This window comes from Temnothorax longispinosus, chromosome 10, assembly GCF_030848805.1.
Source record: "Temnothorax longispinosus isolate EJ_2023e chromosome 10, Tlon_JGU_v1, whole genome shotgun sequence".
Classification (NCBI taxonomy): Eukaryota; Metazoa; Arthropoda; class Insecta; order Hymenoptera; family Formicidae; genus Temnothorax; species Temnothorax longispinosus.
Genome location: NC_092367.1, coordinates 13,412,498 through 13,484,586, shown reverse-complemented (window position 1 = coordinate 13,484,586; position 72,089 = coordinate 13,412,498). Strand labels below are relative to the sequence as shown.

Below are 72,089 nucleotides of genomic sequence, written 5' to 3'. Positions count from 1 at the left end.
CATTTTGTTTTAATAAAACTTATACTGTTTTTTTGTAAAACGTCTGCTCTGATTCACTTGTCAATTAACTTATGATACTATTCATCTAGCGACCGCAACTTCATCCGCGGTTTAAAAGAATAACGACTCTTCTGCTCCCGTGCGACGAATTTTGCATATAGACTTGTAACATTATTATAGCATGTAGGGAACACCTTAGGCATACTTTTTATAGATTAAGCCACTAAAAAATCGAAATTTTAAAATCAAAATTTTTTTAGTTCTGACAGTATTCTTTTTAGTTATGTGATATGTGATATATTCTTCTCGGGGTGCGATATGTAAATATGATGGAATAAAAACTTTGCTTTCAGGCACAATGCCGCTCGGTCACGCTTTCGAACGTGAGGGACACAGGTAGGATTTGCATGTTTCATGTTCGCGTCATATATTAGAAATTAAACACTCACTCACAACGATCATTATTGAAGCGGATAGAGAATACTGTATTACGTCCCAGTAAGCAAGGAACATTAAATTAACGTTTAGAAATATTGACTTTATGTGTATTTTTTAAACGTTTTTTAATAATATTATATACATATTTGAAAAATATTATTTTGTAATATGATTTTTCTGAATGTTGTTAAAATATTTTAAAAACGTTACAGAAAATATTTTTCAAATGTTACTTTGACATTTATTTGAGATCAATGCAACAGTTCAAAATTCCTTGTAATTTGGACTTGGAAATAACGTTGGTAGTATATTAATTTTCTGTTGTTAAAATGTTATTGTTTTGTATTGTGCGCAACGCTCATCGCGAGAGCCATGATGCGTACATTATCCTACGTACGATGCGTGAGTGCGTATAGTGGATCAAGCAGTGCGGAATGCTCTTTATTTACAATATATTTATATATAAGTAAGTAACTATTATATTCTAAAAGTTGTATATTAATAATAAAAACTCAATTAACCATACGTGCTATGAATAGCTGATATGATGATCTATAACCTTCTATAACCTGTAATTTAGGTTAACTACAAATAACGTTCTTTGGGTATCGGTAGAAGCTATATAGTGGAATTATTTCTTATTTTCTTGCAATTTACTGCCGATTATTTTCAGCTGTTTGAGCGCGTCGAAATCATGAGCAGACGCACGCTTGTCGCGACAGCCAATCGGAAGCAGTAATAGTTTTGGAGACTGTAGTCGCATATTATCTTACATACGTATGATGCGTGAGTGTGTCATATATACGTACGTTTGTGCTTGTGCTGTCGAGCGCTTTTAATTCTATACAACATTTTTATATGGGTAAGTAATTATTATATTCTAAAACTTGCATATTAATGATAAGAAACTCAATTATCTATATGTGCTGTAAATAGGTAGCTGGTGATTCAAGACCTATTTTTTGACCTATGTAAGAGAGAGATTTGCAGAAGAAAAGAAATATACCAAAGTATTAAGGATCGAACATATTCTTGATGTACTCGGGCCGCGAGGCTGAGCAATATTCTAAGGAAAGTATTGTACAAGATACAAAGATTGGACAATATCTCCCCTTATCTTTCATTGACAATTTTCTGACTTTTGAAGATATGCTAAAAACTGATCAAGAAGCTTTCATGCAAGTTGTAAGTAAAGTTGCTTATTACAATTATAATTAATTCTATAAACATTTACAAATAACATTTCCGGTTAGTAGTTACATAATCGTAGTAGATATAAATTTACACAATAAAATCAGACTTTGAAAATCCTCTCCCTCCCTCTCTCTCTCGCTCCCTTTTCTCTCCCTCTTTCTCCCTTTCTCTCCAAGAGTAGTAAATATAATATTTGCAATTTAGAGTCCACAAAGAGATCACCAGGATTTGCAATTTTTACCGATTTTTTGGTATTATTTTCAATGTAGTACTTATAGCAAAGATAGTAATTGCGCATTATTTGTATCTACTATGTTTATAGTTATTTCGATTGTAACGTAACATATGCATATATTTTTTGTTTATGACAATTTATTAGATGAAAAAATAGATGAAAAACTCTAAAAGTGTCAGTAACATACAGACAAAATCATCTAAACGTCATATCAAATAAATACTAACGCATTCACACTACATTGTTCAAGTCTTTTATGCATATAGATCTTCTATATATAAATGTGTGTTGCTTTGTTTTACCATATTTAGCAAAAAGCTTAAGTATTTATATATAAAAATCTTTTTGCAAATTTTTTATATATTTTTAAACTTTTAAATTTAATGGAAATGGTACAGTAATATTTTTTTTACAATTTTCTTTAAGGGGTTATATCTAGTCAAGAGGCCGAAAAAAAGCAAATTTTTGAAAATTTTTTTTGAAAAATCATAAGCATATATTTGTACAGAAGTTTTGTATTTGAAACAGTAACATTTGAAGAACATTTAGTAATTTTTTCGTGTAAAAATATTTATTTATAAGGAAGTTACAGCCGATGTCCGGAAAGCACTTTTTGAAAAGTACTTTTGCGGTGAGCACTGCCGTTCGGAACCAGGTTATCTAAAATCAAAAAACCAAAAAGATTTCGTTAGTATATTAGTTTATCTAGTGGTTAATCGATGGAATTTCCGAAATATTAAGTAAAAACAAAATGGCGGGTGTTTAAAGTTAGAGTCTTGATTTTTGCGAAAAAAAACTGGACATTTTTCGTTCATCAAAACGAAAGTATACATAGGAAAAAAAAATCCTTCGATTAAACACTAGATTTTTATATCTAAAAAAAGCACAAAAAATTTCAGAAAGATTGATGCAGTAGTTTTTGAGATATCTTGCTCACCGACTTTGAAAACGTAGTTTCGAGAAAAACGCGTTTAAAGTTTCAAAAGCTGATTACACGTAATTAAAACATTTATTTTTTAACTTACACAAAGTCATCTATTCCAGGCCCATACAGAAAGTCTTCAGCTGTAGCTGCTGCCTCTAAAAAATCTTTTCTAAAAAATCGATTTTTTTGACATATATGACTGGGTATAACCCCTTAACGGAGCAAACATACTAATAATATATAAAAGTTGTACAATTTTTGTAACAGATAAATATTTACACTGACAGCTCGAGATCTTTACTTTTAAATTTTTTAATCATTTTTGTGATATATTGTGATATATAATATGCTGTAACATAACTTAAACTTAAACAATATTTTATGTTGTTAAATAATATGCGATCTATTAGTACAGTTTTGTTGTTACGTTTTGACTGAATATAAATGTCGCATTTTAGATACAATTTCTAAAACAGCTAAGCTCGCTTATTGAACAACTTGTCAAAGAGCAGTCAAAGGTAAGAAATGTGCACGCTAAGTTTGACAACGATACAAGCGCTATCTTGCAGGCACCAAGTGACAATCCGACGATGAAGAACGTAAATAATAATGTAAATAATGTGGAAGATCTAATTAATACAATGAAGGAGATTGATATTGTCTATCAGGATGGGGAGATTACTGACGAGCACATTCGAATCAGTAAGTAATCGAGAATCTTAATTGACTCAAAATACGCTCTGACGTCAAAGAATATTATTAGCATTAATAAGTCTGAATATTTAAATAATATATAAAGTATACAGAAATTAATACACAAGTAAGTATCTTACAGGAACTATAAAAAATTAGTTAATATCTTAAAATTAATTGCAGAACGGGTCGCCGAAGGGTACAAAAGAGCCGCGTCTTTCGCAACGGAAAAACGGATGACTAGTACGCTAATTGATATTCAACGCCAAGTGGTGCAAATTCGAAAATATTTAGACAAGTTATGCAAGTAAGAGAGTTGCAAAAACTATTATAAGAAATGCAAGCTGCGTTATTAACCAATTATTGCGTCTACTAACCAATTAAGGATTAATTTCGGCATTTCAGAAAACATCATCCGACGTCGACGGCCATTTTAGAAGTAAATCCCGATGATGACACTTCCTCCATTGATCAGCCAAAGTAGCGATTCTATGAAGCAAACAATCTAAAAAAATACTTAATATGTATCAATATATTATAATATTCTAATATACAAATTATTAAATTTTAATAATTTAAAACACATGAGATATATATCTTCTATAATATTGTCGAAAATTGTGAAATATCTAACCGTGATGGTATCTTAATAATACGCTAAGTCATATTTCTGTGTAATTATGAATTATTACATTATATTTAGATTATAATTAATAAACTAATAAATAATATAAACAAAACGAGTAAGCAATTATAATAAAATTCTAAGCAACATATATGTTGTCACATACATACACATACGTCACAATTTTGTTTAATATCTAAATTTTATTGCAATGATTCGTCTTATTACTACGCACGAAATATTTATACATTTGCGATATACCGAAGTTGCTAGATATCCTGTTGCTAGATATCGCGTTAAAGTGTTTTCAGCTTCGCCATTTGATACGTTTGGTCGATAAAACGTAGTCGCCGCTGACGACGAAACCCTTGTCGCGACGAAGCACTTCTTTGTCATTAATTGGTAAGTTTTTTTCCTGATTTAATCGAACTTGCCGATCGTAATGCATTTGGAACGAAGAGGAAGCAGTGAATTTCGTTGAATTAATCTTTTATTAAGTTTCAACATTTCAAACCATTTTCGTACGATAAATAACAGCGATCAAAAGTAGCTTCCGAGTCACTTCCGTGTCTGCGATTGCACAGTGCACTTTGGTATAATTCTTTTAATAATAATATTTCTTTTAAATAGTCAAGTTTGCAATTGTTATTGACAATTATTTTTCATTACTATTATGCTTATAATCGTAAATTATATTTTTCAGGCTCAGTTAGCTTGATAATGTTATGAATCATTATTTTAGTTATAGATATTAATTACAATTAATATTTACTTGTAATTAATATATATAATCCAAAGATAATAAAATCGAAAAAACGTCTGGATATGACATAACACTTTTTCAGATAAATAAAATTATTAAAATCTTACAAAATTCTATAAAATCTGAAAAATCAGTTGATGTTATGTCGATAATTACTAGATGGATTGTTTTAATCAATGTATGTAGATTAAAGCAAGACTCATATGCACGCTACGTCAATCGTGAGTTAGAAATTAGAGAAGTTAAATTGAGATTCCGTAGGCACGGGCACACACGTGTCGATCATTATCGTAGCACGATCTAATTTCAGGTACTATCGTAGGTCTCATTTTGTATCAGTTTGAATCTTCATGAAATTGCATTTATTGGCAAAATTATTTTATTAAATTCATGCATATAATAAAAACTAGCTGGTTACCCGGGCTTTGCCCCGGAGGACATATGTAATAAAACACGCAAATAGTCTCTCTCTCTCTCTCTCTCTCTCTCTCTCTCTCTCTCTCTCTCTCTCTCTCTCTCTCTCTCTCTCTCTCTCTCTCTCTCTCTCTCTCTCTCTCTCTCTCTCTCTCTCTCTCTCTCTCTCTCTCTCTCTCTTAGGTTTATTGAAAGTCTCACCTCTAAACTGTCTTCATCCTTTCCGGAAGATTTTGGCCACACGAGTCCTGATGAGTTGGATATCGAGGATTTCCTAAGTACTATTACTAATGACATTACCACCAGCTTGGATTCATTTGCTCCTATCCATACCTTTTGCGTAACCCGTCCGCCAGCGCCTTGGCTCACCGGCGATCTTGTTCGTGAAATTCGCCATCGCAACCGGCTCTACAAAGCCGCGCGTAGATCAGGTAATGTCCTCGATTTCCACATTTACAGGCTCTTCAGGAATAATCTCACGGTGGAGTTGAGAAAGGCCAGAGAGCAATATCATTTAGGGAAGTTGAGCACTATTTCTGATCCGTCTAAGATATGGCGTGAACTCACCAATCTGGGTCTAATCGAGTCGCCTCTTCCTTCACCTCTTAATTTTTTCTCTCGTGATCTTTTGAATGCTCACTACGCCTCTATCTCAAACTGTTACCCTCCTTGTTCACAATCTCAGTTTTCCGATATCATTCTTTCCACTGTACCTGAAGAACCACATTTCTGTTTCTCTCATATATCGCACGACAATCTATGCTCTCTAATGGTTTCAACATCGTCTGCCTCTTTTGCCTCTGGCCATGATCAACTACCACTGTTCGCTATTGCTTTGGCTTTGCCCCACATTGGTAATCTCTTGACCTCATTTTTCAATTGCTGTCTCGATCTAGGTTATTTTCCGTCTCCTTGGAAGCGAGCCATAGTGCGCCCGCTGTCTAAAGTCAAGTCGCCTACCTCTCCTTCGGATACGCTACCTATAGCCAACTTGTGTGAACTTTCTAAGTTGTTTGAAAGGATCATGCACCGACAAATCTTGGACCATATCAATTCACATAATATTCTAGATGATCGTCAATCTGGTTATCGCAAGGGTTACTCCACCCAGTCTGCCCTTCTAAGACTATCTCATGACATTAGGTGTGGCGTTGATGCGGGTGAGGTTTTGATTCTGGTCCTTTTCGACTTCAGCAAAGCTTTTGACACTGTATCCCACTTTCTGCTTCTAACCAAACTCAGGAAATTGGGGTTCTCTGACTTAGCTCTCAAGCTAATTTTCTCGTACCTCTCAGGTCGCTCTCAAGCGGTTGTTGACCTTGAGGGTGTTTTCTCCGACTGGCTATCCGTCACTGCAGGTGTTCCGCAAGGATCCGTACTTGGACCGCTCCTCTTTTCTCTGTTTATCAATGATATAGGTGCCTTTCTAAGGTTTACTGAGCATTTGATTTTTGCTGATGACACCCAAATTTATCGCAAGTGCCTTTTTAGCCAGCTGAGTACTGCCTTGCAGCTCGTGGCACATGACGTAGGTGTTATCTCTGAGTATGCCACTGTGAACGGATTGTCTCTCAATCTCAAGAAATCCAAGGTCTTAATACTAGGCAGCAGGGGCTACGTGGAGCAATTGAATCTCAAAGACCTGCCCCTTATTTCAGTCAATGGCACCTCCATTCCGTACGTTGACGAGGCAAGAAACTTGGGAGTCATCATGAGCTCAGATCTTTCTTGGAAAAGCCATGTCTCCCATATTTCTAAGAGGGTACACTTCACATTGCACAAGCTGAAATTTCATAAGAACTCTTTGTCATTTCAACTGCGCGTAAAACTCGTGTCTGCATTGGTATGGCCTTTATTGGACTATTGCTCTCTTGTCTACAACGATGTCACCGATGAGCTTAATACTAAACTGCAAAGACTTAATTGTGCAATACGGTTCATTTTTAATTTGAGACGCGATGAACATATCACGCCCTATCGACATCAATTGGGGTGGCTGTCTGTGAGAAACAGACGCTTGTACTTCCTTGGTGCTGAAATGTATAGAATATCGAGGGATTTGTCTCCAAGCTATATCTTGGATATTTTTGCAAAAGCTGATCCCTCGATTAAGCGTTCGTCACGGTTGGCATTGCCGCATACGTTTCATATACCTAACCACAGAACTGAGACTTACCATAGGTCTTTCCACCTCGCGGGAATTTATTTGTGGAATTCTCTTCCTATCGGCGTGGTGTCTTCATCGTCTCTCAATGAATTTAAAGCCAAGCTCCATGATCACTTATTTTCGCTTGAGCTGGGTTCTGATCATGGTTCTGTCTCGGGGCTATCTATTGTACAAGCATAATCTAGTCTAAGCGTAACATAGTCTGTATATATATGCAGTTCCTGAATCTGATCTAGTTTTAGTTTAAGTGTTATTGTTCACTGTATATATATTGTTCAAAATTTTATCTAGTCTTAAGTTCGTATCATTATCACTGCGATTTGCGTCTTCAGTTTGTGAAACTATAGTATTGGTTCACTTCTTCTGCACCCTGCGTGGGGGCGAGCAGCATGCTTCAGCGCGCTTCAATCTCTGGTCCTTTAGAGAGTGAGCATGCACGTACTTTTGCTTTAGTCTATAACTTTTGTTTTGCCTTTTTGTGTTTTATTTCTTCTGCGTTGTTCATTTCTTGCCTAAAAGTCGTTCGACCATGGCATAATAAAAAACAATCAATCAATCTCTCTCTCTCTCTCTCTCTCTCTCTCTCTCTCTCTCTCTCTCTCTCCCTCTCTGGAAAATTTCGTATCCGATTTCCAAAAAGATACGGTTCCCAAAAAGATTGGTAACGAAAAACTATACAGTTTATAGCACTCCCCAGGAAATTCTACTCCTGTTTTATATACAATTATTTAAAATTCGATCAATTATTTCCCGAAAAATTCGTCAAACTTCTGATACCAGTTTCCAAAAAGATCGGTAACGAAAAATTATGTACCTTATAGCACTCCCCGAGAAATTCAACCCCTACTTTATGTACAGTTCTTTGAGGTTCGGTCATTTGAAACCGGTTTCCAAAAAGATCGGTAACAAAAAATAGTACACTTTATAACACTCCCCGGGAAATTCTACTCCTACTTCATATGTAATTCTTTGAGATTCAATCAATTATTTCCCGAAAAATTGGAAAAATTATAAAAACCGGTTTCCAAAATGATTGGTAACAAAAACTGTACACATCATGGCCGGAAAATATATATTCTACTCCTACTTCATATACAATTCTTTGCGATTCGGTCAATTAATTTCCGAAAAATTGGAAAAACTTCTAATACTGGCTTCCAAAAAAATCGGTAACGAAGAATTATACACTTTATAGCACTCCCCGGAAACTGCTACCTCTATTTGATCTATAATTCTTTGGGATTCGGTCAATTATTTCCCAAAAATTTGAGAAAATTAGAAGAACCGGTTTCCAGAAAATCGGTAACGAAAAACTATACACATCATGGCACTTCCCGGAAAATTCTACCCCTATTTCATATACTTTTCGTAAAAATTTGGTCCACTAACGAATGAGTAGTTCACGGACAGACGGACGGACAGACAAACAGTCGAGTTTTATATAATAGTATGATAGGCAAAAATTAGATGTAGAATAATTTATCGTAATCCTATCTTCAACGAAATATTTTTATATAAAAAGTGAAAGATATATGTAAAAGTGATGGAACAAAGGTGAATAATACGATGAAGTAGAAGGGATTTTACACGAGATTAATATCACGCTTTCTCCAAATTACAATTTCTCATGCTATATGATTGAAGCGATTTTCGAGGCACGTTGTTAAGAATGATTATTCGAAGATAAGACATGCATTATTTAAAGTAATGGTTCTCTTAGAAAACCGTATTTTATATTTCGCTTTATTATTGTCCGCATAAATAGATCTCACGTTTAAAAGTGATTTAGATAGTTTTAGAATTGGTTTAAAGATGTGTTATTATAGATTGTTAAAAATGGTTTTATATTTTCTTTTCCGGCCAAAATAATTAATCATTTACGTTTGAAAATGCAAAACTTTGAAGTTATATTGCTTCTTAATTAAACGGAGGTACTAAATTACATCACTATAAATTAAAATTGTCAAAATAATTATGCGCGAATAAAAGTGTGCTTCAAAGAGTTGTCTCGATTTTTCGCATTTTACTTGTCACTGCGTGTTCAGATCATACAAATCTTAAATAATGCACAAACTGGTTTGTTCCAGACACAATTTATAAAGCGAGTTGTATTCGTTGCCTAATGGGAAAAGTTTTTACATTTCATCTTGCAAAACGACTGTGAGACATGAACTTTATAACATTGTCTCAATGTATACAGTGATAGATAGCACAATACTAATAAGTATAACATGTAATAATCAAGTATAACATTTAAGTTGTTGCACTATTTATAATGCGAAATTCAAGTTGGTGCAAGCTCGTTATTGCGCGCTTTGTATTATAAATCTCCTTTCCTTTCTATGCAAATTGCATTCTCTTTCAGCCCGAGTTACGCGCGCATAAATGTACGATTTAAAATTCATTGGAACATTACTCGTACCACGAAAATGCCTGCGAGGACGACGGACCGACAAACGTTACAAGGAAATTACGCAAATGTGATCGTAAATAATAATAATTCGGTTGCACGAGAGAACAAGCAATCTTTTGACGAGCAACGATTGGCTGTTTACAATTTTCGCCTATAAAAAAAGGGCCATCGCATCCCCGCCTCCGTGAATTATTCCTTATTGATCAATCGACTCGAATGCCTATATCGGTCCATGGTAACAGGACATTCTATTTTAATACATTTCTTAAATTCCTATTTGTATTAAGCAAATTTATATTTTTATTGCAATCGTAATAGCTCCATTTAATATACATATTTGTTCAACTTTATCTACCTTCGCTCAGAGTTTCTATGTATTTTCATATCAGCTGCTTCTCACTTCCCATTTGCAACTCAATATATTATGTTTATCTAATTTTTTTTACCATTTTCAAACATTGTATTTTATTCTTTACATGCGTTAATACAAAATCTTGTATTTCCACATATGATTCATTATTGCTTAAATTAAATTTTCAATTCAAATTTTTCAGTCTAAACAGAGATGTCTGAGCAACGAAGCATCACGCCAATTGGGGGGGCAAAGTCGGGCGTCGGCGCCGGGGCCGGCGCCGACGCCGAGCGTCGGACGGGCATAAGCGTTCGTGGCGGCACGACGCTCATGAAGAGCGTTTCTATATTCCTGACAAGAGGTCGTAAAGCGTCAACGAATTCCAAGCGGCAGATCGCCGCCGCTTCCGGCAAGGACGAGTTGTCGAAAACGAGACGTCGCAGAAAGATGCCGGAGGGCGGAGGCGCCAGGAACTCCGCGTATATCGTCAAAGTGATCGAATCCCTTAAAAAAAAAACAAGATTCTCCAGGCGAGTTTGCGAGGGCGCGTCGATAAATCGCGATGACTCTCGAATTAATTTTTCTAGTGCTTTATTTTATCATTCTCGACAAGGAAGGACAAATGGAATTATTTAAATGGACTTGAACCGATAGAACAAAAAATTAATAAAATTACACGATTTACAAAAATGAGAAGCAAGAGTTATACTGTGTGAATTATATTAGTTTAGTAGCATAAATGTACATAAATCGAGAATTAATTTAATCCGGTGCTTGATTTGCTTTTATCTACAGGGTGGAACTGGATAATCTCTGCAAACTTTACAAAAAGTTAACCACCAATTCCAGCCAACAACAAGTTGAACGATCGATATCTGTCGGCAGAAGACCACAATCGAGGCCGGCTGTCGAGGTATTATGCGACACGCAATTGAAAGTTGACTACCCTTGTGTTCAAACAAAATAAAAAAAAAGCATACAGATTATTAATTAATTGATACAGAGATTACACTTAAAAATTATTTTAAACTTACATTGCTCAGGGAATCGACAGGACTATTTTTCGTGAACTCCTTCACAACACGTTTCACGTGATCACGGAGGACGCCCTGGTGGAGCGTTTGTTTAGTTGTTGGGATCGAGAGATCGAGGGTGCTATCAGACTCGAGCAGTGGATCATGGGACTCGACGTGTTCCTGCGGGGTAGCCTGCACGACAAAATCGTTTTCTGCTTTCACGTGTACGATCTAAACAACGATGGATATATTACAAAGGACGAAATCTTTCAGTTACTCAAGTAAAAGGCGATTAAAATTCTATTACAGTCTCTCTGACGTAGATTTTTGTCCGTTTTATTTGATAGTCGTAAAAAGTATTTTCGTAATTTTTGTAGAAATTGCCTGATAAAGCAGCCCGGTGAGGAAGATCCGGACGAAGGAGTGAAAGATTTGTCGGAGCTGGCGCTGAAGAAACTCGATGTCGATCACGATGGGAAAATATCCTTTCGGGATTACGAGACGGCGATCAAGGAGGAACCGCTATTACTAGAAGCTTTCGGACAATGTTTGCCCACTGAAGAAACCTGCGTGGGCTTCTTGGCGACTCTTCAACCTTAAAAATATGAAAAAAATTATCTAAAACAGATGTGTTGCATAATAAACTTTTTTTTTTAATAAGAGACATTTTTAACAATCGATTACAATTAGATACAATATGAAGTTTATACCCATGTCGTTTCTTCCTCCAAAAAAACTTCTTACTGTTACACAATATCATTTATCAATAAGTGCAGCAGTTGATGCGATACGCAGAAATCAGGTCAGCCCGATTGCATACTTGTACGTGTAATTGAGCAGAAAATACATCAGTTGCCATAACGTGACGTTGACGTAATTATTAAATCCTTTCCGCTCATTTCGATGCTCGTTCGCGCAATTAATGATCGATGAAAAACAGACGGCCGGTTGATTGATCGCGACACGTTATCGGAAGTATTCGAACATTGTTGAGGTATTAACTTCTTAATTAAAATTGATAATTTCTTCTGCATATAAAGTTAGCAGTATGTGGCAATTATTCTAACATATTTAATTCTGGTTAAATAATATAGATTTTACATTGACTGTATTATTTATTATTTAATTTTATTATGCAAATTAGATCGCAATTACACCAATATATAGAACAAAACAATGCAAACGTTGAAGTCTTAAGATACTTTTAAATAATAACAATTATATATATATATATATATATATATATATATATATATATATATATATACCAAGATCCTTATACAGCGATAAAGAGTTTTTATTGACTGACTAATTTTGTTTCTCATAATAATGTTCGAGAATCGTCCTTCAGATTATCCTATGTTCTTGTCTAGTTACTATATTATACACAAAAATAACTGTTCGATGTCTTTTTAATTAATAATTATCTGTAATGAGACACGATGTGCAGATAAAAGAAAGAAACGGCCGTAAATAAGACAAATAATAAACAACAAATCTCAACATTAAATTCAATATAGAACGTAGATGAAAATGTGATATGATGACAACAGTCATTAAAATCCGACATCAAAATGCCAAATGTTAATGCCTAATGTTAATTTTACGGCCATATTTAAAGCGGTTGCGTTTAGATCGTCGGGGCAAATGGTAAAATGTGGCCGGGCAGTTCTATTTTAATCGTTATTAACGCGTTGATTTTTTTGGTAATAAATTTAAATAAATTGTTTGAAACCTTTTCTTCAAATTTCTTTTTTTAACATTTTCTTTCAAAGTTGATAATCGAGAGAGCATCTTTTACTTTAATAAATTAAATTAAATAAATTAAAAATTAGATTGTTAAATTGTAGTGTTTCTTTGTGTCAAGTCCTTGGATATCTTCTTTAAATTTAATGTAAAAAAATAAAAAAGAATGAAAATAGTTATAATCAAAACGGCAAAGAACAAGAGACGACGATGCAGATTTTCTGAAACTTTCAAAGAAGTAACATGTATCTTCCTCCTTTGTTCTTGCCATTTTTAAATCAACCATGTACTTGCTTGATTTAATACAATTTAATAAAAAAATAATATAGTAACAATTATTAATAGTTTTATATAGCCACGTTATATTTTATATAAATGTCTTGCGATTAATTCTTTTTTTCTTATTAGGTACATTCTTTGCCGCCAAATACTGATTGGAATACTTTGCGTAATGATATAAAAGATCCAGTTGCCCAAAATGAGAGGATTTTGAAGCTTTTTTTACAATTGGCAGTGCAAGCAGCCAATCGTTTAACGCATTTGAGAGAGGAAACTGACAAAAAATATGATTGTAATAGACGCAACGACAATCCACTAATTACAACAACAGAAGCTCTCACAACTCAATCGAATATAGAATGGCTTGACAAGAGTAAAAAAATCCTGAATTATTCGTCTTCCGATAATTTTGAAATAAATGCAGATCAAAATCAAACAACTTTCTACCAGCAATTACAAGAGTTGTTTAATCCTAGTAATCTTTCAAATATCGACGATCAAAATATTGTACGCAATCTAAATTCACAGATGAGCAATTTAATTCCAAATTCTGCACAAGATGTCCAAAACACTTTATCTAATATTACCAGGCGTGATCATGAAGCACTTAATTCGGACAATTTGCAAAAATCGATTCTCGATTTAGATACAGCAAGCAACTCGCTCAATGCAAATAAGTTTAGACCGAATTTTCGGAAATTAGCGGGAAATAATGTCAACGAAAAATTACTTGGTCAAATCGATTCAGTAAAAAACATTTTGAATATATCGGCCATGAATGACTTAACTAAAACTGTAAATAAGTTTTTTCCGAAATTGCAAAATATGCAGGAGTCAACGTCCGGTGTAAGTCAACGATTATTCGGCGCAGATTTAGCACAAGTTGTTCCGAAAATTATTAGTAATATACGCGAAAACGTGAATCAATATATTCCTCTACAAAATACACAACATACACGAGAGCCGTCGGATAAGATCGACGATATAAGCCAGAGATTTTTCGATCCAATTATAATTAAAAATTCCGAAAGTATTCTTTATCCGCAAACTGCAGATAATTTGTCTGTGGCGAACCAGATTTTATCAGACACGAAAAACATCGTGGAATCGGTGATTAAAGTTTTGCCGGAGGCTGCAAAAAGCGCGAGTAACTTACTAAATCAAGTTATTCCGCAAACCCGGGATACTGCTAACAAGTCGTTAAAAGTTCAACAGGAGCAAAATAAAACCGCTGAACAAACAGGAAACCAATTTAAAGATCCGTTGCATAATCGAGAAGACTTATCAAGCAATACGGAAAGTAATATTCATGAAGCAGCTAATGCATCTGGACGGAATAATCAAGAAACAACAGCTAACAGTTTGCCGATAAACGATGATAATTCAACAGCCGAGAGCAATAATAAGCAACATTCACCCACATTATTAAAAGATTCCTCTATTCCACTCCTCAGATTGCTCACAGATTTTAATAAATACGAGAACAACAATAGCAAGACTGAAACCAATCTTTCTTCCATTCAAACAAATGACAACGCCAGTAGTTTTATCGATGAGAAACAGTCAATGAAAGATCATGAGAAAAAGGATCAACTTCTAGATCAGATTGATGAAGAAATAAAAGCCGAAGGATTTCAGAAGATGAACGAGACAAGAACGGATTACAGTGACGAGCAATTAAATCCGGTTTCGGAAAACTTGTCTCAAAAAAGTAAGAAAAGTGAATTGACAGACGTTGCGACGTCAATATCCCCTAATCAATTAGAATCCAACAGATTCACATTAGTCACAATTATAGAACAAGCCGAGAGTTCGAGCGGCGCACAAGATTCTGAAAATGTGAACAACGTTATAAAATCTGATCTGGAAAAAGTAAGGAGACTTCAAGATAATCCCACTGCTAATGACTGTGGTAAATCGATCGATTGAAAATCAAATGACTTACGTCGATAATCTGCTAGAATCTAACAGTTCTCTTATCGATGATTTGAAAGACGGAAAATTGAACGAGCAGCTATCTGAGGCACAATTGCAGGAAATCAGCGATCAACTGATCAACGCGCTCTGGCCGATTATAGAGAAGAGAATGAGCAATAATCGAAGTTACGTGACAGATCATTACAATAAACAATGGAACAAGAATTTGCCATTGAACGTATCTGATTCTAGGCAAACCATCTATGGACAAGAGTCAAATCACGTAGTAAGTGCTAAATCCAGAATTATGTAAAACAGTTTCGCTTTTTTCATCGAATTTATCTAAAAGAAGAAAAAAAAGTGTGCAAGTAGAAACTTGCACATTGCTTCCTCATAGTTTTTAAGTGTGCAAGTAGAAACTTGCACATTGCTTTCTCACAATTTTCAAGTATGTAAATTATAAATTTGCACGTTGTTTAATCAACATTTTATTTCGCTCATAAAGCTTTCTCTATGAGGAAGCCTTTCTTTTATGTATAATTATTAGTAGATATTTATTAATTTGGCTTCCTCGTAGAGGAAGCTTTATGAGCGAAATAAAATGTTGATTAAGCAACGTGCAAATTTATAATTTGCATACTTGAAAATTGTGAGAAAGTAATGTTCAAATTTATAATTTGTACACTTAAAAATTATAAGGAAGCAATGTGCAAGTTTCTACTTGCACAGTTAAAAACTATGAGGAAGCAATGTGCAAGTTTCTACTTGCACACTTTTTTATTGTGATAATCTTTATTGCGACTAATATTTGTTATACTATTACAATAGTTTTTTATTTCTACTTTAAAATAATTTGTTAAATATATAAAAATTGCTTTTATTAATAAAATTAGGAAATAATACATTTCCTTAATTGGCTTAATTGTAGGGATTTTTTCAATATTTGAGATATCGGTCTATTTTTAATTCTATTATATTCTTCAGTCTTTTCTACCCCTATTTCATATATAATTCTTTGAACTTTGGTTGATTAGACCAAACTTTATAAGGCTTCTATGTATGTACGAATTCTCCGAAATTTCAAACGTCTGTAACTCAAGAACTGATTATCCAAATCTTAAAAAATTATATATGAAATAGGGGTAGAAAAAACTGAAGAATATAATAAAATTAGAAATAGATCGATATCTCAAATATTGAGAAAGCTACAGCGTAAAACGCACTTTTCTAAAAAATGAAAATCCCCTTAAAATCCATACCAGTCGACAGTAACTTAATAAATTAAAGGAAAACGTACTTTCTATGATACTCTATTTGTGTTCAAAATTTCAATCCGGTATCTAAAAAATTGTAGAAATAGATGCGTGTAAAAAAAAGCCGTACACACACACACATACATACTTCCGGAAATTTTCTACTAATATGATTTCTCGACATTTTGGAACATTTTAAACCTATTTCCATCAAAATCTCGAAAAAAAATTTTTTCACCGTCACAAGCTTCCTCTATGAGGAAGCAAAAACGTAATTGGTTGTAATAATTGGAGTAATTATTTAATAATAGTAATTATTTTGCAATTGCGACTTGGTACATTGTAATAAGAGCAATTAAAATAATTAAAAGTAATCTATAAAAATTGGTACTAAATGTGAGTTATACATATACATATACAGTTATACATATCAGTTTTAGGGCTATTCTACAATACGTCGCAAACGATGGCAACTGCTAGTTGACAAGTGTTATTTCCGGTTGCGTTTATCAGTTTGCGGTTGTCAAAAGAGAGTTGGCGAACTTTTAATTTTTTTGGCGACAGTAACTGGTAATCGGCAATAAAAAATAACACTTTTCAACTAGCATGCAGTTGCCATCGTTTGCGACGTATTGTAGAATGGCCCTTAAAGTTTGTAGCCCGTGAGAAATTAATTCCAGCGGATATGAGCGTTGAAAGTGTTTCTCGTAAAATTGATTTTACTATCTTTACACCTTCTCCGCGTGAAAATCAATTAGCCACGGATAATTAACCAGAACATATTACTTTTTCGCTTTGATTAGTTTGATTGTAATATGTGACGAAATACCGACGAAACTTTTATCACATCACGCATCGATTCTCGATTTAATACAATCTTAAAACTTGACTCATATATGTCAATAAAAAGAATTTTGTATATAAAAAAATATACATTTGCTTGTGTATATTTTTAGGAATAATACATTTTATATGTTAATAATTAATCTAATTTAGTGATTAATTAAAAATAGTTATTAATTATTTGTTTATAATAAAAGATTTGTAATAAATATTTTTTTTTTTAAGAAAAATCACGATTAAGTTGAGGATGCAACTTCACGCTCTCAAGAAAATCAGGATTATACTCGAAGAAAAGAAGCTGTTAGTAAGAGAAGATAATTATTACATTATATGTTTTATTCTGTTTGATATCTATTGAAATCTATCAAATGTCAGTAAAAAATAATAAAAAGAATAAGAAATACTTTTAGTTGTACAAGAAAAAAATACAGAAATAAAGGCAATCAAGAGAACAATAACCGTCAGTACAAGAGCAGCACAAAAAAAACTGCAATTCTCAATCCATATGTGCGTCCCAGTTTTTAATAACGCTAATTTATTTAAAAAAAGACTGTTAATAATTAAATATTGGAATATATAGATAACGGCGCGGGCGGTCAAAACGAATTAATCTTTTGACTGTCAATGGGTGGTAGTGTGGTTTAGTGGCAAAATGCCAGACTCGTAACTGCGAGGAACCGGATTCGGGTCCATCTGATCACAGGAATTTTAATATTCCAATAAAGCTGCACCCCCGCACGAGAAATTAAGGAGAGAGGAGTCTCTCGCTCTATAGTTTGTGCAGAGAAACTGGCCTTAAGTGCGCAGAGATTTTATATCTATTATATTTAAATATATTTGTATAGTGTATACGAAAATATCCTTAAAAGAAGTGAAAACTGTAGAATAAAAGTACCTTTTCGAGGCGGCAGTGTGGTCTAGTAGTAGAGCGCCAGACTCGTAATCTGAGGAACCAGGTTCAAGTCCACTAGAGCCATGTAAACATGGAATGTTTTTCCGAAAGCTGCGCCCCTCCGTGCAAGATAGACTCTTGTGCGGAGCAAACTGGGCTCCGTCTTATGGAAGAGATGTTAAGCCGTTGGTCCAAAGAGTTAAAGTGAGAGGAGAAGAAGGGTAGTATTGGATGAGATTGAGTAAAAGGGTTGAGAACGTCCCTACAAAACGCTTTAATTGCAACCCTGAAGGGAGTCAATAAACGAAATTTACGAAAAATACCTTTTCTTGAATGTGGCTTTTTCCATTAAGAACAGACTTCTCGCCAAAACTTCGTGACGGAAAAATCCGTATTCAAGATTATACTTTTATTAAACGAAACAATTAGAACAAAGCCCTATATTTTTTGTTTTTAGAGTCGCTAAATTTAAATGTAAAATCAAAATTGTCAAATTTAAAGTGCGGATCTAATATGACTGACCAAACATGCAAAAAATTGTTTGATTTGCATAAAAATTTATATTTAAAAGTTTTTAAATCGCTCATTTCAAATTCATAATAAAAATTCAAGAATTCAATATAATGAGCAAAAAATTTAAAATATGATTTAATTTTTAATTGCAATAAAAGTTTTGAAGGGTTTTTGAAGCCGATAACTTATACGTGTTTAAAATTGAAATTTTAAAATTGAAATTTGTTAATTTCAAATAATGTATTTAATATGACAGCCAAAAACTTTAAAATATCCGCTCGGTTTGCGTAAAAATTAATTTATAAGAATTTTTATAAATTTTTTCGCCATTAAAAATTTTGAAATTTTGATCTCAGATTTAGATTCAGCGACTCAAAAAACCCCCTGAAAACACTTTTAAATAATTCTATTAACTCTTTTGTTAAAAGCATTTTTTTCGCCTAACAGCCAAGGAGTTTAAATAGCATTGTGTTAATTTAGCAATCTTTATGTTGCAAATTACGATCGTGGTATGCAATTCGCAAGAAGGTAATGGCTGTTGCGCGGGGAATCGGGCCCTTGGCATTTCGTCTCATCGATCGGCATCGCGTGCGCCCACAAACTGATTGCCTATAAGCGGATGGCTCCGGACTTATCACGCGAATGATTACGGGCTATCGCGCGAATTAAACGGCACGGATCTTTAATCGCCATCACAGGTCTTGATATTGCGCCGTTGCATTGCAGCGCGAGTTCCACCGGCATCGGTCGGGTTATCGCATATAAAAAGTCGGTTTATTGTATATGCATTCGCCGTTCTGAGACGCGCTGAGAATTACTTGTGTGACAATTGCGTTATGACAATTATGTGCCTGTTAATATTGTGGACCACCCTGGTGGTGGCCGGTGTCCAAGTAAGGACAGCAAAACAAGCAGTTAATAACGATAACATGACATTGAGAACTAGTAAACAAACCTTTCGTATCTCTATTATGGATTACTTATATGACTTTTATATATATATATATATATATATATATATATATATGTATAATAATATATATATATATGTATAATATGTACAATCAAATTACAAATTTTGTAATTATTGTTATTAATCTTAATAATCCTCTAGTAACAGAATATCAGTAATCCATTGTATATTAAAGGGTAAAAAATTATTAAATATTTATAAAATTGTGTAACAAATTAGATTTAATGATGCTGTAATTTGCATGTAAATCTTTCCAGGCGTATTCTTCAGAACAATCTTCGGCAGAAGAGGTAAGGAAAAAATTAAGAAATAAATAAAAAAATTTTAATTTTTATCCTGATTACCTAAGAATATTACGTATAATAATTTCCACTAGAATAAATTAATTTCACGGTGGACGTTATGGGCTATAGTAACACATTATTATATAATAACTATTTTACACAATTAAAATCAATATTTAATCAAAGGCACTTTATCATAATTTAATTTTAATAATTTAAACAATTTATCGCGTTACTTGACTGTGTATAAAAAAATTACAATTTATTTTGTTATAAAAAAATCGATTTTATCTATTATTTTATGTACTCTGACATTCCATTGACGGCTGATATTTTCTTCCAAAACTGAAGGTATACGACTGGTAATTTACAGAACGCAAAACCGGTCATCGAGAATAAAAACGTAAACAAGAATGTGAACATCATCGTGAACGTGGACCCGCAGGAAGTGGCTCAGGAATTGTGGAAGATAATAGACGCTCGCTTAAACAACAATACGAATCACATTACCAGCTCGCAGAGCATAATGAAGGATCTCGAGGACGCTATAACACCTCTCGTGTCACCCAGCAGAAGAGGTATACCCCCGTCCGCGTTCCAAGTGGCAGACCAGCTCGATAAAATCACCCGAAGGGCGCTCACCAGAGACGCACCAAGCATGAATATGTTAGACGAAGAAATCATGACGAGGGACATCGTGGCGGACATGATGGCCTCCCTGAAGATAATTCTGTCGAAAGATACCCAGGTGAAGACCGACAAGAAAAATACATCCGGTAGAAGGATGATGCAACGTCCTGTCACGACAACAATGTCGTACGACGATGAACTGAATGATTACGCGAACATCAGAATCAAGATTCGTAGAAAGGATATTCTCGATGCTATTTATTAGCTCGCGGCGTCACATTTTGTGCTTAACAAAAGAAAAACTATACTATTAAATAATGTTTGTATAATTATTGACATTAGATCTATCTCGACTTAATTGTTAACATCAATAAATTTTCGAAGAAAGTGAATGTTTAATATACTTGATTTTCTCTTGTTTTTATAAATAAATGATTCTTTTGATTACGGTATGCATATTTTATTCGTGTGTTTTATTAGGATGTGTTTGCTTATTCCAGTTTTATTTGTTCGGTAATACTGCTATTAAAAAATTAAAAGTGAAGAAAATGTCCAATAACAAATTAATAAATACATCTTTTATCTATAGCATAATGTAATTGCTCTTAGCAATATAATTGATGCAATTAATGTATTTTCAATAGAAATAGTTTCTCATAGATATCAGAAACTTTCTCTTTTTAATGCTCCTGCTAGCTCGATTACCAAGTCCACGTTGACAAAATGCGATGTGAACTATAAGGCGTGAAAAATGGCGTTAAAAAGCTAAATTATTCTTGCAACATACAGCCTCATTTTTCTTTTTATAGTGTAATGTTTTTATATTTAAAATAACTGTCACAGAGTGTTAAAATATATCCGAAGACCCGTTTTGTTAACATAATATGTGAAAGCAAATATTTATTTCAATTCGGCAGCTGTCAAACAGCTTTGATGTTTTCGTCCTTGATCAGGCACAATTTAATTCGACATACAGGGTATTTCAAATTTTTTACTACAAACTTTAGTAGTATGTTCTATATAAGTAAAAATAAGAAAAAAATGTTAATTGTATAAATATAGGCCTCAAAATGCTATTAGAAAGTTGTAGAAAAAGTTAGAATTGTGTATTAAAGAAATAATAACGGTTGCCATAAATAAGTGAAGTACACGTCGTATACATAAGTCATACGGGCGCCGCTCAATGATGTTTATCTTATCCGCTTCTTCTAGTCATGCTTACTATTTGAAATGATTGAAGGTAATCATAAAAACTTATAGGCGGCAGTGTGGTCTAGTGGTAGAACGCCAAACTCGTAATCTGAGAAACCAGGTTCGAGTCCACTTGAGCACGTAAACATGGAATTTATTTTCCGAAAGCTACGCCCTCCGTGCGAGAAAGACTCTTGTGCGGAACAAACTGGGCTCTGTCTTTCGGGAAGAGACGTTAAGCCGTTGGTTCAAAGGGTTAAGTGAGAGGAGAAGGGTATAGTGATGGATGAGAATTGTAACCCAACGGGGATCGATTAAAACTTCCATTTTATTTCATTTTACTCATAAAAACTTATAAATACTAAGTAGTAACAAGCAGTACCTTGTATAGAATATTAGCTATATTATAAGTATAGAATATTATTCCAAAATGCGGTGACTTTTCACAAACGAAAAACATACGGATATTCATACTGTGTACGGTTTATATATACAGGAAATGCAAGAACTTTTCTGTTAGAGAATGGCGTATAACACAGTCTTTACCAATAATGTTTATTTGCAATTACGTTTGACGGGTTTAAATTTCTAAGATGATAAATTTTCAATATTATACAGGGTGTCCAAAAAATCGCCTACTCCACTTCGGGAGGTGATTCGGGACCCAAAAACAAGCAAAAAAGTTCATACAAACATAGGTCCGGAAATGAGCCGTTTCCGAGTTATAGCCACTTTTATGTTCAAAAATCGTAATTTAGAATCCGCTTGGCATCCCTCTTTCTTAATTATTTCTTAAATTAAAAATTTTTATTTTTAAATATTTTTAATTTTTTTAATTTTAATTTTTTTATTTTTTTCAATTTTTCAATATTTGTAAATACGATTACATTATTTTTAAAAGAAATCAGTTGTTTTCACGGCTACTTGAAATCAGTTGTTTTCACGGCTATTCAAAATCAGTTGTTTTCACGGCTACTTGAAATCAGTTGTTTTCACGCCTATTCGAAATCAGTTGTTTTCATGGCTACTTGAAATCAGTTGTTTTCACGGCTATTCAAAATCAGTTGTTTTCACGGCTATTCAAAATCAGTTGTTTTCACGGCTATTCAAAATCAGTTGTTTTCACGGCTACTTGAAATCAGTTGTTTTCACGCCTATTCAAAATCAGTAAGTAAATCACGGCTTTTCAATAAGTTTCAAATTATTATTTAACAACACCTTACTTTTAGGTTGTATATCTAATCTTTCCGTATTCATCAATGGATCGTTTAAGTTTTAATGAATTAGCTAATATGCATCTTATGTATGGTCTTGCTCAAAGTAATGCTGCCGAGGCAAGAAGATTATACATCCAGTCTTTTCCAAATCGAGATGTACCGGGAATAGCGTCTTTTCGAAATGTAGACAGAAACTTGAGAGAATTTGGTAATTGTAATTACAAAAAATTGAAAATAAAAATTTACGATTTTTGAACATAAAAGTGGCTATAACTCGGAAACGGCTCATTTCCGGACCTATGTTTGTATGAACTTTTTTGCTTGTTTTTGGGTCCCGAATCACCTCCCGAAGTGGAGTAGGCGATTTTTCGGACACCCTGTATAATATTGTATAACTTGTATCGACATGAGCGGGCGGCACTTTGAAATGCAATTGTTTCTTACACATTTCGTACTTTTGTTATAACTTTTTATGTAATAAAGCATTTTTTAAATAAAGCATTTTAAAGCATCTATATTTATATAATATTTTTTTTATTTTTGCTCACAGAACATACTATTAAAGTTTGTGCGGAAAAACCTGGGATGAGTTATTTATTGATTATCCGAACAAAATGGGGATTTTAGGTATATTTTAAAAATCAATTCTACCGATTACAAACCTCAAGAAATGACATTAATAACGTCTCTAACGTCAATAATATGCCATTAAGGGGATGCTGGAGCCGTAGCCGAACTCGATCGGCGTCGGTAAAGAAGACCGGCGAACTATATCTATCCTTGTATAGACAAAGATATAGACAAGGATAGCACGCTACATTGCACGCACACATACGCACGATGCACATCGACATTATACTTTTATATTACGCTTCCAAATCTTGATTTGGAGGGTTTATCGATGTTTTTCTTGTTGTGCAATTCGGGGGAACTTGTTTTCGCGTTCGTACCAATAGTATATCTCTTATATGAAATACATCTTGTGACGAGCTGACAGCTCGCCGCAACTCGAGACGCCATATTGGGATAAGAGTAGGATAAGGAAATCTGTACTTTCGTAATTTTTTCTCGTTTTCTATATAAAATCGGAGTTCCCCCGAATCATTAATGTATGTACTGCAATTCTGGAGGAGGATTTTTAATTCTCTCAAATTAATACGACGCTACGTGCCGACAAAAAATGCCGGTAAAACAGACGGCTCCAGCATCCCCTTAAGGGGATCCTATAGCGAAGGCCGAACTTCCTCGACGTCGGTAATGTCAACATTTCTAATCCTGTTTTCTATGTTCTATATCTATATCTGTCCTTGTCTAACGAGAGGCATCTGTCTTTGTTCGATTGCTGCGCCATCTCTCGCTACACGCAATACTGCTTATCCTATCAACCTGAATGTGCTTTTGCTTAATAAAACTTTATTTTACAGAATCTTTTTTTCTAGACGTTGAATCTTAGTTTTATTTACACGATATTGTTCCTACATGTTGTCCCTACGTCGCCTTGGTGTCATTATATATATATAAACTGCAGTAATTTTGTTATTGTCGTCAGATGACAGTTGTATGTGCCCAAATTAGTAAAATTTTTAATTTTTTTTCGTTCCCGATATGAAATCGTATAACGCGATGTAGATTTTTGTGCGTACTTTAATTCTAGACCAAAAACTTGCAATTCTGTAAAGCCAATTCAAAGATTCCTTAAAATGAAAAAATGTCGGTAACTTCCGCCACTATAGGATCCCCTTAAAACGTCTTTAGACATCATCCTGCTATCTAAGACGCTATTTAATTGAAAAACATTTTTATTTTTATGTACGTTGCAAGAATTTTTATGATATATTTTCTCACTTCTGACGTCATCAATCCGAGATGCAGTGAGTAAACAGAGACCTTCAAAAGAAAAATTTATTTCCTAATAAAATGCTTTATCATTTAACGTTTACTACAGTATATAATTATTTTATAAAATTGGCTTTAATTTATCACTTTAGGAAAAAATTAATGCACTAAAATAAATATTTTTTTAATTTACTTTAATTCACTTTTTTTCGAAGATAATAAATACCTAGTATTAATATTTTTTATTTTTCTACAATTATTTTTTTATTACAATTAAAAACATTACAATTCAATGAACATTAGAGAAGAGAGAGAATATTGAGCTTTGCATTATTTATAGCTAATCTGAATCTACATGTAATATTTCTTGCGCGTAATTTATGTACTTCGATCTCGAAAGCTCGAAGCAGTCTTTTATAGTTTCACATATGTCACTATTTTATAGTTTCACATGTGTCAATTGGTGGTATCGTAAAGAATAAATTGAATTTGGCACATTCACTCACGCAAACGATAACACCTTGGTATAATCGTCATGTGTTTTATAGAACTAACACAATTTTTTATTACGCTCAATGTAAATTCGCAAACGACTTTTAATTTGGAAGTGACCATGAACGCTTCTATATGAATACTCGGCGACAGGCGATCGATTCATGAGTCGAGGCGAATCTCAAACATTGACAATCATGTCTTCCACGACGATTTCGCGCCGGATACTCGGCTGTCTGGTAAGTATATTATTTTCTAATGCAATACCTATCAAATGTTATGTTGTTAAATTCAGTTTACATATATTTATATGGGACATTCTCGTTGAAATTTTAATGTTTTGACTCTGACCTACTCTAATAATTTTGACAATTTTTTTTTCAAGAAGTTCTGAAAAAGAAAAGACATGTATTTTTTGTTTGGGCCTACGATCAATATTTCCGACAGTGTAATTTTTGTAAAAATTAAATTTTTTGGTAACTTTACTTTTTTAAAACGTTAACATCTTCGAAATATTCAATCCTATCGAAAAACGATACGGATAAAATTTGTTCAGTTTAAAATGATATATGATGTATATATTCTTTTTAATTTTTGGATAGTTTAAAGTTGTATTATACAATGTTAAAAAGAAAAAGCCGTTTTTCATAAAGTTTGCCCATTTTTTAAATTAAAAACAAATAAAAATGCTATTAAAAATTATGAAATTTTTGAGACCTCTTGAAGCATGGCAAGATTTTTTTCAAGAAGTTCTATCTAATTAAAATTTTTAATCTCCAACGGATGCATTTTGAATATATTAGTCTGAATAATGCCGAATTCAGGTTATTACAAAAATTTCAATGGATAGAACTACTTGAAAAGTAGTTATATTATAGGGGAGACCAGGGCGAAGTCGTTACTATTTTTTCAGTGCCGATTTTTAACAACAAAACAAATAATTTTAATAAAATGTAGTATACCGTTGAACCCTTAGCTACAAAATTTATACGGACATTTTTGGTCTACGTCGCTTTGTTCAACTGGTATAGAGTGAAAACGACAAAGGTGCACAAACTGAAATGTCAAAATTGCCGGGGTGGAGTCGTCACTCCATTCTCGGACTGAATTTTAAATAAAAATTCATAATTCCGATCATGAAAAATGATAGGATACTTTTTATTAATTATTTTTTAATAAAAAAATGGAAACACTAATTAAAAACACGATGGTGGAAAATAATTACAAGAAAAGCGCACACACTTATGTACGTTTATACACATGTACTATATACACATGTGTGTATAAACAGTACACAAATAATCAAGCGTCTTCATTCAAGCAGTTAGGTTTCACGCTGGGAGTTTTGTTTAGTTTTATTATGCGGGGGAGTGTACTATACACATGTATTATACAAAGATGTATAAACAGTACATAAATAGGCGGGGAGGGGCTCCGCCGCAGGCATAATAAAACTAAACAAAACTCCCAGCGTGAAACCTAACTGCTTGAATGAAGACGCTTGATTATTTCGCATGATTGACTAGTCATCATATTTAAAATTGGCGCAGTTTTGCATGCGCGTGTGGCCTCTGAGCATGCGCGTGCAGCCACTGAGCATGCTATATGGCTGGTATTCATAGTCGAATCTTATATTTAAGACCGTCTTAAGTACGATCTTAAAATGTCATTAACCAATCACAGAGCCGTATTAGCATATTAAGACATTACTTATTAAGACGGTTTTAAAATAAGAACCGACTATGAATACCGGCCAATAGGCCGCAGGACATGTTCAGTGTTGCTACATGGCGTCGGTATGACAGGAATCATAACCTAATTTCTGTCAACTTGACGTTTAATATCTCGCGTCGCGGGACAGAGCTTTTTTCTGCCAGATTCTTTCGTTTCGTGCAAAAAAGCGTCGATTGAGCATAATTTCATCGAGATTTGAGGTGAGGCCTCTAAACTGTATATTAATTACCAGAATTACTTACTTTGAGATTCGGAGACACAATAATATTAAAAATATTACACATTTTTGACGCGCAAAAACTTTTAGTCTCCGAAAACACGTTTGCCTCGATAAGAATCATAACATGGCACATAACCTCACTAAATTCTGTTGGTCACGTGGGCACCATAAGCCGCGTTTACAGTATTAATGACGAGTTCACACAACATTCAGATTTCGAGATAATTGAAATGACGACTCCGCCCCGGTGACGGCGTCTCCCCTTTGTGTGAAAAAAATTTAGATTGTAACACAATCTAAATTTTCTTTACACATACGTTGTTAAATTTATAGGGTCAAATTAATTTTTAACCATTCCTATAGGTCGCCACTGCTCCTATTCAATATGTCGTTAATTTAACTAAAACAATGTTAATTTGACTAAATTAATGGAGTTAAAATAATACTATTTTGTTTTAAAATAATAAATTTTATGGTAGTTAAAAATGATAGTTAAAAATAACAAAATGTTATCTATCTCAAGGTATTGGTTTAAATTTCATTCTTTAATATTTAACAGAGTAGTCACGTTCTCCGCTACATCTTTCCTAAATCCATTTTAAAGGCAAAACGTTCCTTATAAAGTATGTCGTGTGTAGTCTAATTTAATGTTAACCTTTTATTTTTGTCAGCTCTTGGCTCTATTATCGCAATATGCTGACGCGAGGAAGTCCCACTACTTAGGGCCCATTTTAACATCCTTGCAACGCCTCGAGAGCATGCTTGTAAAGCAAGCCGAACGAAATGCGTTGAACTGTATTGTGCCGGCCGAGAAGTTATTCAGCCTGTTTTCAGAACATCAGCCATCTAGTAACGAAAGCAATGAGGTATTAATGGAATAAAAAAACATGACAAATAATACAAATATTAGATCTCATTTTTACAGCAAATAGAATATGATTTCTTTTCTCACGATATAACTTAAAAATAATTAGTTTGTAGGTTCGCATAATATAAATAATTTCATAAAGGGACTAGCGAACAAAACGACGAATATACATATATATTCCAATTTAAAACTGCAAGCCGATAAATGTCGGACTGAAACACAGTTATCGTTGGAACATTAAAAACCCTTCCCTTTCTAGAATTAAATCGACTCGATTTAATTATCTAAAAACTGTAAAGAAATTATTGCGAAAAATATTCTGGCTGGGGTAATATTTTTCGCAATAATTTCTTTACAGTTTTTTAGATAATTAGAAGAGGATTAAATCGCGTCGATTTAATTCCGGGGATGGAAGGGTTTTTAATGTTCCGGCGATAACTGTGTTTCAGTCCGACATTTATCGGCTCGCAATTTTAAATTGGAATATATATGTATATTCGTCGCTTGTAATATATAATTATAAGCACTAAGAACGAGCTTTGTTCGCTACCCCCTTTATGAAATTATTTAAAAATAATTATTTTTATTTGTATATGTATTGACAAAATTATTCTATAACAGCAATTTTCTTATGGTGATTGGAACATGTAGTTTACGTATTATTAATTTTCATGCAGATTTGTCGCTGTTATTCCAGTTATTTTAAAAATTAACAAATTTAAATTTTAATTGCATTGCAGACAAAATCGAATGAAGAAAATTCCGTAATTCTTCGAAGAGCATTGGATCTTTACAATGATATTCAACAATTCTCAATGCCGAAAAAGCACAAGCATGGAAGAAGGAAGAGCAAGAATCACAACGTGAACGGAAACGCTAATGTTAATGAGAACGTAAACTCAAACATTAACACCAATACCAATCGGCATCATAGACGTTCCTTCGATGTCGATCCGCCTCTATCCAAAGCACACAATCAAAATGTGAATAGTAACTTTAACTTTAATAGCAACTCAAACAAAAACAGAGAAGATTTATTTGATTTTAGCGACGAAGATGATGAAGTTTAAACGTTTGACAAGCTTCCCGGAACAAGATCGGGAACCATGTGTAAAGATTTTTGCTTCACAAAATAAGATCGGGAAGCATGTATAAAAATTGCTGCGCCTGATTGTAATTTCTCTAAAACATTTTACAATTACAATAATAAAATAATAGGAGCAAACACTTGTACAACATTCTTATTTCCAAACTGAATTGTACTAAAATTACATTACAATTATTTTATACATATATATACAGGGTGTCCTATTTAAAAAAACGCACCTTGATAATTCTTCAACGAAGCATTTTCAGCAAAAATGATTCTGACAAAAGTTGTACGGTTTCGAGGGGCACATAAGATGGTGTCATTAGTTTGACCTTGGATAGGCGTTTGAAGATCACGTGAAGGTCACCTTTAATTTTTTAAATGGAAACTCCTATTTTTCAATACATATTCTTGTAGCTAATCTCGAGAGCTTTTTAAAACACTATACTAAAGTATTTTTTCATTAAGAACTTTTGGAATTATTAGGCTTGAAAGTTCTAGTATTTTGACATAAAATACAAAATATCTTGTAAAACATTAAGTTTTCGGTAATGTTACCTTAATACTTTTATGCACAGAATAATGAGACGAATCAATTGGTATGAAAAAAAGACATAATTGCTTTTAACCAGTTTACTGGTAACGCGAAATCAACGTTTTGTGCCAAAACTGGTAAAGACCTAATGATTATGCGATCCAAAATGCATGGGTGTACCAAGTTATATTCAAATTCGTTACAAATTGGGAGAAATATTCATGGTGCGCATATATGCGTCATTACCAGTTGTGGCACTTTTTTTTCCGCGCATATATGCGTCATTACCAGTTAACTGGTTAAGAAAAAGTATGCAGATGCATGTTGCCTTTTTTCTGTGTCTATACACTTAATATACATGATTTTAATATAAATTATGGTACATAATATGCATATCAACATTGAACAAATTATTATAATCTTTTCGCGTTAGTTTGCAATGACGTGACGTCACTACCCAGGTAGCGCACATGGTCTTTTTTGACGTCAATTTAAGGTCATTTTTCGTCCAAGACGTCATATGTCATTTATATGACGTGTATTTGGCGTCTTATTGTGGACGAAAGTATGACGTCATGAAAAGGACATGAATTAGACGTTATTTTAAAACCAAATTTGGTACACGATGATTTTATTTTTATTTTTTGAGTTTTTTTTAATTAAAACAGACCCATATAGCATGAAGCTTGCAAGAGAATGCAGGAACGTTACAAAGTTGCAATGCAATGTTGTAGAGACAATTGCAACATTTCGTTGGAATATTAGAACAACATTGCAGAAATATTATAAGAATGATAGAAAATATAGTACTATAACTTACTCCGTGAACATATATGCACATACATAAAGTAAAGATTGATTTTTTTTAGATTTATGTTTCTTTAAATTTGATTTCTAATTATTTTTCAACTTTGATTCGATTCATTAAAAAAATTCTTTATTTTGCCAGGTAGCGTACTAGACAATAAGTATATTCAAAGGTATATGGAAATTTGTATATCTTGTATATTCAGTCTATGTAGTATTTTGGCTTTATCCGTATATAGAGATTCAATATAGGTAAAAGAGACCGGGGCGGAGTCGTCATTGCAATATCTCGAAATCTGTATGTTGTGGGAACTTGCCATTAATACTGTAAACGCGGCTTATGGTGCCCACGTGACTAACAAAGTTTAGTGAGGTTATGTGCCATGTTGTGATTTTTATCGAGGCAAACGTGTTTTTGAAGGTCGAAAGTAAAATTTTTTGTGCGTCAAAAAATTGTAATATCTTATATTGTTCGAAAAGTCGAACGTTCATCGCGCGCGCCTGACGACTGCGCGCCCGGCCAACACGCGCTTATCAGACTTCGCGGCTCGCCGCGGCGCGTCGCCGACACACACACCTTTACTCGCGTTTAAAGTACGATCGTGCGGCGATTTAAGGCGAGCCGCGCAAGGACCAGCTATAGAATCCTACCGCTACACTCCACGATCTCGTGTCGAGGAAGCGTTGAGAGAGTCGAACCATAATTATTTTGTAGCGTTGAGTGAGATACCCTCTCCTCCGCTCAATCGCAGTTAAGCGTTGAGAGACTTCTCCTCCGCTCAATCGCACTTAAGCGTCGAGAGACTTCTCCTCCGCTTATTGCACTCCCTTGGAGCCACCGTGGAGACCGCTGTTCCCTCCAAGCCGGACGCCCCTTCCGGGCCCGGCACTGTGGAAGCGGAGGCGCGGCGCGGCCCCACTCCGACGACGACCAGAGGGAAGAGGTGCCGAACGAGGACGCGAAGCCAGAGACGGAGGAATAAGCGTCTCTCCCACCCGCCAGCGCCGCAGGAGCGGCCCGTGAAAAGGGCAGAGCCCGTTAAGGTGATTGGGCCATGTACCATATGAGTCAATATAAGGGCTAAATTTTATTTTAAGAAAAACCATTTTTATGGATATATTCTAGACACTTGTATAATTACTGGTTTTATAATGTAACTTTTCATTCGATTACGTATCAATTTATCTACTGATAAATGTAAACAGTTCAAGATTTGACTTCAGTTGACATTCGTACAAGAGAAATGTCGCGACATTGCATCTCTTCGATGTAGGCAGCTATCATGCCAGTGCCATGTGTTTGAGTGAGGTTATGTATTGTGTTTATGTTAAAAAATAATGGAAGGTAACAAACAATTTCGATAACGGGAGATTTGCTTGCAAAAGAATAGTGCTGTGGAAAGAAATCACTACACGGCGCGGCGTTGCCACATGTTCACGTCGCGTACAGCTGATCGAAAGGCCGACAAGAAACGCGACGATTCATCAACTTTTGATTAAATTTTTGGCCTTATTACACGTCAACGTCGTTTTGTCTTATACTTAACAAGTGCTAGAAGAATCAAATAATGTTATTTTCAGTTTTTTGAACTTGTTTCTTTACAGACAGTGAGTGAAATTCTCGAAAAAAATTTTTTTTATATAAGCATATATAATTTTGTATAAATCAGAAAATTTTAAGATGTATATTTATATATATAATAGTATATAAATATATATTAAAATATATAATTATATAAAATATATATTTTTCTATATAATTATATAAAATTATATCTGATTCCTCACATAAAATTATATATAATTTTATATAATTATATATATTAATATATTTATATAGAAATGAATTAGAATTTTTCTAAATAAGTAAATCCTAAAATATATAAATTTATATAATTATATATAATTATATATAATTTTATCTGTCAAAGATATAGAAATAATGTACATCTATCATTTTTCATGATCGGAATTATGAATTTTCATTTAAAATTAAATCCGAGAATGGTGTTACGTCCTGCGGACTCCACGATATCCCTTTTTCGCGGGAATTCTTATGCACCTAAGATAGCCCTAAGATTAGGATAAACAAGCCGAGTACGGACGGTTATCGATCGGGGTGAGGTTAGATCTCGCATTCCTTTTTTTATACAACTATAATAGCTATTTGCCTAGGCGACAAAGCGACCTTCCAGAGTAAAATATTGACAGACGGGGCATACGTAATCGGATTTTGTCTATCAACCTTGTCTGGCCCATAACTATAAACCCGGCGACACGACGCGCCAAAAGGGTCTGAATCCCAGACAGAGTTGATGAAGATCTTTATTACATCGAGCGAGCCTTCTAAAATTGCTCGTGCGATGTTTCCGACAAACAGAGACAAAGCCTAGGACGTGATTGTAAATACACGTGGCGGAAGTTCTGTTTGCCTTGTACCTACTATTAAGATTGAGAGGTATGCATCGTCTGTCGATATACAAACAGGGTCGCGAGATAAGTAAGGAACCCCAATAAAAGAGAAATCGGCGATAGCCGAAAAACAAATGCGTCACTGGAAAGAACCGATAGGTTACACCCCCAATAAGACAGTGGGGGCCTTAAGAGGGGGCTCACCAATGGAAAACCGCAAAAATCGATAACCGTCTCTAGCTTTCCAGGATAGGCGAAAACTTAAGAATCTACCTCTTGGGTGAGGAACATCTCAACCAATAAGAAATCCGTTAAACAAAAATTAGAAACATCCCGCCAACCCGAAATCCTTTAAACGAAAACCAGACACACCCCACATGAAATCCACCCCTTTCATTCCCTACATTTTCCTATATAAACTCCGAGATTGCGGCACTCTCTCTCAAAAACTTCTCAGTCTCTTCAAGGCTCTGAAGATTCAGTCTGCATTGCTCGGTATTATAATCTGAATCTCATTCGTTCCGAGTCTCGACTCCACGTTTAGAGTCAGTGCAACAGATCCGACGGACCATCAGTCGCCCCCGACTCACCCACCGACGAGCCCAACGTCCATTTCAGAGAGAAGCCCACTCGTCTTGAACTCATCAAGTAGTAAGTCCCGTAATTCTCTTGATCCTTCTTTTTCCGCGTTATCGCCCCCCTTCTTAAACGGTCTATCGATTGTCGGATCCCCGGAATCTTATTATTTTGGGGTCGGTCAGTGTAGGCATCAGGTTCCCAGCGGTCGTTGGCGTTGTCGTGGGCCTGACTTGCCTCCCGGCGTCTTCATCGCTGTCGTGGACTCGGCTGGTCCACTGACCCCCCTGAGCTTATGCTCGTGGGTCGGTCGGTGTAGGCATCGAGTTCCCAGCGGTCGTTGGCGTTGTGGTAGGCCTGACTTGGCTCCCGGCGTCTCGTCGCTGTCGCGGACCCAGCCTGTCCACTGACCTCTTCCCCCCCTTTGAGCTCGACGATTTCCTTTTGTTCGCTTCTGACCGGGTCCGAGAGAGATCGACTAAACAAATAAATAATTTTAGTGGACCCGAAAGTCCTACCCCCTCAAGGACAGAATCTCCGCACGATCAGGCGACAGAGAAATCGCAAGAACAAGCGGGCGCGACGGGAGGTCGAACTCCCCCGGGAGCAGCTCAACGCTGGCCCTCCGCGACTCGCCATCCCACCGCCCCTACCAGCTTTTTCGGAGGAACCCGGTTGTTCCCATCAGAATCGTCCCGCTACCATCTTGAGTTATCGCCCAGTTGTCCTACCCTCTCGTCCAATTGCCGAACATCGCCCTATTTGCCGCGTGGCTCCGTTTCGCGTGGTCCCGCCTCGCGTGGTCCCCGTCAACCCCGATCCAGCCCGCTTCCTAGAACCTCCCGATTCCCCCTCCTCTTCTCGAAGTCCGTCCCCAACCTCCTCGACCGCCTCGACTCTCGATCTTGAGGAAGTAGGCGATCCTGAGATCGTAACCTTAGATTGATAGCTATAAAATTAAGTTTTACTTATTTCAATTCTCATATACTGTACTTCATCGATTAACACACACACACACACACACAGTAAATTCATGTAACTTCAATCCTGAAACTAATTGTAATAATAGCGGGCAGGATGTGCATTTTCAAGTAGGTATCCCCTTAGAAATCTTGCCCGATCACCCCCGCACTTATGTAACACCCGCGAGAAGAACACACATATACCTTACATACACGGAGAAAATTTTATAGTAAATATTACTATGGTGTCGCACTAGCTGCGGACCATCGAGGAATTTTAAGTTAAATTACTATGTTTATGGTAAAAATTACGTTATTTAATCGTTTTTAAAACAATAATTATAGTATTTTAACTTGAAATTCCTCGATGGTCCGCAGCTAGTGCGACACCATAGTAATATTTACTATAAAATTTTCTCCGTGTACACTTCCATTGTAAAATGCTTTCAATCTCCCGTTTAATTTGCCTAGTTCTCACCTATTGTAATATCGACAGATTACTTAACTTAAATTTATAATAAATGTTTTATTTACGTTAAATATAAATTTCCATTTATTTATAATCTAAGACCTCACCCACCATTCTTCCACCTCACGAAATTGCACGAAGTCCGATCCTGAGTTAAAGGGATTAAATTCTCTGACTCGAAAAAGGACCGACGATCGCACCGCTCACGAAAGGGGTCCTAACGTCTTTACGAACGTTGACCCTTTCTGAGTCATAAAAGTGCGTTCGGCTCGCGCCACGCGTCTCAGAGCGCGTATCTGCGAGCGACATTTGTAAGTATCTAGCTGCGTCCTCTCTTACCCCGACCCCTCTGGCTAGCCTTTCCCTTGCTTCCCAGATTTTCATATCCTAATCCCGGGGTTGGACGTAACAATGGAGTAACGACTCCGCCCCGGCAATTTTGACATTTAAATTTTTGCACTTTTATCGTTTTCACTTTATACTAGTTGCGAACAAAGCGACGTAGACCAAAAATGTCTGTATAAATTTTGTAGCCAAGGGTTCACTCTTTACACAACGGTATACCACATTTTACTAAAATTATTTGTTTTGTTGTTAAAAATCGGCACCAAAAAAATAGTGACGACTTCGCCCCGGTCTCCCCTAGTCACGTATATTCTGTATACGCAGCATAATATTGTTGCGCTCGACCGCGCGTTCGCTGCACTCACACACACTCAAACTCGCGAACGCGGCGGGCAATCCCGTTTTCGGGAATAATGACTCTTCTCTAGTAGAAAAGAACTCGTTTAATGGGTATTAGCAAATCCAATGAAGGGCTCGTGAACACATCTGTTCGACACAAAGGCCCAGTGAAGAATCTGACAGACGGCAGATGTAAACAAACCTGACGGCGGTTATCGGCCAAGATTTATCTTTGGTCAGCGTTGTTGAGAGGATGTGTGAATCTCGCGAGGCGTGGAACGCCTTTTCAGCCTTCGCTGAAAGAGTTTTGCGGCGCAAAGAAGAGGATGAAAGGCGAAGACAACAAGATCCTGCGGTTGGGGAAGACGATCTTCCCCCATAGTATTCGAACTGTCTTTAACTGCGTTCACGTTCTGCGTTAAAAATATTCGTTTTACTTATGTAACCTGCGATTGATTATATTATCTTGCGGCGTGCGTTCTCGCGGGTCAGTCTCGGCGTCTCTTGGGGGGGGGGGGGCGGGCGCCGGCCGGTCTTCGGGCTGCTCCCGTCTCGGGGTCCGGCGCGTCGTTTCGGCGACGCTCCCGGATCCCTGGGGGGGGAGTGGCTCGGGGGCGGTCGGCGGTCGCCGCTCCCCTGGGACTGTCCGGGACGCCGCGTTTTCTTGCGGGCGTGATTGTTCTGTCCGTTTGCCGGTGTTATCTGTTCCGGGGTACCCGTTGCTGTTGGGTCCGGGGTCCTCTGGGGATTGGTCGGCCGTGGGCCTGCTGCTCACCGCTGTGCTTTCGGGGCTCTGACCCCATTGCTAGGCAATGGGAGTCACGAGCCTCGTTGTTGCTGCGGAGTGCGGTTGGTCGTCCCCCTGAGGATTTCTGGGTCCTTGTAGCGGTGCGCCTCGCTTCTATGTTCTTTGCGCCCTTTCCCAGGGCCCCACCTTCGGGTGGGGTCTTGGGGAGGGGCGCAACTCTTCTCCCGCCAAGCGCTTCACCTTGGCCAGAGTTGGAGATCTTTGGATCTTTCTATCGGGAACGGGTATAATACCCACGGCGTTGACGGGCCCAAGGATAGGGCTCGTGTTTTTTATGTGGTGTGGAACCCTCTATCCGGATAGAGGGTTTCTGTAAGTTTCGTTCGTACACGTTCTGTAGTTCGGGTACGTTTTCGTGCTGGAGATGCGGGCTCTCTTTGGTGAAGCGTCTCGCAACCAATAAAGAAAGCCCTCAATGATATGGCTGCCCGCGGCTATTATCAGGAGGGCCCTCTGAGGCGGTCGAATGGCGGCACGAGTGCCGTCTCATTCGACTAGGGATCTCTTCTGCCGGGGTAGGCGCATTTCTGGCGGTAACCTATTCGTGTGGTCTTTGTCTGGTTTACGTCTTTCTGTCGCCTCGGCGTGAGGACTGTTGTGATGTCATGCTTCGTGTAGTTCCACGTATCGTAACTGTTGTCCAGCGTGCTATGTTTAGAGGAGAGGGGTTTTAGTGGGTGCAAGCCCCACACAACTCGGTGGCCCGGTGGCCGGGGCCGGGCGTGCGCGAGGCATTTCCCCTCTACCCACGGAAAAAAAAATGTAATAGTTATTTGTGTAACAAGTGCGGGAAATTGAGAATTGGACACGAGTGCGGAGTGGACACACGAGCCGAAGGCGAGTCACCCGCACTCGTGTCCAATTCTCAAACCGCACGTGTTACACACCCTATTTTATATTACAAAGTGCGTGGAAAGTGGCCTATTGTGCGCGCGTCATCTGTGCGACAGATGGCCGATTCCGCACGCGCGAGAGTTTTCACTCGAGGCCGTGCGGGAATATCTCATTCCCGCACGGGTTCGAGTGGGGAATTTCTCGCGTGGGGAATTGGCCATTTGTCGCACAGATGGCGCGCGCGTAATGGGACATTTTCCACGCACGTGTGATATAAACAAACCAACGCAACAGCTCGTCGTCAGGCTCGACGTCACGCAGCGCTTCGCGACTGGTTTTCGGGCTTTTACCGGGCGTCTTGGCACAGGCGCAACAATATTGAATCTCTATATACGGATAAAGCCAAAATACCATACAGACTGAGTATACAAAAGGTATACAAATTTCTGCATATCTTTTGATTATCCATTTTCTCTAGAGCGGTCACCCATCCAAGCAGCAATCGTGCCCAACGTTGCTTGACATCGATGATCAAACGGATTAGTGGCGTTTCTCTGGTTCTGACGTCTCCTTCTTGCTTATACTTCTATGTAAAACATTTTTGTAGTATTCAAAAATCTTGTAATGATAACTGTAAGATTTTTTTTATAAATTAGATTTACTCATAATTTTTTAAACCAACATATCGTTGGCTACAATTTAAAAATCTGAAAAAATTCTTAAAAATCTTATATTAGATATCAGAACTTTTAAGCCTTGACCCAGAGTAGTGGGTCGGCGTCCGCTTCTATTTTTTAAAGCTTTTTTTGAGCTTTTTTCAAACTTTTTTCAATGTTTTGAAAAAAACATTGAAAAAATTAGAAGCAAAGTTAATCCACTGTAGGCTGTCGCTTGTACATTTTTATATATAACAAGATTTTTATTTTTCAAATTTTTTGAAGCGATTTTTCAAAATACAAAGAATTTGCGTCGGAAAAATCTTAAAAAATTCTTAAAAATCCTGTTATATATAAAAATGTTCAAGCAACAGCTTACAGTGGACCAACTTATGTTTTTAATTTTTCAATGTTTTTTTCAAAAAAAGCTAAAAAAATAGAAGCAAACGCCGTCGTGTCTGTGAAGTTGGCATATTATTTTCCAGCAGATCAAAAATAGAAGGGAGTTCTTGTTGCATGCAGTCGAGTTCTATAGTTCCTGATACTTTTTAACGATAGTTCTGGTGATTTTGCTAAAAAAAAGTCCATTAAAAAAATTATCTGCTAGTTTTCCGTAGCATAGAGTAAGATGCCGACGAAATCTCGGAGTTGCGGTTTATATAAAACATTTTTTGAATAGTTCTGAACATACTGAAGCGTTTTCTAAAGAGTTCCCGACACTAGCAATATTGTATAATTTTTTTATAAATTAATACCGCCCGAACGCTGAGTACTTAGAGAGAAAAGAGTGATATACTGTACAAAATGTCGCAGTTCCGGTTTATCTAAAATATTTTTCAAATAGTTCTGAGGATACTGAAGCATTTTCTAAAGAGTTCCCGACACTAGCAATGTTGTATGATTTTTTTATAAATTAACACCACCCGAAAGCCGAGTACTTAGAGAGAGTAATATGCTACACGAAATGTCGCAGTTCCGGTTTATCTAAAATATTTTTTGAATAATTTTGAACATACTGAAGCATTTTCTAAAAAGTTCCCGCCCGGGAAAAAAAAATTATATATAACTATATAAAAAGATATAAAATTATGCATAATTATATATAAATATGTATTTTTTTATATAATTTAATGTAATTATATCTAGATTCTTATATAAAATTATATAAAATTTTATATAATTATACATCTTCTTCTCTAGCCTGTTTTCATCCACTCCTGGACATAGGCCTCTTCCATTTCCTTCCATGTCTTTCTCTCCTGTGTTGTCTGCATCCACCTCTTTCCTGCGTGGCGTTGGATGTCATCTCGCCATCTCGTTTGTGGTCGGCCAATGCTTCTTTTGGACTCTCTTGGTCTCCATTGCATCAGGACCTTGGTCCATTTGGTGTTGCTTCTCGCAACATGTCCCGCCCATTGCCACTTTTGTCTACTTGCTCGTTCAACCACGTCGGCAACTCTTGTTCTTTTCCTTATCTCTTCGTTTCAAATTTTATCCCTCAGGCTGATTTTCAGCATTGCGGCTCGCTCCATTGCCTTCTGACAGATTCTTAGTCGGTTTGCGCTGTTCGCTGTGAGAGTGATTGTTTCGAGTCCATATGTCGCAACTGGTAATATGCACGTATCATACACTTTCCGTTTGAGGTTGATTGGGATTTTTGGTTCTCGGAGGATGTAGCTTAGTCTGCCGAACGCTGTCCACGCCAAGCCGATTCTTCTAGTGATCTCAGCTGTCTGGTTATTTTTTCCTAGCTTAATCTTGTGCCCTAGATACACGTATTCTTCTACCATCTCGAGAGTGTGGTTATCGATGCTAACTGGTATATTGGTGGGGCTCATGATTTTCGTCTTCTGGAGGTTCATTCTCAGGCCAACTGCTTGGGAAGCTTCCCTGAGTTCTTGTATCATTGTTGCAAGCTCGTTTGCCTCGCTGCTGAATATGATAATGTCATCCGCGAAACGGAGATGGTTTAAACGTTTCCCATCAATATTGATGCCTTTTTGATCCCATGTTAGCCTCCCAAATACATCTTCCAGCGCCAAGGTGAAAAGTTTTGGTGAAATCGTATCGCCCTGTCTCACACCCCTCTTGATAGGGATTCTACCTGTAGTCCAATCCTTTTCCATTTTAACGTGCAGGGTGGCATGCTCGTATATGAATTTAATCAAGTTAGAATATCCTAGAGTCAACTCGTGCTTTATCTAATGCTTCGAGCACTGCCCATGTCTCAACTGAGTCGAAGGCCTTATGGTAGTCTATGAAGGCCATATGCAGTAGGATATTGTACTCGGTGCATTTTTCTATAAGTGTGCGTACTGTTTGTATATAGTCATTCGTGCTGTACCCCCTTCTGAATCCTGCCTGTTCTATGGGTTGGTAGAAATCGAGCTTCTGGCTTAAACGATTTGTTATTATTTTGGATAACAACTTATAAAGGATTGAGAGTAGACTAATGGGTCTGTAATTTTCCATATTCGTGCAGTCGCCCTTCTTAAAGAGCAGGATGACCTCTGCGTTCTGCCACGAGTCAGGGATCCTGCCTTCTTCCAGACATCTGTTCAGTAGTACCAGGAGTGCTTCTTCTAATTCTTCCTCTCCAACCTTGAGCATCTCGACTGTTATCCGATCTTCCCCTGGTGCTTTGTTGTTTTTTAGTTGTTTCAATGCTGCTTCCAGTTCTGACTTGTTAATGTCTGGTAAATCTTCGGATCCTACGTTCAGAATTGTCTGTCTCGGTCGTCCTTGCTGGTTCGGATTTGGAGCTGATTGGCTGTAAAGTTTTCGGTAGAAGTCTTCAATGATCGCTGCGATTCCGTCCCTCTCTGTTACTACCTTTCCTAGATTGTTCTTCATCTTATGGATTACTACCTTCCCTTTTGACAGTTTGGAGCGCAGAACTCTCATGTTCATATTGTTTTTAATGGCTTCTTTGATTGCTCGCGTGTTGTACGCTCTTTTGTCTTTTCTAATCGCTTTTCTTACGGCCTTGTTTAGGTCTTTATATCCCGGTGAATCCCTGCTCGTTCTTCTTCTTTCTCTGATTTGCCTTTCAGTGTCTGGACTAAGTTTTGAGTTCCCACGCTTCTGAAGTGAGCACACTTTTCTCACGGCACTTCGGATGCTGTTTGTGATTTGTGTTGACAGCGTATTTAGTTCTAGTTCTTGTAGCTTTTCGGTTGGTTTTAGTTTCTGTTCGAGCGTAGTCTTATATTCTTCTTCCTTCCCTCTCAGCTCTGCTAATGTTGGCCTGACCTTTTTATTCATGAGACGTTTCCTCTCGAGCCGAGTATCCACTAGGACTTTTGCTCTCACCAACCTGTGGTCGCTGCCCGTGTCGAAACGATTTAGGGTTGACACATCTGCACAAATGCGCTTGTCAGTGGCTAGCACATAGTCTATTTCGTTTTTGATAGTGCTGTCCGGACTTCTCCATGTCCACTTCCTTCTGGGATGCTTTTTAAAGAAGGTGTTTAAGCAGTATATTTTCTCTCAGTATAATTATATATAAGTATATATATTTATATATATTTATATATAAGCATACATAATTTTGTATAAATCAGAAAATTTCAACATATATATTTATATATTATTATATATAAATACATATTAAAATATATAATTATATAAAATATATATTATTCTATATAATTATATAAAATTATATCTGATTCTTCACGTAAAATTATATATAATTTTATATAATTATATATATTAATATATTTTTACATAAATGAATATGGAATTTTTCTAAAAGTAAATCCTAAAATATATAAATTTATATAATTATATATAACTAGCTTGATACACCCGCGTGCTTCGCTACGGTAAGCGAAGAATTCTATAAAATTTACCTCCGAATTTAGATTTGCCCCTTTAGGGGTTGATTAGGGCAAAATCTTGAATTATGTTTTTAAACATTGCACTTGTATGGGTAACCTTTGTAAGCAAAAACCAAGTCAATATCACATCAGGCCCAAGAGAGAAAGTCGTGAAAAAACATTTTACCCCTATATTCACCTCCTTAGGGGTCGAATTTCTAAAAATCCTTTCTTAGTGAGTGCTTACGTCATGAGAGGAATACACTCTCCAAATTTCATGTTTCTAGGTTTAAGGGTTTAGGCTGGGCGTTGATGAGTCAGTCAGTCAGGACATTTGTCTTATATAATATAGATAGATATATAATTATATATAATTTTATCTGTCAAAGATATAGAAATTATTTTAATGCATGATGTACATCATGCATAAAAGAGCGAAATTTCATCAGTTTTATCGTTTAAACTTATACCTGCAATACAAGTATAATTTACATGTAAATATCTATAAATATTTATGATGCTTATAGTTTTTGATCATTTATAATGAGTTATTATTCAAAAATTTTTCTCAACTTTGATATATGTCAATATATTAATTGAATATAATAACTTACCTATGTAAAAGATAAAAAATGGACAAAAACTTTTCTAGTTTAAAATAAAATTCATAAAGACAAGCTAATATTATAGTATTTTTTATTAGTCTATCAAGAGACACGGTAGTGTCTCGCGCCAAGTACACGCGAAGCGAGACCGACCGTGACTCTTTTACGCGACGCGACGGGTTGCGAGTACCCGAGATGTTGAGATCTCAATAACGAGTGAACGGATCAAGTTCTAAGTAGGCTTGATCGATAGCTTGGGGTCCAATTAGGGGGGGGTTTCTCTCATAATATTCCGTTCCGTGCCCTACGAGCGGAGATATTGCGACGCAAAGTCCAAATGTGAAAATTTTTTATTAAGATACTTCTTCTTCTACTTCTAACGCCGACTTATATGATGACGTCATAATCAGAAACGTTACTTTCACTTTTTCGACGCTGGCGGCGCAGGTATCGCCAGTTTCGATATCGCGCGCGTATTTCGAAATTAGGTCGATAGACTTATCGGTCAGGAGGAAGATTTCTATTTAGGTAAATTAGGTATATACTTATATAATATATATTGAGTCAATTGCTTCATGTTTATCTGGAGAGATTTCGTATCCTTACATCGTATTACCACCGCTGCCGGAAAAGAAGGTTTTCTACGCTTGGCAGAAAGTGCCGCTAGGGAATTTTTAAGTCGATTCTTATGAATCAAGCTTGAATTCGATGTCTAGGTATCCCAAGTAGCCGATGACGAGGTCCAGATAGTGCGCTTCATAGTTTTCGGTGTCCAGGTGTAATAATACGTTGAATTCGATGTCTATGTGTCCCAGGTTGCCGATGACGAGGTCCACATAGTGCGCTCCGTAGTTTTCGGTGTCTACGTGTATTAATACCTTGAATTCGATGTCCACATGTCCCAGGTTGCCGATGACAAGATCCAGATAGTGCGCTTCATAGTTTTCGGTGTCCAAGTGTAATAATACGTTGAATTCGATGTCTACGTGTCCCAGGTTGCCGATGACGAGGTCCACATAGTGCGCTCCGTAGTTTTCGGTGTCTACGTGTATTAATACCTTGAATTCGATGTCCACGTGTCCCAGGTTGCCGATGACAAGATCCAGATAGTGCGCTTCATAGTTTTCGGTGTCCAGGTGTAATCGTACGTTGAATTCGATGTCTAGGTATCCCAGGTTGCCGATGACGAGGTCCACATAGTGCGCTTCGTAGTTTTCGGTGTCTACGTGTATTAATACCTTGAATTCGATGTCCACGTGTCCCAGGTTGCCGATGACGGGATCCAGATAGTGCGCTTCATAGTTTTCGGTGTCCAGGTGTAATTGTACGTTGAATTCGATGTTTAGGTGTCCCAGGTTGGCGATGACGAGGTCCACATAGTGCGCTTTGTAGTTTTCGGTGTCCAGGTGTAATCGTACGTTGAATTCGATGTTTAGGTGTCCCAGGTTGGCGATGACGAGGTCCACATAGTGCGCTTTGTAGTTTTCGGTGTCCAGGTGTAATAATACGTTGAATGCAATGTCTAGGTGTCCCAGGTTGCCGATGACAATGTCTAGATAGTGAGCTCCGTAGTTTTCGGTGTCTACGTGTATTAATATCTTGAATTCGATGTCTAGGTGTCTCAGGTTGCCAATGACGAGGTCCACATAGTGCGCTCCGTAGTTGTTGGTGTCTACGTGTATTAATATCTTGAAATTGATGTCTAGGTGTCCCAGGTTGCTGATGACGAGGTCCAGATAGCGCGCTTTGTAGTTTTCAATGTCTAGATGTAATAATACCTTGAATTCGATGTCTACGTGTTCCAGGTTGCCGATGACGAAGTCCACATAGTGCGCTTCGTAGTTTTTGGTGTCTAGGTGTATTAATAACTTTAAATCTGAATGTAGGACACGTAGATATCGAATTCGAGGTATTAATACACGTAGACACCGAAAACTACGGAGCGCACTATGTGGACTTCGTCATCGGCAACGTGGGACACCTAGACATCAAATTCAACGTATTATTACACCTGGACACCGAAAACTGTAGAGCGCACTATCTGGAACCCGTCATCGGCAACCTGGAACACGTGGACATCGAATTCAAAGTATTAATACACCTGGATACCAAAAACTATGAAGCGCACTATGTGGACCTCGTCATCGGCAACCTGGGACACCTAGACATCGAATTCAAGCTTGATTCATAAGAATCGACTTAAAAATTCCCTAGCGGCAAAATTAAAATTATGTCATGATTAACATGTACCTAAGATTTATAGAATCGTTATTAATTTTATTATATATCTCAATTGCGCGAATCTCAAATATGTTTTGTAAAAATTATGCATAATATTCCTATGCAAGGATACTTGTTTAATTATTTCTTTCTATTGCATTTAAGTATAGAAAAATATACAATTTCTATGTGTTTGCATTTTATATTTAATGAGCAGGCAATTAAATATATATGATTCAATTTGCGTCTATGTCTCTTTATTGACTGACATAGTTATATACTTTTAAATCTTTTTCTTTTCTAAAATTCAATCAATTGAATAGCAAAAACTACGTTATCATATTATATATTTTTGGTACGTAGTGTGCAAATGTATTTTGAAATAAAGATTATATATTTTTTACTGAATTATTTACACACACGTGCGGTTTCAGAGAATCATTTATCGCCAACTCAAATATGTTCCTACTCAACTGTTAAAATATGAAAGATAATTTTATCTAGTTGTGACATTCGCTCGAATTCCCGAAATAATTTTCAAGGATATGAGTACGAATATATATATATATATATCGTACTATTTAATATTTATAATTAATAGAAAATTATAAACGATGCGTTATGTATGAAAAATTTAACAGAATTGCTTTTATCAAATAGAATTAATTTGCGATTAGTTAAAGGGAATAAAAGAATAAACAAATCAGGTAAATTTCAGACACGTGTTACAGGTGTCCATCTGTAATTATCAAAAATATCGATACCTGAACATATACAGTTGCGAACAACATTCAGTAAGACACGCGAATAAAAATAAATAAAAAATTTTACAGTTAACGACTTATTAACATTAATCATGCTATATTGCGATTATGTTTTATGTTAAAATTAAAAAATATATACAAGATGTACAACTAAAAGGGTTACAGATTATTATTTTTTAAAAACTAAACAAAATATTAAATTTTCTTTAGAAATAATAGCCCGTAACACTTTTAGCTTCATATCTTGTATAAACTGTTTATGAGATTATAAGATATATTGTTTATAAGATTAAGATGCGTAACACTACAAAAAGGCGTGATATCCGTACAAAATTACCTTTTTAAAAAAAAAGGTAAAAGAAGGCGCTAAGTATACGCATAGTAGTGTATATGTATTATGTTGTTACCCTGTTATGTTGTTACCTCGAAAAAAACAAAGTGGTAGTATTATACCTCCAAATAGCTTTACCCTGTACATACTGTTTATAAAATGCGTAATACTACAAAAAGGCGTGATATCCGTACAAAATTACCTTTTTTAAAAAAAAGGTAAAAAAAGGCGCCAAGTACACGCATAGTAGTGTATATGTTGTTACCTCGAAAAAAAAGAAAGTGGTAGTATTATACATCGAAAAAACCTAAGTAACAAGTGGTAGACGTAATCTTTATATCTCGAAAAAATCTAAGCAGTAGTATCTTTATTTCCGAAAAATTATAACCCAAGTGATACATATTACAAAATTATGTTACCTTATCAAAAAGAAGAGTCGCGCTTTAAGTGATCTATTACAATTACAAAAAAGAAATGATATCTCTTTAAATTACAGTGCCAATTACAGAGAGAACATATATATTGCCTCAAAAAATAATTGTTACACTACTTTGAAAAATCTTTACATTGTGTCAATTAGAAAAGAATGTATGATAACAATTTTATATGATTAAAAAATTTTATTTAAATTTAACAAGGGAATACAAGATATTTAAATACAAAGTTTACATGTGTATTTTTTAGTGGTCACAAAGAATTACAGAGGTAACAGTACAAAATAAAAATATTTTATTAAAATACATAAATTTTTCTTGTAAAAAAAACTTGGCGCTGCTAGACCTCGAAATTTTAAATAAATAAGGACAACAATAAATAAAAATACGTGTAACATCAACTACAGATTTTCAGTATACATAGATAGTGAATATCACAATACAGATTCATACTTAACCTACTTTTATGTTTAAAATATATAATTAGATGTAAATAATAATTACTGTTTTTGTATTATGTTGCAGTGTTACGTTGTTTTCCATCAGTGGAAGTTCACGCAGAGCAGCACCAAGCAGTTTGATTTCTATCAAACTCTTCTGAGCGACAGCTTCATTTATTAGATACATAAGTAAGAAAAATTTAAACTTGGTATAAACTGCGTTCCAATATTTTAATATCCAGTACTGAAAATCTAAAGTGTATGTATAACATTAACCATAGATTTTCAGTATAGACAGTGAATATCGGAACACGTCATACTTAACCCCGTACTCTTATGTTTTAATATGTAATTATGTATGAAATAAACAGGGTGATTTTTATTTCGTGTGCCAATCATCTCCGCTATAATTATCTCAGAAAGTATTGATTTATTGGAAAAATGTTTCAGATAAAAGTTGGAGAGTTCAAGGAGGACCAATAGACAATTTTATTAGATTTTGAGTTCGGGACCTGTGTTAAGCCTAATAGGATCCAAGTCACATTATTTAAACATCCATTATTTCTCTATAAACCCTTCAACTTTTATCTGAAACATTTTTCCAATAAACCAATACTTTCTGAGATAATTAGTGAAGATAATTGGCATACAAAATAAAACTCACCTTTGTATAATTAGATATAAATAATAATTACAGTTTTTGTATTATGTTATAGTGTTACGTCATTCTTTAGTGGAAATTCATACAGTGCAGAGTAGCATGGAGCAGTTTTGAAGAAGAAAGTGATAGAAAGATAATATCAATATTATTTTCTTAATATTGTATGTAATACTATTATTAAAAATAACAATTTGATAAAATTTAATAATATTTATTAAAATGTTTTAATTTTTAGCAATATTAAATAAATATTATCTAATATTACACAAATAATATTATTGCGTTTACAATATCAATATTATTTTAAAATTGTATGTAACAATACTATTAAAAATAATTTAATAAAATTTAATAAAAATTATTAAAATAGTTTTTTAAATTCTAGCAATATTATACAAATATCACGCAAATATTATAGTAATTTTACCGTAATATTACTGATATATTGCAGTAATATTACCGCAATATTACTAAAAAAAATATCAGTAATATTACTGATATTTATTTTCGCGGGCATTTTAATATTACTGAGATATCTCAGTAATATTACTGCAATATTTCTGATACATTTCATTGTAATATTGCAATCGAAAAATAATATTGCTGCAATATTTCTGCAATATTATATGCTGTGTGGGTTTAGATGTAACTAATTCCTTCGTTACTGGATGAATCCATTGAATGCTTTCTTCAAAGCATTGGTTCAATTTTAAATAAAGAGGACGTAAAAACGTATTCATGCATGGTTTACAATCTTTGTCATACCACAAACCCAAATTTATGATAAATGACTCTCTTAAATTCGCCGGAAGTTCGGCTATAGTGCCTAACAATGGCCAACAATGACTTTGAGCACTTTTAATTAAAGAAAGTCCATCTGTATTAATTATAAGTGTTAGATTGTATTTCTGTCTATTCGGTCGCGAATTTACTCGAATATATTCTGAGCCATCAGTAATGTCTGTAATAACATTATCGTCACGTGGCATGAGAGGTTTTAGTTTTTCACTCAGGTTGTAATTTTTAAATAAATATTTTATTTGACTATGAATATCAAATTTGAAAAAAAAAAAAAAAAAAAAAAAACAATCTTTGTCGACTTTAATATTGCATGCCGGACATGTCATAACTTTTTTGTCACTACTAATATACCCTGAGCACATTTTACAAAAATAATGCTTTATAATGATGCATGGAGGAGCAATTTTTTTCGCATACTGCAATAATTTGTAAACAGTTTTGGGCATTGCGGTATTTTCAGGTAATATATTGATTTGAATCCTCAATGCCTCTTTAAGTGCAGCTTTACTTATTTTATGTTTAATGTAATAATTAAGTACATCAAAAACAGCTTGGTCGACAGAAACAGAGCAATTTTCGTATAACATTACATTTTGATGAGTATTATGATTACGAACATTATTTGCCAGATTTTCATCGAATAACAGTTCATGGTTTTGACCTTGATCATTGTCATTATTATCGTTTTCACTGTCAGAAGCATTTTCAGGTTCATAAAAATCTTCTACGTCACTCTCATCTGTTGAGTGATTTCTTTCTGCTATTCTTTCATCAGTATGTTCATGTTCTGCACTTTCACCCTAGCGGAAAAAATTTCTATGAATAACTACAAAATTTAACTAAAAATAGAAATTTGTACATTTTTGTTGAAATATTTAATTTTTTGTTGAAATAGTTATTTTTTTGTAAAAATATCTACGAAATAGTACCACAAATTACAATGTTTTCAAATCAAGAAATTATTGCAAGTAGTATTTTATGAAAAACTACAATTTTATAAAAAATAGTACAAAGATCTACAAATTTTAAAAATTTAAAAAGAAACAAAATCTTAAAAAATGAAAACATTTGCTTACTTGTAGATTACTACAATATTTATAAATTGTTGGAATTTGCATTATGTATTTGACCCTTCGCGGATATACCGCGCGTTACGCACATTATTAAATTCCATCGCTAGTCTACGTTACTTTCTGGAGAGGCGCTATTGGTATTGTCTCGTGCGGTATTGCCTCTGTGCGGCACCTTCACTTCCTCTTTGCCTCTCACGAAAGTCACAAGTGTTCGAGTCATAGTATACTAAATACATATCATTCGTCCTAAAGAGTATCTCATATATTTTCTTGACCGATTCCTGATCCTGCGCCAACAGGTTATGGGCCCAGATTGCAATTAATTGCGGTCGAGAAGATAAAATAAAGCGTGGCGGTCAGATACATTTACCGCGCGTAATTCGATCACGCGTCGAGAACGTGTTAAGTATATACTCGGTGTGCCTGTGTATCCGGATCATCGCGGGACTGTAGAAATGTCGACTCCGATGAGGATTGAATTGCTTACCAAGGATAACTACGACTCCTGGAGCATGCAGGTGGAAGCACTAATGACGAAGAACGGCACCTGGAAATTTCCGAGTGGCGAGGTTGTGGCACCGGAAATAATACGCGGAGACCCGGCGAGAGAAGCGGCTTATAAGAAGTGGATACAGGACGATAAAGAAGCTAAGTCAGACTTAATTTTATCTATTAGTCCATCAGAGTTGCAACAGATACGGGGATGTGTAACATCACGTGAAATCTGGCTAAAATTGCAAGGCATTTACGCTTCAAAAGGCCCGGCTCGGAAGGCCACCTTGTTAAAGAAATTAGCGCTTCAGAAATTACAAGAGGGGGAAGACGTGCGCGAACACATAAACCATTTTTTTGACGCTGTAGATAAATTGGCCGTTATGGGCGTAGACGTAAATCAAGAATTACTGACCATTTTACTATTGTATAGTCTACCGCCGAGCTTCGAAAATTTCAGGTGTGCTATCGAATCACGCGATGAACTCCCGGGAGCGGAGGCCCTGAAGATAAAGATCTTGGAAGAGAGTGAAGCACGACGTCAGAAAAAGCACGACGAGGAAGCCGGAGCAATGCTCGCCTGGAAGAAACAGAAGGGGGCATGGAAGAAACGAAGCCCGTTTCGACGAAATAATAATCCCAAAAGTAAAAATCAAGTCGACTCCAAGAGTCAAGTCGATTCTGAAGGTCAAAACGAATCAAACGCCGACGCCAAGATTAAGTGTTTCAAGTGTCGAAAAATCGGGCACAGGGCTACCAAATGTCCCAGAAAGGCTGAAGGTCACGGAGCCAAGGCAGCTCAGGAATCCGAAGCGTACATTGTTTGCGAAGCTGACCAAAACATTGCGCTCAGGGCCGATTCGAGTCTCAAGGACAACCGTTGGTGTCTCGATAGCGGTAGTACCTCACACGTATGCCACGATGAAAACATCTTTGTTGATATCACGAACGCGGAGCATGAACAACTCAGCCTTGCCAGTAACGCATCGACAGAAATAGAGGCGAGAGGAATTGTTAAGCTACACATCTCCAACGGATCTACAGGGAAAACAATCGATCTTGAGGAGACACGGTTCCCAATTTGAGGACAAATCTAATATCTGTGTCGAAAATTACAGACCGCGGGCACGAGGTAATATTCCGGAGGAACAAAGCCATCGTGAGAAGCCCGGACGGATCGATCAAAATGATCGCTGATCGCGTCGGAAATCTGTACTATATTCGTGGAACACAAGAAAAGGCTGGATTGACTTCAGAAGATTTGGATCGAGAGAAGCTAGCGTTATGGCACCGAAGACTGGCTCATTTGAATATTCGCGATCTGGTGGAGATGACAAAGAAAGGAGCCGTTTCAGGTGTGAGTCTTGGACGTATAGAGGATTTGCCTCCTTGTGACACATGCATACGAGGTAAGCTAACTTCGTTGAGCTACACTCAGAGCACTGCCAGGAGCATCGAGAAGCTGGACATCGTTCATACTGACCTATGCGGACCCATGAGGGTCAGGTCGAAAGGAGGGGCATCCTACTTTCTCACTTTCATCGATGACTGCACCAGATGGTGTGAAGTCTACTTCATCAAACAGAAGAGTGACGTTTTCGCCACATTTTTGGAATACAAGGCATATGCTGAGAAGCGAACCGAGGAACGGATTAAGCACCTTCAGAGCGACAATGGTTGCGAATATTGTAACAAAGAATTCGACCTATTTTTGAAGGAGCAGGGGATTCGACGACGGCTTACCGTTCCGCACACTCCGCAGCAAAACGGCGTAGCCGAGCGAAAGAACCGTACTCTTATTGAAATGGCACGGTGTATTCTGTTTCAGGGAAACTTACAGATGACCTTCTGGGCAGAGGCGGTGCATGCTGCAAATTATTTGCGAAATCGATGCGCGTCTAGAAGCCTGGAGGGCGCAACGCCGTATAAGAGATGGACAGGGAGGATACCGGACCTGAGACATCTCAGAGTGATCGGCACAAAGACGTACGTCCTGAACAAAGCTTCGACAAAAGGAAAGTTCGAGGCACGTACCAAGGAAGGCATTCTCGTTGGTTATTCCGAAATTACCAAAGGATATAGGGTATGGATACCATCGGATAATCGAGTGATTATTGCTCGAGATGTAAAATTTCAGACGGAACTCGCCCTAGCTTCCTCCAAAGACGAAGAGATTGACGCTGAAAACCTCATGAGCAGTGATTCGGATGGTGATGAGCGAGAGAGACCCCCAACTGTCAGGGAGTTCGAGATCGCGCCGGCCGAAACAATTCAGGAACCAGAGGTTGGGAGTGTCGAGATGCGTAGGGCGCCTGGGAGGCCACGCATTGTCCGTACCGGAAGTCGTGGCAGACCATGAAAGGAGTACCGTTTGACCAGTAGGGAGAATACTGAAGACGCCGACATGGAGCTGGACGAAGACTCGACCCGTGAAACGACGAGCGAAGTTCCCGTTAACGCCGGCGCATCACCGGCTGACGAAGACGGAGACGCGGAAGAAGATGATGTCTTCTTCGAGGCAAATCTCGTGATGGAGGCAGCAAACGTAGCGGAAATAAGGCTCCAGGATGCTATGACAGGACCTCACTCAAAGGAGTGGATGGATGCTATGGTGGTAGAATTCAAGAATATCCTCAGTCGAGATACCTGGGAGTTGGTCGACCGCCCCAAAGGTCGAACTGTAGTTGACTGCCGCATGGTCCTCACGAAAAAATTGAAGCCCGATGGAAGTTTTAGTCACCGAAAAGCACGTCTCGTCGCACGCGGTTTTTCACAACAACCAGGTATTGACTTTCTACAAACCTTTGCACCGGTTGCTAGATTAGAGTCATTGCGATTGATGATGGCACTGGCCGTACAATATGGAATGAAGGTCCACCAGCTCGATATCGTCACGGCATATTTGAATGGTTTTCTAAATGAGGATGTTTTCATGGAAAAGCCGAAGATGTTGGAAGACATCCTACAGGAGATCGTTCGCCGAGAGGGAAAGAATAACATCATTGGTGCTAAGGCACACAAAATGTTGGTTGATACGAAAAATGGAGATAAGGTTTGCCTACTAAAGAGGGCCTTATATGGCCTTCGGCAAGCTGGTCGCCAATGGTACAAACGTCTAGATAAAATTATCCGTCGACTTGGACTGACTCCGACCAACGCTGATCCGTGTCTCTATCATGCAAGGCGTAATGGAACTCAAATAACGGTGTTAATCTATGTCGATGATATTTTGATCTGTTCACAGGACGAAACTTGGATTAAGGGATTTTGTCAAGGCCTGGCTCGAGAGTTTGAAGTCAAAGAACTCGGACAGGCCCGGTATTGCCTAGGAATTGAGATCGCTCAAGACGGAAACACAATCTCGCTAACCCAACGGAAATATATTAAGGAAGTCCTTGAGCGGTTTCGTATGGAAGCCTGTAACCCTGTGTCTACTCCTGGAGAAAATAAAATTCGGGCAGCTGCAACGACTCGATCAAACGAAGGGGATGAAGACTCAATTAAGCCTTATCGTGAGCTCATCGGTGCCCTAATGTACCTGGCCGTTGCGACGCGCCCGGACATAGCGTATATAACAAGCTACCTTGCTCAATTTAACCATTGTCATACTTTGGAGCACTGGGGGGCTGCTAAACGTGTGTTACGTTACCTCCAAGGCACCTCTAATCATGGCTTATGTTTCAGCAAATCGAGCATCAAAGTAACGGGGTACTCTGACGCGGACTGGGGTAATTGTGCAGTCGACAGGAGATCCTACACCGGTTACGCGTTTATATTGAGTGGAGCTGCCGTGAGTTGGAAGTCTCAGAAGCAGCGAACCGTTGCACTTTCCTCGACCGAAGCCGAGTACATGGCACTCGCGGAAGCGGCTAAGGAGGCTGCTCACCTGCGAGCTCTACTACAAGAACTCGGAAATCCAGGGATCCAAATCACCGTTTTCTGTGATAACCAGGGCGCTAGGATTCTGACTGAAAACCCGGTCTTCCATAGTCGGACCAAGCACATCGATATTCGACACCACTTCGTCCGACAGGCCGTTGAAGACGGCATACTAACGCTCAAGTCGATACCGACTTCCGAAATGGTAGCCGACGTCTTGACTAAGTCGTTACCGAAACCGAAGCATTACCAATGTATCGAGTCATTAGGGTTAAAATTATGTACGTCAAACGCGAATCTCAGTTACGCTCGGATCGAGTAGGGCGTGTTGGAATTCGCATTATGTATTCGACCCTTCGCGGATATACCGCGCTTTACGCACATTAAATTCCATCGCTAGTCTACGTTACTTTCTGGAGAGGCGCTATTGGTATTGTCTCGTGCGGTATTGCCTCTGTGCGGCACCTTCACTTCCTCTTTGCCTCTCACGAAAGTCACAAGTGTTCGAGTCATAGTATACTAAATACATATCATTCGTCCTAAAGAGTGTCTCATATATATTCTTGACCGATTCCTGATCCTGCGCCAACATAAATGACTAAGAAATCTACTACAATTTACGTATCGTAAAACTATGCAACTTAGAATCTAATTCAGTTTTTAGTTTCTCATAAAATACTACAACTGCGTACAAATACTAACAAATACCGATTTGTTTGTACAGCTAAAAAATTTATTACAATTATGACTAATTAAAATTTGTAATTTTTAGTTAAATGTTACAAGTTTTTACACAAATCTTCCAAAATTCACCTATTTATTAATAACTTCTTAATTCGCAGAAATCAAAATACTTATCTTTTTATTTTCGTATAGTCTGTTTAAAGTCCAATAGAAAAATACATAAATGTACAATTTTTTACCTATATAAATTTCTGATTCGAGAATGGTTATAATTTTGCATACAATACTACAAGGTTCTACAGAAAACGACAAAATTTTTAAGCTTTTTACAACTCGTGAATTCATAAAAATCTACATAAATTTGCTTTTTATAGATGTTTATAAGATACTGCAATTTTACATGGAAATTAACAGACCTTCAACCAAACCTTCAACCTTTCCATGGAAAGTAAAAATTAATATGTCAATTAAAAAAATTAAGTATCTTATGCAAAATTAGAAAAAAAAGGAAAACTTAAAATAACATATATCTAAGTAAGCAATGAGAAGTGCCGTTTTTGGTCAAAGCGGATTTTGATGCTTAATAATATTTCACAATATTAATTTTATTATTAAATACATGTTTCAGTTTTTTAAATTGGCACTGCGTGCCAATATATGGACTTTGTCGGACTTAAAACGCAATTGTGTAAACTGAAACTAAAAATAATATATTTTATATTAATTTGATATTGTCAAGTAAAATAATATACTATTAGAAGAATATTTATAACAGTTATTCAAATTTATATGAATAGATCCATTATAGAGTATATATTCATATATGATTATTTTTAACCTTATAAATATACTTTTACATGATCTGTTACGTACGGAATATTTCCGACGACGCACGTTAAAAATCTTGAACGCTTAGACGACGCACGCTAGGCTCGGAATTCCGAGGAAACGGCCGGGTTAGTGTAAATGTTTAGATTATCTTATCGGAGTCCGTTGAAGGGCTGGGGGCCAGATGGGCCCAAAACTACGCTTCTAGAATGTTCTAGAAGCTTCTAGAATACCTCCCCCCTTAAGACGCGTAGGAAAAAGGCGGGAATCTCGCGCGGGAGATTCCGGTCTTTTTCGGGTATAAATAGGGCGGAAAAACGCCGCGGAAAGCAGATAAGTTTTAACTTCGGTCTTGACTAGACGTAATTCTCAGACTCTCTCCTAACCTTATTCGATTTCCTACGTTCCGCTATACGCTAAGTTCGAGCATTCGCGCTCAATTCTGGGACTTAGTCCCTACACTCTCATACCTTATAAGACCGCGCTTCACGCACAAGTTGTATTAAGATTTCTAGAATAAAGGTAAGATAAGTTTAAAAAGGAACAAGTGTAAAAATCTGGAATCTCATTTCGTATTTTTAATCAATAAATTGATCACTTCTAAGATTCGACTTGCAGTTGTCGCTGACAAAGCGTGGCGATCTGTGCTGGGGCGCTGACGAAGAGTGTGGCGATCCAGTACTTTCGCTGCCGAAAGCGTGGCGATTACGGGGTTGATTCTTGGGAGTCGTAATAATTTCGATAAATTCCCGAAAGTGAATTTGACCTCTACGCTGACGATCTGAGCACTGACGAAGAGTGTGGCGAGCAGAGGGTGTGGCGGATTGGTTTTAGAGCGCTGCCGAAGAGTGTGGCGAGCTTAAAATTCATTTTCGTGAACACGGCTGAATGACGAAGAAAGGAGGTAGGCGCGTTCGAATTAAACGAATCAGATTCCAGATCAAGCAAGCAGTCATTTCTAATCAAGATCCTCTCCCCTTCCTCCAACAATTGCAACAACTAGAAAACGCACCCCCCTTTAAACCTATTCCTGTCGATTTCGACGTTGATTATCCTAATTATAACCAAATAAATAAAGCTGATCCTCGTTACCATACGTATAAACTCAGATATCTTTTCGGTCCCGAATAATAAATATAATAATAATATCCTTCACACGACTTGTCAAAATCCCTGGTAAATTGCTTAAATGCATTGACCAAAAAACGGACGAACTATAACAGTCAGAACGTGACAGATCACACATGATAATATACTAATATATAAAACCATATATGACTATATAAAGTTATACTTAAAGAGATTTAGCCATATAATATTGTTCAAGATTATATTTCCATTTCTTATATGACCATATATAATTATATATTTACTAATATGAACAAATAAGAGGTATTTTTTCCCGAGTATATAATCATGGCATATGTATATATGCTTATACATATATGGCCATATAATATTGTTTAAGATTATATTTTGCATTTCTTATATGATCATATATAATCATGTATCTACTAATATATACTAATATAAACTAATATGAATAAATAAGAGATTTTTTTCCCGGGTTATGCGGTTTTAGACATGTGTATGGTGCTGGGTAAGGTTTTTTTTATAATGACTCGCTTTTTATTTTACAGATAAGTTAGAATAAAGAAGTTTTTTTTCTTTTTGTAATCACGCGGCGCGACGTTGGCCCAATAGGCCTATTTTGTAATGAGCCGGCACTGGTTTCTGACATTCACCCGACATTAAGAAAAAATTATATTTGTATATCCGATTCAAAATTTTATTACTTTTTTTAACCCTTAACTGGAACCCGGGGTGTTAAACACCCCAAAACGAAGTTTAGGCGTCTTTTTCGGTCGGTTAATCTATGAATTTCGCATCGCAGTGCCATCTTGTCGTTAGTTCGAGTCACCAATGACACATTCCTGACTTAAACATAAAATAAAAATAAGTTTTCTTATAAAAATCAAGATTTTAATTCAGAAAAAAGGGGCACAGGCGATCATGAAAAAAATATTTTTTTTATACCCACTACAATCATAATTTTTTTCGTAAAGTACTCTATCTCAAGAACATCGTGTTAAATTTTTATCAAAAAATATTTATTTTTGACTGAGATATGATTTTTTTAGCAAAACGCAATTTTCATGACAAATTTATTTCAAGAATTTTTTTGAAGCCTCAAAACTAAAAATTTCATAGTTTAGGCTAATGGGTATCATTTTCCAGTGTTTAATGTATGTACTTGATTTTTTTCAAGCCTATTGGAGCCTCCATTTCGCCGTAACCAACGTTCAAAGTCGTGTGGGGTATACAACACCCCGTGTGCAGATAACGTTCGATCGCGGACGTGTGCCAGTTAAGGGTTAAACTGAATTTGTTTCTTAAAAATTTTTGAAAAATTATATATTTGCGCTGGTTATGACACATGTAGACTATATATAACACTTTACATCAAATTAAGAAGTAGTCTACCACGTAAGACGGTTAGCTCACGATCCAGAGGTCCCGAGGCCTCGAGTTCGAATCCCATCAAGGTAAGTGTGTTTTTCAAGTACGAAAAAATATTTATAAAATCATAGGTTGCATCTTAAAAAACAAATTTAGTTAAAAAGTAGTAGTAAAATTTCAAAATAAATATAATTTTTTTATGTTAGGTGAATTTCCTCATTAGAGAGTGTTTTAATTCTAGTATTTCCTTGTAGTCTACTGCACTCAAATAGATATAGAAATGTGTAGAATATCAGTATTAGTTGTAGTTTGGCGTAGTTTTACCGAAAAATTTATAGATCAAGATGCACTAAAAAAATACAAAAATTTACAAAAGTGTTCCAATTCTAGCATTTTCATGTAGGATTTTGTAGTACTTCCTTTTATGTAGAATTTAATAGATTCTGGCAATTATATTTTATAGTTTTTTGTAGTACACTTTTATTTTTTTTTAAATTTTGTAGAAATATTTCCGCCAGGGCATTTGCACTATCTTCATCTGATATACAATCATTGTCCGAGTTTTCATCTGTATTATTTTCTTCAGAACTATCAATATCTGATAAATGATCGATAACATGATCAGAAAGACTAGAATTGTTTTCATTACATGTGGCTTTGTTACAAGAAATTAGTTTTTCCCATCTATATAATGTTCTTAAAGGAACCTGAAATTTATGAGAACATCAAATTAAATTTTAGATTAAAGAAAAATTTGAGCAAAAGTTCTAAAAGGTGTATATTAAGACACACTTTTTAGAGAAGAGTTTATTTTATTTGAGATGTTAAAAGGTTTTTTTTATATAAAACTTATGTTTGCATTTATCGGAGCATTTACAGGGTCTTTATTATACAATTTATATCTTTTTCTAGGCCTGGATGATGACTGTTGACTATTTAGTTGTGACATTATCTTTAAACATAAAGAAAATAATCTTATTTATTTGTATTTTTACCATCTTGTAAAAAGCAAATGATAAAAAAAATGACATATTAATTTATTACATTTGTTTTAAATGACATAATAAAAAAATACAATAAGTGCAACTTACCAACTCACCAAATAAATATTAAAAATTTTTAAATAAATTTTTTTTTATCAAAAGTTTTTTTTTATAAACAATAGATATAATTTTAATTTTGTCAAACTGAAAACTATAAAATTATTTGATTTTTAATATTTCACTTTACTTTTTATTCAAGTTTTTTATTTCAACTTTTTAGGTTAGTGTAAATCTACACCACGTGTATACTATATGTGGCGGTCAGCTGTTCGCCACGAGCGCACGACGCCGACGGCACTATATACTGTGCCGACGGTACGCACGCAACTGACGCAACGCAGGTTGTACGACGGGACGCGCGCGGCGCGGGCGGCAGCGCGGGCTCGCGCCGCCAGCGCTGCCACGCTATATAATACGTACACTAATTTATATTTCCCGCCTGTTGAATACAACCCCATAAGCTGCGTTCGGAAACGTCACCCGGGTACACACGGGTATACTCCCTTCTCCTTCTAACTCGCTGAGATAGAAAGAGAAAGGAGTATACTCGTGTGCACTCGGGTGATGTTTCCGAACGCAGCCCTCTATACATCATCTATAACAGTAGGTGAATGTGTGTTTAGATACGTAAACAAATCAAGTGTTTGTGTGTGTAGTACAAGCTGATGTGTTTTGGTTACAACAAGTTCATAGCGAGTGCATTATTGAATACATTAACACGTTAAAATATCTGGACATATCAACAGATTCTTTGTTCTATTACTGATTTATGAGTTTTAAATTAAGGTGAAACAGTTAATTAGATTATAAATTTCTAAAATGTTTCTCATTCATTGTCAAAATGACAATTCATATTGCAAAGTTAAAGACTTTGAAGTTTGTTATGATGAGGAAAACATTCCTAACCGCGGAGAGTTGGTTAAATTTTATTGGCAGAATTCCAAATATGATGGTACAGTCATCATGCAATCAGGTAATAAATTTATCATTCTTGAATAGTAAATTATGGTTAACATATTATACAAAATCTATTATATCAATAGTATAATGAAATAATTATTTAATCTCACATTTTTTCATGTAAATATACAGATGATGATAAAATAATTGATAAAAAGTTGCGAGAGCTGAATAAATCAACAAAATGTAAATCTACTTCTAGTACTACTAGTACGATTATTACGAATAAAGTGTCAGAAGCCAAAAAGAGAATTCCAATAGCAAAGCGAACTTGGTCACCAGCTGACCAGCTACGAAAGAAAACAATGTCGATAATATCAGTCAGACGAAAAAGAAGGTATGTAAATTATATACTGCTGTAAGGTTAATTTCATTGGTATTGTTGTTTCATAGAATCCAATATATTTATAAAGTTTCTATAATTTTTTTACTTCGCCAAGAAACAATATAATTTTTATATTATAAGTTGTGAGAAAATGTTTTCAAAATGTAATACAAGTACTGATGTATATTTTTCTAATATTAAACTTTTATTATTCACAAATAACAGAAGAATGTTCGTGGACAAGGGAGTAAACCTGGTGCTAAGAATGTCTCTCAAGATTTAATAGAAAGCAGTAGGGGAGACCGGGGTTAAGCTGACAGCGGGGCGAACTTGACACTAGGCTTTTTGCCAATTTAAATCTATCGTAGAAACTTGCCTTTGCTACTGTAAATGCGTCTTTATGTGCCAGTATTATCAACGGAACTTGGTAACATTCTGAGTTATAGTGTAATTTTTAACGCGACATAAGTGTTTTTGATAGTGAAAAGTAATTTTTCTGATCTCTCGAAAATGTCTACTCTTTCATCGAGCTTTACTCTTGCGAATCTACCGCTAAGTGATTTTGATGGGAAATTCGATGCTTTATACGAATCCGATAATAATTTTTGCATATTTTCAAAATTTATATATTTTTGGAGTAACAAAAGTAAAAAACGACGTTTGGGGCTAAGTCGACACGACGCCACCGGGGCAAAGACGACACTAACCTAAAGTGACATTATCGCAAAAAAGGTCATTGTTTCGTCCGATTCCGATGACGATTTAAAAAACATCTGTTGCGTGTGTTCGGAAAATATTTCATTAGCTTCTAATAACAAACAATGCATCTTATGCAACCGTATGGCTCATGACAAATGTGTGCGCACATCTGATCGCGAGTTTACGTTTATAAATTGTTTTTCAGACAGTTCAGAAAAAGATAATTAAAAGTTTAATCTTTTTTTTCTCATTATTTTAAATAATTGTTTACTTTATTCCGACTTTTTGTTTCTAATACACAATGTCTTTTCATTTGATAAACAATGTATTTTTATTTTTAAACAATAAAAAAATAAGTTCCAGATCAAATTGTGTCGATCAAACAAAGTGTTGAGTTTGTCCCGGCGGGGTGTCGAGTTCGCCCCGTCATTTTTCAATTCGAAAATTTGTCTTCGCGTCACTTTTCCTTTTCTGGCGGCAAAACAAAGCGACGTACAGCAAAACTTCCTGAATCAATTTTGTACCTGAAGAAACACTCTTTAAATATATATCATTGAATTTGCCTAAAAATTTTAATTAAATATTAAAAATTGCCTTTGAAAAAATAGTGTCGGCTTAGCCCCGGTCTCCCCTATAGTTTTTCCGAAAGGTGATAAATTAACAAAATCGAAAAAAACGATTAAGCAAAAAAGTCCATCTAAAGACGATTTAAAAAAACAGTTAGAGACCATGAAATTTCAATTAGACGTATTGAAGGCACAAGGTATGAAATTATATTTTGTTAATTGTTCATATATAATGTAAAATTTGAATGTTTATTAGTATTCAATAAATATTAGTACAATGCGAAACAATTGAAAGGTAATTATCAATTTTATTAAGGACTAAACAAGTCTAAATCACCATAAACTCTATTCAGCCTATGTATTACTTCAATATAATAAAACAAAGCGATATTTTTTATTTTTAAAAATAAATCATTTGCAGTTTTTAGATTTCTAGTATGAAGCATGAGAAATTAATAATTATTTGAAATAACTTTTTAAAAAAATTTTTCATAGTAAATACATTTAATTTATTCATTTTATTTATTCATTTGATTATTTATTTGATTATTCATTTTGATTTAATTATTTATTACTTTTCTAAAACTAGCTTCTTCATTGGTAACTTTGATTTCAAACATTTATCTTCATAACGGACTAATTTTACTATAATATTAAAAAATTGAATCATTGTATTCTGTAGAAAATCGTCAATCTACATGAAAAAAACAACAAGAAACGAAACCCAATGACAATTCTTCCAACACGACTGAATCACCAGAAGATACTGACCAATCCGATATAGACAGCGAAAATGATGTCCGACCTGTTGTTGACAAAATCATTAAACCCCAACCGCAAACTGCCGCAGAAGATAACAAAAAGTTAAAGGAAATAACTGGGAAAGATAACGATGGAGAAGTTATAATCAATAACATTCTTCAAAAAATTTTAAGTCAAAATAATGATGAGCTGTTAGATGCTCATAAACAATCTATTGAAAAAGTTAAAGAATTTGATGACAAAAAAAAAGAAGATACCAAGACAGAAAAAGAAGATGGAGGCACGAGCGGACTAAATGATGACGAATTTTATGATGAAGATATTCAGTTGTTAGGTCCTGATTACTGTAGGAAGGTATTATATTGTATACACATAATTAAAATGGATATTTTTAAGTACTCTTTAATTTTGAAACAAAAATAATTTCTTATGGTCAATTATAGATGGTAAATATTGGAGGAGAAATCTATTGCGTAGAGACTCAATTAAATATGGCTCATAGCTGCGGTGAAGGTACGGTCATGATACGCATTCTAATGGATGGAATATTTAAAAAAAATGAGCTACTTCATTGCACATACAGTGGTCAGCCCCCTCGAAACTTAGGAAAGAGCAATGAACCTAAAGTTTATCGAGCTTTACACAGTAAGGCTAAAGTCGTCATAATTAGTAAGTAATGAATTTACAATCCTTTGATATCTTTTCTAAATTTCATTTAAAATTGTTAATTAATAGATTAAGGATTTTAAATACAGTTGGAAATTCGCCTAATGTAGAAGTTACATAAATATTAAAATTGATAAGTATTTCTACGAATTGAAAATAACAATTTAATTACGAAAAACGAAAATAAAATTATTTGTGCATATAAGTTAGCAGATATAATTATGTATAGTCAACAATTTAATAAGTTTGAGCTAGACGTAACTTTTTTTGTTGAATTGAATTCAAATTTGGCTGATATATGCAATATTCAATTTTGATAAAATCTTAACAATATTTAATTATAATGAAATCTTTCACAAGTCAGTTGCGTCATGTAATGTGTTTAATTTTAATCATTAAATATTAGTATTATTAAATAATACTAATTAATAATATTATATTATTATAATTGTTTATACTAGTGTATTTAACATTCTTATCGTAAATAAGATTATTATTTTATTTGTTGTTAATCATTATTTAATTTCAACTCCTTGGCAAATGAAATATATATTTATCTTTCCAGAATACACTCTAGAGTACCTACGCTAAAAGTCAAGGTTGGAAGAAGAAAACCAAACACGATAGTGCTCCATACAAATGGATTGACTTACAGCAGACAATGACTCAGAAAATTGGAGAGATAAAAAGAGCTTACCAAAAAAACTTAGACATGAAAAAATAAACAATTATATTTAAAGTAATTCACAACTTTAATTAAGGAGGTTCGAGCGAATCATAGAAACAAATTTTTTCCTATTAAGATTTTATATTTTACATCCATCATAAAAAATATATTATCGGAAGATTTTTGAAATTTGAATATGATCCACCGTCTAGTTTATTGAAAAAATACTTTCATAAGTAACGTTTTTTAGGGTTTTTTGAGGTAAACCATTAAAAACATAATTTTGAAATGTTTTTTTTTCTGGAAAACTACACGGTGGAACATTTTTGAATTTCAAAAATCTTCTGATAATATATCCTTTGTGAATTATATTAAACTCTAACTCTCAAAATTAAAAAAACTTTTTTTCCATAAAATTTGCTCGAATCTCCTTAACATATTGACTAGAAAAAATGTACTTTTTTAAATATTTGTTGAGTAAATATTTAATTTATAGTTTTCTGATTAGATAAAAAAATATTTCTGTAGCTGTAACTGTTGATTTATAATACTAAAAAACATTATTTCTAGTCGAATAATATTATTCGAATATGTTATTTACTTATAGATACTTCTTATAATTTTTTTGTTGGAAATCCGGAAAACTAAATTATTTAGAACATTCTTACTTTATTCTAAGCATTCTTACAAAGTTTCATGTCATTACATTCAGAGTACAACTTGGAAAAAAATTTAATGAAAAATATCATCACTATTGTAAGTAAAAAATTTGCAACCGTTATCCCTTAAAAAATAATAATTCAGAGTGTATTTTAAGAGATAAAATTTCCAATAAACATCAATAACAAATTTCCATTTAATTTTCGATTTTTATTTATTCATTATATATTATTATATATAATTATATATAATTTTATATAATAATATATAATCCTTTAAAAGTAAACCTTAATATAAAGTTATATATAATTATATGAAATTATATAAAAATTTGTAAAATTATATATTTTTATATATAATCAGATAAAATTATATCGTGCCAATTTTCATATCTAATTATATATAATTATATATGATCATTTATATATAATTATATATGATTATATATAATTTTTTTTTCCCGGGCGGCACTAGCAATGTTGTATGATTTCTATTCTTTCTAATAAGTACTCGGATTTCGGGCGGTATTAATTTATTTAAAAAATTATACAACATTGCTAGTGTCGGGAACTCTTTAGGAAATGCTTCAGTATGTTCAGAACTATTCGAAAAATATTTTAGATAAACCGGAACTGCAACATTTCATACAGCATATCACTGTATTGTCTTTAAGTACTCGGCTTTCGGGCGGTATTAATTTATTTAAAAAATCATACAAAATTGCTAGTGCTGGGAACTTTTTAGAAAATGCTTTAGTATGTTCAGAACTATTCAAAAAATATTTTAGATAAACCGGAACTGTGACATTTCGTACAGCATATCACTCTATTCTCTCTAAGTACGCGGCGCTCGGGCGATATTAATTTATAAAAAAATTATACAACATTGCTAGTGTCGAGAACTCTTTAGAAAATGCTTCAGTATGTTTAGAACTATTCAAAAAATGTTTTATATAAACCGCAACTCCGAGATTTCGTCGGCATCTCACTCTATGCTACGGAAAACTAGCAGATAACTTTTTCAATGGACTCTTTTTGGCAAAATCATCAGAACTATCGTTAAAAAGTATCAGGAACTATAGAACTCGATTGCATGCGACAAAAACTCTCTTTTATTTTTTATTTGCTAGAAAATGATCTGTTACGGAAAGTTAACAGATCATTTTTTCGATCGACTGTTTTTTAGGTAAAATCACCAGAACTATTACTAAAAAGTATCAGGAACTATGGAACTCGACTGCGACAAGAACTCCTTTTTGTTTTTTATCTTCTGGAAAATGATATGCCAACTTCACCGACATTGCATTTTTGCCATATAACCTATAGGGGTGGGATATATATGACATTCATGGATAAAACATACGCCTTATAAAAAATTACAAATAATGTTTATAAATAAGGAAATAAAATGTTATAATAAGTTATAAAATGTGTGTAAAAAGTTTGTTAAGGTGTAAGAATGATAATCAAATTATAAAACTGAAAAATTTTAAAAAGGAAATAGGAGAACGATAGATGCATTAAAATTTATTGTTATACGATCCAAAAAAAGAAGGAAAAAGAACACACAGAAGATTTTGATTTTTACGGAGTGTGGGAGTGTCTGTACTATGGCATAAATTCCGCACGAAAAATGCCATATATCCTAAACAGGTGGGATATACAAAAAATCAAGAGACACGGGAGTGTCTCGCGTCAAGTATACGCGAGGAAGCGAGACGCACCGTGACTCATTTACGCGAACGCACGAGTTGCGAGAACCCGAGGTTTTGAGATCTCAATAACGAGTGAACGGATCAAGTTCTAAGTAGGCTTGATCAATAGCTTGGGGTCGACTTGGAGGGGGGGGGGTGTTTTTATTTTTCCGCTACGTGCCCTACGAGCGGATCGAGATATTACGACGCAAAGTCCAAATGTAAAAATTTTATTTTAAGATACTTCTACGTCGACCGCTCTCAATATAACATATATATATATATATATCAGATGTAACAGAGAAATGTAACTTTCACTTTTTCGACACTGGCGACTGGCGGTGCTAGTATCGCCAGTTTCGATATCGCGCGCGCATTATTATCGATCGATCTAGTAGGTAAATTAGGTTGATAGACTTATCGGTCAGGAGGAAGATTTCTATTTAGGTAAATTAGGTATTATCAACCCAGCGAGTAAATCCATTCGAGTTGATATATCGATATATGTATGTACGTGTGCGTGCGTACTGCGCTCAGTGCAGTCAGTAGAACAACAACATAAATTTATTCTTTATGTTTTTGTACTTTAAAGTACCTTGCATTTAAAAAAAATTTGCCAAATAGCTATGAGATTTTTTTCATAGTGCCCACTATGATTTTATGGAGCAAAACGTACAAAAGAATGTAAAATTGCTTAAGAAGGGTACACAAAATTGAGTTTTGGGAACTGTTAGGAGAACGAATAAATCTTACATATTTTTATGTATTTTGAGTCGTAGATCCGAAAATGGCCATAAAAATTATATCTATAGCGGAGAAAACATGGAAAACGAAGGAAAATACGGAAAAACATGAAATTGTTTAAATTCCCAGACGTAATTTTTTAATGCAGGGTACTTAAAAGTACAAAAAAACACAAAGAATAAATTTTTTTTATTGTCCTGCACTTCTGGGTCAAAATAAAAAAGGGAAAAATCGCTAATTTTTACATTATTTTCATTCATTTGTATCATGTCTACAATTTATTTAAAAAAATTTAGCAATTATACCGTTCAATAAAGCAAAGTTTCAGCTCTAAGAATCTGTTTTTCGAATTGCGATACAATGATTTTTTTAAGAGAATTATGAGCAATCAAAGTCAAAATCTTTATTTTTTATTCAATCCACGATAACTCGCCAGTAACAAAAAATCGTAGAAATATTGTTAAAAAAAGATTTTGCAAGGGAAACTTCAAGCTTTCACGTTAGAAAGTCAAAAATTTTTGCAGATTTTTTTTGTGCACGTGACAGGCCCACAAAGTGAGAAAACAATTTTCTATTTTGTCCAGCTCGTAGTTTTCTATATGCAAAAATTACCAAACTTACAGAAACTAAAAAATAATAGTAACCTTTCGAAAATAGAGGTTTTAAGCTTTAAATTTAAATTTCGTTCATTTTTAACAAAGTTAGAGCTGCTTGAATTTTGCCTATTTTTAAAGATAAACTTAGTGTTCCTTTAATTTTTGTGAGAAGTGTATAATTTACTTTTACTTAAATATTATTAATTTTTATGTATAGTAATTTTTTGTAACTAATTACTAATTTGCTAATTCAATTAAATTTAATTTGTTGTTGCTAATTTCGTGAATAATTAAAAAATAAAAATTTTTTGCCAATCTCTGCTTAACACTACAAAATGGGTGATATCAGTACAAAATTACCTTTTTCAAAAAAGGTAAAAAAAAGCGCCAAGTACACGCAATGTATTTTGTAAATTCAAAAATCTAAGTGGTAAAGATTTCTCCTTTACAAAATTATGTTACCTAATTTAACTCAAGTAACATGTATTTAAAAAAAAATGTAAAATCTTTAAATTAAATTACGCCAATTACAAAGAGAATATGTATATTGCTTTGAAGAATAATTGTTGTGCAACTACTTTTAAAAAATAAAACCCAAGTGGTATCTTTGTGTTCCTATTCAAGGGTCTTCCTATACCAACCCAAGTGGTAATAGCTTCTTTAATTCTTCTTAATAAAATTATAATATTACAAAGAATCATTTTAATTACAAAGGATTAAAGAACAATACAAAATAAAAATATTTAATTAAAATAAAATAAATAAATTTTTCTTGTAAAAAAACTTGGCGCTGCTAGACTTCAAAATTTAAACATTACAATTTAAACATTAGTACTAAGATTTTTAATTAAATAAAAAAACAATAAACATAATTTAAGGAAGAATGCGACAGAAGATACCACTTGGGTTTTATTTTTTAAAAGTAGTTGCACAACAATTATTCTTCAAAGCAATATACATATTCTCTTTGCAATTGGCGCAATTTAATTTAAAGATTTTATTTTTTTTTTTTAAATACATGTTACTTGAGTTAAATTAGGTAACATAATTTTGTGAAAGAAAAATAAAGCTACCACTTAAGTTAGAGTTTTGAATTTACAAAATACATTGCGTGTACTTGGCGCCTTTTTTTACCTTTTTTGAAAAAGGTAATTTTGTATATCCCATACAGCACAAAAAAGTAAAACAACGTTGCTAAGACGTTGCAATGTTGAATGTTGAAATATAAATACTTTTCAATGTTGAATCTATGTTACTTCTTCTACATTGATTTTTTATGTTGATATTTGAAACAACATTGAACAAATGGTAAATATGCAGAATTTGGGCCTCCTCACCGATTTTGTTGAACTTAGGCTTAATATACCACTAGACAGCGCATGACGGTAAGATCAACTCGTAAGTAAATTTCAGTTGGGGACAAATAAGCAGGCCCCCGGCGAACCAAAATTGCGACGTTTGCGACATTTGCGGGTCTTCGGACCCGACGCTTCTTTTAATCTAAAAGAATAATCCAATCTGAGCTCAGTAAAAAAACTTCCAACAATTGTAAAAAACATGTTCTGTTAAATGTTAATCAATATTTAACAATTTAATTGTTGTTGCATTGTTTTTAATATTTGCCAGTTAATATATTATTACAAAATGTTTGAACACTATAAAGATGTGTTATATACAAGTATAAGCAAGAAGGAAGCGTCAGAAGATCGCCATTCAACTATCAAGCAATATTTTCTGAATGTTGAAATGTTGAAACAACGTCTACAAGACATTGCAATTCGGCGGACATTAGACGTTTGTGTAATGTCTTTTCAACATTGAATCTACATTTCGCAACGTTGATGCCATATTGCAAATGTTGCAATGCAATATTTTTGAGATGTTGATTCAACATTTGTGTGCTGTATGGGTATCAAGCTAAACAAAGAATACAAGAGCTATGCACTTGTATTTTGCTGTATTCCATCCTTTACTATCCTTCTACACTTATGTAGGGGGAAATGGGGGACATTGATATCATATCTCTGCATGAGAAACATCTAAGAAGGTCACGTATGGGCCATGCATAGATGACGTTATGATGACGTATACACGACTAACCTAACCAAATTTTGTACGCGAGCAGTAGCCATTTGATGAATGACAGGTATAAACGTGTTTTGCGTACTCTCAGGTAAATATTTTCAAAGTCTTTGAAGCGTGATTTTTCACATTAATCTGATTAATACTAAATAAATATTTCGTCAAAAGTAGGAAACAGAGTATATCTCTTACTAATTTGTCGAAAATATTGACATGACTTTGTATTATTTTCGGCTGAGAATATATTTTATTATCAAAATAAGAAGCTTCCTTCGCCAGTAAATAAATACAAAACAAAAGTCGTGTTTGCTCGACCCGACTGGCCAAAAAATAAATATATTTCAAAATTCACAACGTTTCAACCGCATTTTCGGTCCTTCTCAAGTGATTCAGCTACGCATTTGTACGCGGTTTTGAGGATGCATAGCTGAATCACTTGAGAAGGACCGAAAATGCGGTTGAAACGTTGTGAATTTTGAAATATATTTATTTTTTGGCCAGTCGGGTCGAGCAAACACGACTTTTGTTTTATATTTTATTATGTATGACGCTGTGGGGCAGATTCGTACACTGACTCGTGGGGCACTTTGATACATATCAATATGTATTTATGTGGTTTATAGTATTAAGTAAGATATTTTCATTTTATTTTAGACGAAAATGGTAAGAACGTACAAAAAAAGACTGATAGGGTCTATATTGATGAAAATGCCGTAAACTGTAAACTTGATCTATCTTCTTATAACTTGTATAAAAATTAATTAAAATATTTAAAAAATATGTATGTTGATAATTATTAATTCTAAGATAAAGTACAAAATGTGTTAATTTTTTTATTTTTGAGAATAATTAATTAATTTTGTTTTTAAAAGTTTATTTGACTGATTAAACCTGCAATACTTAAGAAGTTGCAATACTTTAACAGAGTTTAACAATAATTATTCTATGTAATAAGATAAATTACTTTTGTGTTCAAATGTTTTTTAAAGATGTGATTTGAGTTATTTTGTATTTCTAATTATTAGACTACTACGTGAGTGATTAACAAACAGATTCTTATGTTTTTATTTTCGAAATGATTGTTAACTCCGTATAAATAAATCTCTATATACAATAAACATAGCTTGTTTTAATAATAATCCAATTTATTTCTGAATAATATTAATATAGATCACTGATAATCAAAGTGCCCCATGCCCGTATCATTGTTGTCATTGTACTCTACATATGAAGCACATTGATATATACAAATTTCATTCTTTACAAAAAATGTTATAACATTTCTTATTATTAACCTATAGCAAAAAGGCAATTAAAACACGTAAGTAGGAGAACAAGCCTTTAAATTTAACCTATTACATTTTTAGGAGGAAATGATTTTTAATTTTTTTGTGAATAGATAAGAGATAAATAAATCTACATGCCAAATTTCGCATTGATCCGTTGTATAGTTTCTTCACCAGAAAATTAGAAAAAAGCGATAAAAGCGAAAAAAAAAGAGACTCCCCCCTTAACTCTTGAAAAAGATCGTATCAATGTCCCCCACTTCCCCCTATCATGAAATAACCATTAAACCTTTTACATTCCCTACAGTAATCATTTTACGTAGATTGTAATATATGATCGCGCTACTTACTACGGTGAGAAATTGATTCAACTCACGACGGTTTCGTTAATATTAACAGTAAAGAACTGAAATTACAACACAATACTAATATAGCATAAAGGCACATAACAGTGTAATTGCATGATAAAAGCATGTATCTTCACTCCTTCTATTTTTTTCTGACTTCTGCGGTGTAAATCTCCGCGCGGCGTAAATACCGGAATTACCCTATATTAATATAACAATTATTTATTAATTACATATTTTATATTTATTATATTATATATCTATATATTTTAATTTTGTAAGTGATAATGACATGTATACAAAATGTTACTATTACGACGCTGTGGCAATCGTTTTGTAAGCAAATAAAGCCTTCCCTTTATCTTTTATAATCTTTATTGAGGCGATATTTGCTTCAAAGGGATACATTTGTTTTACAGACAGGGATAAATTTTAGACGAAGTTGATCAACGCGAATGACCAAATCAACTTTCAGCCGAAGATTCTTTAAATAATCAATGGGCTCCAAATAGAAATTGTGTACCAGAGGAGCTATCATTGCCTTTAATTCCAGCATAGCAAATCGTTGGCCTATAATTTGATACGTATTGTAATCTGTTTATATAACACTGCATTGTATATTAAGGTATAAAAAAATGCAGCTTACCGATGCAGTTACGTGGTCCAGCACTGAATGGTAAATACGAATAAGGATGACGATTTCGGATCCTTTCTGGCAAGAATCTATCGGGATCAAATACTTCTGGATTTGGCCAAAAATTCGGATCTTTGTGGACTGCGTAAATATAAATATTCACCATTGTTCCAGCAGGTACCAAATATGACTCTAAAAAGTATATTATACAATAAGATTTACAAATAATCATTGAAAACTATATTAAATTTTTAAAATTGAATATCATCTAATATACAACATAGAAATAGATGCCTATTAATATTTAAATTTTATTAAGAAATTGTTAGTTTAATACTATTTTCTGAAAATATTGTATGTTGCATTAGATATCGCTATGTATATAAAATTTTGAAATATTACAGAAGCAAACTTATCAATATAAATAGTAAAATATTAAGGTGATTGGGCCATGTACCATATGAGTCAATATAAGGGCTAAATTTTATTTTAAGAAAAACCATTTTTATGGATATATTCTAGACACTTGTATAATTACTGGTTTTATAATGTAACTTTTCATTCGATTACGTATCAATTTATCTACTGATAAATGTAAACAGTTCAAGATTTGACTTCAATTGACATTCGTACAAGAGAAATGTCGCGACATTGCATCTCTTCGATGTAGGCAGCTATCATGCCAGTGCCATGTGTTTGAGTGAGGTTATGCATTGTGTTTATGTTAAAAAATAATGGAAGGTAACAAACAATTTTGATAACGGGAGATTTGCTTGCAAAAGAATAGTGCTGTGGAAAGAAAACACTACACGGCGCGGCGTTGCCACATGTTCACGTCGCGTACAGCTGATCGAAAGGCCGACAAGAAACGCGACGATTCATCAACTTTTGATTGAATTTTTGGCCTTAT

At 35.0% G+C, this 72,089-nt stretch overlaps 5 protein-coding genes across 9 annotated transcripts in view; 3 read left to right on the top strand and 2 right to left on the bottom strand.

Annotated features, from left to right (window-relative positions):
* LOC139820716 (uncharacterized) overlaps positions 1 to 5,979 on the top strand; it is a 6,434-nt gene extending 455 nt beyond the window's left edge. Inside the window, exons 1-6 of one of the 3 annotated variants that reach the window (XM_071791177.1) lie at positions 1 to 1,300; positions 1,375 to 1,623; positions 3,251 to 3,310; positions 3,362 to 3,494; positions 3,669 to 3,792; positions 3,891 to 5,979. The exon at positions 1 to 1,300 is cut by the window's left edge and continues 454 nt beyond it. In XM_071791177.1, coding sequence (XP_071647278.1) covers positions 1,474 to 1,623; positions 3,251 to 3,310; positions 3,362 to 3,494; positions 3,669 to 3,792; positions 3,891 to 3,969 — 546 coding nt within the window. In that variant the 5' untranslated portion in view covers positions 1 to 1,300; positions 1,375 to 1,473 and the 3' untranslated portion in view covers positions 3,970 to 5,979. Of the gene's footprint in view, positions 1,301 to 1,374; positions 1,624 to 3,250; positions 3,495 to 3,668; positions 3,793 to 3,890 lie in introns of all 3 variants that reach the window. The other 2 variants (XM_071791176.1, XM_071791175.1) reach the window with 2 other exon arrangements.
* Positions 5,980 to 10,299: 4,320 nt separating this feature from the next.
* Positions 10,300 to 12,290, top strand: LOC139820714 (calaxin-like). Its single transcript, XM_071791174.1, has 4 exons — positions 10,300 to 10,749; positions 11,015 to 11,132; positions 11,263 to 11,516; positions 11,613 to 12,290. The coding sequence occupies exons 1-4, from the start codon at positions 10,433 to 10,435 to the stop codon at positions 11,833 to 11,835; spliced, it is 912 nt and encodes a 303-aa protein (XP_071647275.1). The 5' UTR covers positions 10,300 to 10,432; the 3' UTR covers positions 11,836 to 12,290.
* A 7,053-nt stretch (positions 12,291 to 19,343) lies between these two features.
* Positions 19,344 to 21,268, top strand: LOC139820594 (uncharacterized). Its single transcript, XM_071790969.1, has 3 exons — positions 19,344 to 19,571; positions 19,909 to 19,941; positions 20,309 to 21,268. The coding sequence occupies exons 1-3, from the start codon at positions 19,515 to 19,517 to the stop codon at positions 20,828 to 20,830; spliced, it is 612 nt and encodes a 203-aa protein (XP_071647070.1). The 5' UTR covers positions 19,344 to 19,514; the 3' UTR covers positions 20,831 to 21,268.
* An 18,857-nt stretch (positions 21,269 to 40,125) lies between these two features.
* On the bottom strand, positions 40,126 to 49,326 carry LOC139820884 (uncharacterized). Its single transcript, XM_071791471.1, has 3 exons — positions 49,219 to 49,326; positions 48,651 to 48,833; positions 40,126 to 41,409 (listed from the first exon to the last, which is right to left on the bottom strand). Exons 1-3 carry the CDS (start codon positions 49,324 to 49,326, stop codon positions 40,126 to 40,128), a joined length of 1,575 nt encoding a protein of 524 aa, XP_071647572.1.
* Positions 49,327 to 60,079: 10,753 nt separating this feature from the next.
* LOC139819876 (cytochrome P450 4C1-like) overlaps positions 60,080 to 72,089 on the bottom strand; it is a 112,079-nt gene continuing 100,069 nt past the window's right edge. For 2 of the 3 annotated variants that reach the window (XM_071789633.1, XM_071789634.1), the window contains exons 12-13: positions 71,192 to 71,371; positions 69,912 to 71,115 (exon numbers count right to left, since the gene is read on the bottom strand). In XM_071789633.1, the coding sequence (XP_071645734.1) occupies positions 70,940 to 71,115; positions 71,192 to 71,371 (356 nt within the window). In that variant the 3' untranslated portion in view covers positions 69,912 to 70,939. Of the gene's footprint in view, positions 61,001 to 69,911; positions 71,116 to 71,191; positions 71,372 to 72,089 lie in introns of those variants that run through there. The other variant, XM_071789635.1, reaches the window with a different exon arrangement.

Excerpts from the sequence above, each read along its gene's own strand:
- LOC139820714 (XM_071791174.1), top strand. The coding sequence starts at position 10,433 with ATGTCTGAGCAACGAAGCATCACGCCAATTGGGGGGGCAAAGTCGGGC. Across the intron at positions 11,133-11,262 it reads AATCGAGGCCGGCTGTCGAG|GGAATCGACAGGACTATTTT; the intron begins GTATTATGCGAC and ends TACATTGCTCAG. Across the intron at positions 11,517-11,612 it reads GAAATCTTTCAGTTACTCAA|AAATTGCCTGATAAAGCAGC; the intron begins GTAAAAGGCGAT and ends TAATTTTTGTAG.
- LOC139820594 (XM_071790969.1), top strand. The coding sequence starts at position 19,515 with ATGACAATTATGTGCCTGTTAATATTGTGGACCACCCTGGTGGTGGCC. Across the intron at positions 19,572-19,908 it reads TGGTGGTGGCCGGTGTCCAA|GCGTATTCTTCAGAACAATC; the intron begins GTAAGGACAGCA and ends AAATCTTTCCAG. Across the intron at positions 19,942-20,308 it reads AACAATCTTCGGCAGAAGAG|AACGCAAAACCGGTCATCGA; the intron begins GTAAGGAAAAAA and ends GGTAATTTACAG.
- LOC139820884 (XM_071791471.1), bottom strand. The coding sequence starts at position 49,326 with ATGACTCGAACACTTGTGACTTTCGTGAGAGGCAAAGAGGAAGTGAAG. Across the intron at positions 48,834-49,218 it reads GCGCCTCTCCAGAAAGTAAC|GGTGAAAGTGCAGAACATGA; the intron begins GTAGACTAGCGA and ends TTTTTCCGCTAG. Across the intron at positions 41,410-48,650 it reads ATGAAAATCTGGCAAATAAT|CATCCCAGAAGGAAGTGGAC; the intron begins GTTCGTAATCAT and ends TTCTTTAAAAAG.